Below are 72,089 nucleotides of genomic sequence, written 5' to 3' on the forward strand. Positions count from 1 at the left end.
TTCTTGATAAAATGGATGACGTTTACCGACGCATTGTTGCCGCGCATTGTAGTTAGTGGTGTAAGCCGTAAATTGCATAGCTGTATCTCACATCGTTGTATCCTATTCGACGATCTTGTGGTCGAAAGTATGCATACTTTTTTTTTGTTCACAATTTTAGAACAAATATGCTCTGTGTATTCTTTTTATAAAGAGGAATAGTAGGGCTTTGTAATGAAATTTTTATTTTTTGTGTGTATATTAAAATAAGAAAAATATAGGCATATAATCGGAAAAACATAAAATGGTAAATTTTGAATTTTTCGCTTTTGTAAGTATTTATATAAAACCGTATAGTTATATAAATTAATATTAGACTATGATACCAAACTTGACCACATAGCAAAACTTAATTTTTTACATATTTTGTGGGGCACTTAAAGTCAAAATTTTGCATTAGAAAATTCGATTGTCGAAATTGTGAGTCAAAAGGAGCAACTGTGCATAAGGAAATTCCATCGTCATCATTTGCCGTAAATTGCAATTTTTTGTCGTGTACACCACCGACTGTATACAACCCGTCACTCATTTCATCAAGGAAATTGACAGATACTGCGGCGGCGTTAGGGTTTGCACGACGGATCTGAAATGTATGGGAAAATCAGCGGATTGGATCTAGGTCCGGATAATTTCATACATTCCGGATCCAGACTGCAAACCCTAGCCTAGGTGGTGTAATTATTTCATGTTTTATGTAGTAGGTATATATAATCTATAATTATTTACATTTTAACTCGTTAATAAGTACATACAACCAAGTATGTTTTACTTGAACACACTTTACTTGAATACTTCATTTGATACTGCTAAATAGTATATGGAAATAGTAGAGTTTTTTTTTTTGAGAAAGCTGAGCTGCATTCAGCCCGGTTAATAATGATTATACATGGTGTTACTTGGTTTACAAGGGTAACAAAATTTTGGTGATCATTTACTATTTTTGGTGGTAAAAACGATTTATGTGATGATAAATTTGACTAAATCTGGTGATCAGTTAAATACCAGCTATTATAGATATGGGTTTATCGATATACCGCCGTGGTCGGTATTTTCCCAACGTAGTACTTATGTTTTGTATGACGACGGTACATAAGTTCGATCGAGTTTATTTCCGATAATTACGTACAATACTTGCTCGTTTTGTAGTATTAAAAGTTAGTACAGGCCGTAATTGTGTTAAATTAAAGTATACAGGGCGTCCCAAGACTATGGGACATCAAGGAAAAGTACCTTAAATATCGTAGATAGGATATTTTGCTGAAAAAAGACTTTATTTTATTTTTAAAAGTAAGTAATATTGCATTCAAAGAATTTCTAAAAAAAAATTGAAAATTGCTGATTTTTTCTGGGAATTAAACCGAATCTTGAAATTTTAATCAAAAATGTTACTCTATTCATTTCTTTTGCGATATCATATTTCTGAGATGACTTATTTTTTATGTATTCTTTCGATTGGCATCATAAAAATACAGGATGTTTTTTTTTCACAATTGAGTCGGTTCGATTTCCAGACAAAGTAACTTATTTTTTTTTAAATCTTTAAATGCAGTATTACTCAGTTTTGAAAATGAAATAAAGTCTCCTTTTAGCAAAATATCCTATGTCTTATATTTAAGGTACTTTCCCTTGATGTCCCATAGTCTTGGGACGGTCTGTATATGCAGATCAGCTATATGATATAATTTTACTCTTCGAAAATAAAGTCAATGGTCAAAGAAAACCTCATAAATTTAAAGTATATTGGACAGTTGTTAAACGAACAACGTCACTTTGAAAGTTCAGTGCAGTATCATGATAGTGTTCAAAATATTTTCATGAAAGGGCGGTATTTTAATCACAAAATGCCTTTGTGGTGCTGGCATACTTTGCTCATCTACGGTCCGTTTATCCAAGGGATGTTTGTCAGAGATTAAAAACCTTGATTCAATAATTTTATAAAATAACCGGCCAAGAGCATGTCGGGCCACGCTCAGTGTAGGGTTCCGTAGTTACTCTTCCGTCACAATAAGCTAAACTGGAGCTTAAAGTATAGTAAATTGTTAACCAAGGGATGAAACGGTACTTTTCACCTGAGTTGAACAAATAGGCAAATTTGCATAATCAGTACCTAATTAAAATAAGTCTTTTTACTATGAAGGGAAAACTTTTTGCGATAACTCAAAAACAGCTAAACTGATCATGTCCGCTATAGTTTTCATTTAATGTCTTTCTTAAGCTCTACTTCCACGATTTTTTTTCATATTTTTTGGACCTATGGTTCAAAAGTTAGAGGGGGGGGGACACATTTTTTTTCTTTCGGAGCGATTATCTCGGAATATATTCACTTTATCAAAAAATGTTTCTTGAAAACCCCTATTAGTTTTGAAAGACCTTTCCAACGATACCCCACACTCTAGGGTTGAAGCGAAAAAAAATTTCACCCCCACTTTACGTGTAGGGGAGGTAGGAGGAGGACCCTAAAAAAATTTTTAGATTTTATTGTACGATTTTGTCGGCTTTATTGATTTATATATCCATGCCAAATTTCAGCTTTCTAGCATTAACGACCACGGAGCAAAGCCTCGGACAGACAGACAGACAGACAGACGGACATGGCGAAACTATAAGGGTTCCGTTTTATGCCATTTGGCTACGGAACCCTAAAAATGACATAAAATTTACAGTTTTCTGTAACTTCAATGTAATGCAACCCATTTTGCATCTTACTCCTTTGTATTTATAGGTATGTTAAATGCGCACTGTACCGTATTTAATTCTTTTGGATACAGAAAATTTACATTGAATTGCCACGCTGTTATGATGTAAGCAACGCTCTATTTTCGTATATAACGGGATGCTTACGTAATAAAAATGTATTTTTGATGCGAAGAAAAAACATTGTTTAAAAATATATGGTTTAAAAAGTGTAATTTTCGTCATTAGTCTGCATTTTTCCTACAATTGGTCAGTGATTTTCTAAGGGTCTCTCCCGGAAAGGATTCACTCAGGCGAGGCTATATTGCGGGATTAACTAACAATGTTTATACTATAATGCATTCATTTTTTTATCATTCGTTATTAAAGTGCCGTCAAGTTATTTTGACTGTTTATATCTGTCATTGGATGTTAACGTCAAAAACCAAATTAAATTTAGGTTTATTGAATCAGTATAGATCCTGTCATTCACATTGATGACAGTGTCATTGCGTTTTTTCGGAACTTACGTACGAAATATCTTTTTTTTTTTTTTTAAATATCAAATGCCGCATTGTAAAGGATTAGAGGCATATAGAAATTTGACATTTATGATGAGACTATTATACTCTGGCATTGCAAAATCTGTAGAGACTGTTGGTCCGACTCTAGCTTATTTTACCTTCATAGTGTCTATATGTATATATGTCGTAAGTAAATATAATCTGGCCAATCATACTCCATTAGCATAAAAAAAATGCTTCTCGCATTTTTTACTGGTATGACAATAACGCTAACGAATTAGGGAACAATAAGATAATACACAAATTCAACTTTAAAAGATATTATAAAACACAAATGCAATGCTCTGTGTTTTGTTTCTTTTGTTATTTTTAGGGTTCCGTGCCTCAAAACGACAAAACGGAAACCTTTCAAAGATCACTTTGTTGTCCGTCAGTTTGTCGGTTTGTCTGTCTGTCATGACCCTTTATCTCGGGAACGCGTGGAGATATCGAATAGAAATTAAAACGATATACTCAGGTCTACAGCCCCTTCATGCTGCGAAAACAAACATCAAACATCTAAGTTAACGTAAAAAAAGATAGGTACGTCTGGTGATGCCGCAAAAAACGTATATTTCGATACTGTCAAGGGAATCAAAATTAATAGGTTCCTTCCCGTTGACCTCGAACTATTTAATTTGGCAAGTAATAACATCTTATACTACAAATACAGGGAAAAATTTAAAAACTATAAATTGTAAAAATAAGACATAAAATAAAAATAAAAATATTTATATTTATACGGAACCCTCGGTGGGTGAGGCGGACCAAGGCGGTGCAAGGAGTTATCTGAATCGGACTTAAAAAAAAACTAGAGGTTACCATACTGTTTGCTGAATCACTTTATCAACAATTTACCTTGTACAGTCAGCATCAAAAGTAGCGGATCGAAAAATGCTTCATATTAATATTTGCACGCCTTCTTAAGGCAAAATAGTTGAACCAAATTGTACCTGCTACCTGCCTATTGACCATCTTACTGTACACTATTTTATGCAAATAAATTACTTACTTACTTAAGTATCTACCATTCTGTAACAGCTTAACAAAAAGTGATGTCTTTCATATAGAACAACTAAGACTGTAAAAGATATACTACATTGTCTAATAGCTTAACAAAATGATAAATATATCAATTATGCTGTTGCAGATACTTTTGAGCGCGAACTGTCGCGTATGTCATGTTCCTATTTGGAAAAGTAATCGAGGGTAACAGATACTTCTGGCACCTTGTTTCATACGCTACTTTTATTACTGATTGTACTTACAAGCTTCGTAACAGTTTGCGTAAGTAATAAAGATATCAGATAAAAGTTAGCTATATCCGCTATAGATCGTGTCGTTTACAATGGCGGGCAGATTTGTCAAATCTAACCTTTAGTAACAAGAAAATACGAGTCAAGGCAAGCGTCTTCGTGAATGGAACGATCTATAGCATGACGTAACATTATCTTTGTACTGAATCACTGCGTATAAAACTAAGTAATTCAAAGAATAGCACATGCCATTCTACATACGTACATTGGTAGGTACAGAATATCTACCATTATATTGATTCGTGAGTAACTTCCACGAATGTAATAAAACTATTTAAAGGCAATGATTTGATGGCTGACATCAATTTAGTTATTCGAGGATGGAAGCAATTGATGCAATAAAACTAACTACTTACAATCTAATACGTGTATTTGACATACTATTAGAATACGTATAGTCCCAAGGTTTTTTGTTCATTTTAAGTTTTATTAACTATTTCACAAAATACGCTAAAGTGATAGTTTTTTGTTCTTCTGCCATAAATACATATTTGCATTTTAATTCTGAACCTTATGATAATGATCAAGAAGTCGCTCTTTGCTTACAATTGTCTGATAAAACATGACCTCAGGTTACCGAGGCCACGCCGTATGTAAATAAGGATTTTTTTTCTGTCTATCACGTCTTACTGAGATGAAAGAGTTGTTAAACACGAAAACAGGTTTTAATTATAGGTATGGTACAAGTAAAATATCCATTTACTGATTTAGCTAATGTATGTAAGTAGTATAAAAATCTTGAAGTAAAATACATTTTGCGTTCATGAATAACACTGCTTCAAACAGGAAGTTAATTTCGCTTTAAAAAACGAATACAAATTCTTGATCAAATCAACGCCTTACTGATAAAAATCTATACATATGTAGGTGCTGTAAACATCAAAGATATAAAGTGTATGATATACACATGCAGTAGACGCTGTTAGTTGATAAAAAATTGTGTCGAGACGCGACAGTGAACGTCCCTAGCTTTATAGAATGACACCGCCGTGCGCGCGAATAGTAGTGTTCGTAATCGTAATTCATTTATTGATAACTGTTAACGGTTTTTCTACAAAAGATTTTTTAGATATTTTCGAAAATCCGGTATCTAATTTCATAAATGCGGTTTCACCAAAGAAGATAGCAAAAAATATTGAAAGTAGTAGTGAAGATAAGACAGAGGGAAGTATGATCGATGTGCCGATAAACACTGATCGTTGTAAAGACGGCAAGGTAAAGGATGTGAATGGTGTTTGCAGAGAGCCTTGGTGATTAGATTTCGTTGCACGATAATATACGCAGTTAACGTGGCGCAGTGGTTTAATCATATTGCGTTGAAATGGACGCTAAAACTGTGTTTTTGACAGTGTTAATAGTGAATTTGGTTTACGGTATAAATTTTGATTTTCGTGAGAAACTTCGCAACGCGTCTTTGACGACGTCAACTACGATGAAAACAAAAATAGTACCGGGACAAGTCATTCGTGTCCCGCTCCTAGATTGTCCCGAAGGATCGAAGCGTGATCAATTAGGACGATGTAGATCAGTATTTTAAAGGTACAGTACTTATAAGGTTTATTAATTTATATCTTAGAAACGTTTCGGTACTCAGCATAAAAGTATTATGTCATAGGTATTTATTTACTTTTGCCATTCTTGAGGATTCTATTTGTACAATTCTATCTAGGGATTGACTAGACCGAGATAAAACCGTTAGTAAAACCAAGGATTACTGAGGAACTATTGCAAGTTTAATTGACAAAACGAAACAAAAACAAAAAATCGCCAAGAGCATGTCGGGCCATGCTTAGTGTAGGGTTTCGTAGCTACCAATCAGAACAGGCCGAACGAGGGCTATTAATTAGTAAGTAGCATATACATTACAAGTATAAGAGAGTAACCTTCACAGCGCTTTGTACGTCTTTTTACTAAGAAGGGAAGTGTTTTACAATAACTCAAAAACGGCTAGACCGATCATGTTCACTATAGTTTTCATTTAAAGTATTTACTAAGCTTTTGTTTCACAATTTTTTTCATATTTTTGGACCCATGGTTCAAAAGTTAGAAGAGGAGATCGGCGACACATTTTTGTTTCTTTCGCAGCAATTTTTTCCTAAAATATTAACTTTATCTGAAATGATTTTGAAGACCCTTATTAGTTTTGAAATACCTATCCAACGATACCCCACACTTTTGGGTCAAAGGAAAAAAATCTAAAAATACCATTTTGTGTGGCAAGTACAGTCAGCATCAAAATTAGAGGATCAAAAAACGCTTAATAAGTATCTACCATTCTGTAACAGCTTAACAAAAAGTGATGTCTTTAATATAGAACAACTAAGACTGTAAAAGATATAGTTTTGGACGCGTATTTTAGAAATTTATCTATTTTTGGAAAAGTTATCCAGAATATCAGATACTTTTGGCGCGTTGTTTCATCCGCTACTTTTGATGCTGACTGTACCATAAAAAATTAAAGTTTTTGTTTTACCGTTCTGTTGCCATACATGATTTATGTATCCATGCCAAATTGCAGTTTTATAGCACTAGCATTACGGAGCAAAGCCGAGGACAGACGGACAGACGGACATGGCGAAACTATAAAGGTTTCTAGGTGACTACGAAACCCTAAAAACCTCTAATAATCCTAATCAACAAGTCTTACTTTTACTGTTTTGTTCCTACCACTGTACATTATACAAGACCTTATATATAGTATATACCTATAAATATGTATATTAATATGGTTTTACCTCGGTATATGGTTTTGTACAGGTTACTTCTACGTGCTGCCTGCATAAAAACTTGACCCAACTACACATAATTAATTTACCAGAGCTACAGCGACTGTTTTTTTCCCACATATAAGTTACAGAACGATTATCGTTCTATACAGGCCACAATGCACGACTATCTGTCGTTACGCCATAGTGGGAACACGGCCTTATATGTAAATTTTAGTTAAAAAAAAAAATCTAGACTATTGAAAATTATTGTACATGGCATTTATCTCCCTCTCGCTCCATCTTCCTCTCTATATTTGAAATCTCTATTGTTGCCTTTTTAAGCCATTATATTGTATTGACTTATCCCAAATAATGGTCCAATTTTACAGCTAGCTTTGAATTGGCACTAGCCACAAAAGTCAACTGTAATGAATGACACTTTTCTAGAGTCAGACAGGCTTCTAAAAGCCTACTTTACATGTACTATGAAACTGCGTCTATTGACGAAGAGCCGCGGCGCGTCAAATCGAATTTACCACTCATAGTAAATGTATAGACGGCCAACTATTGCGATTCGATTCGATTCGCCTCAGTCAGTGAGCCTAGTGGAGCCTTAATATTTGATCCAAAAACGTCAGTTTTTCAATTCATGGTAAAGTTAATACTTAGTACTTTAGAAATAATCCAATATATATTTTTATTTATTTATTTACAGACCCTGTTCCTGTTTCAAGTTGTAAGTGCAAGACTAAAACAACATTATAAGTAAAGAATATTGAAGTTGTCTAAATCAATACCAACATGAACATATCATGCGCGAGTACATAACTGATAAGTTACAAGAGGTCAAGTCGTTATCTATTTAAGCGTGTACTCGTTATAGATGTTACAGTTCAGTTTATAATTTACAAGAAGTTACAACGAGTTGCTGTTTATAATGAAGCTTTCTATAATTTTTGTATGTTGTTTAATATCAACAATACTCTATTCAGTGGAAGGTGGATTGGTCAAAGATTTTTTTGGAAAGGTTAAAGAAACAGCAGAAGTAATCCATAAAGATGTACATAATGTCTGGAGACCTGAAAGTGGTAACGCCGAAAAGAACAACACAGAGCAAACCGTGACTACTCCTAGTGCAGCCAAGGATGGTCATGACGAAAACGAGGACAATAAAGAAGGAGAACACAAGATAATTACACCTTCTTCAACCACGGTGACAAAAGAACACGAAGCAAAGGAGGATAAACCCGAAGAAACAACAACGGCAGCATCTGAAACTACAACGAAAAAAGACGAAAGAGCGAATTTCTCAGGAGCATGCCAGGCTAATTACAGACGTACTGCTGACGGCCGATGCAAGCTTGTTGGTGCTTGACAAATTGAAATAATATATAATAAATAAAAATTGTTAAAAGATGATTCATACTGTGCCCGGCCCGAGTGCTAGCCGGCTCTCGGTCCATAGGTTTATTACATTATTATTACATCTGAGGTTTTCTGGTATACTTTGTGTATTCCTTCCTAATCGTGTAAGTGACATAACGTCTACAATTACCTAATCCGCAAAATATTCACGGTAATTTATTATTATTAAGCACAACACATTGGATACCTACCAATTTATGTATTTGCATATAGGAACTTAACGAATAACTTCCCATTGTGAATCATTCGTATATTTACAGTCTACTCAAAACCTCTGTTATAAAAAGTTATTTTAAATATATACTCATTATATGTATGTGTATACATATGTGTTACATTAAGTGATTATAGCATCTGATCTGCATGTAATGTAAAAAATAAATAAATAAAGTATGAACCTATAACATTTTTTGTTTTTAGGTAACGAAGTGTAAGTGACATAACGTCTACAATTACCTAATCCGCAAAATATTCACTATACTGATTAAGGTAATGTGGGGTAAAACTACCATAGTGTTAGACTTTCCCTACTTTCCCAGGGTGGTTAGAGTAGCGCTACCTCGTTTTACGCAAAGTAGGCACAATGGTTGTCGATTTGCGGAAAATGTCCAGAAGAACTAACCAAATAACTAATTGTTAGTCTTGCCCCGGTGATAGTCTTATCCCACCTTACCTTAGTTACTTAAAAAACCTTACACATTTCAACTGACGCGCAATTGAGACAATTTCTGAGAATTTGCCTATGTGTATATGTATATGACAATGTATGCTGGAATCTGTGAGGTTTTTTTCTAGGATCCGCTCCGCAACCTAATCCAAAAACATAGTTTTTACGAAAGTGACTGCTTTCCAACATAGAGGGGAACTAGGCCTTATTGGGAATAGCCCGGTTTCCTCGCAATGTTTTCCTTCGCCGAGAAGCGATTGTTAAATATCTAATGATATTTCGTACACAATAAAGCCTTATTTTATTTAAAGAACAGGATCTCCTCATACAAACTTACTCTAGTATTTTTCACATAACTTAAGTACGGTGACAGACTGATAGCTGTCATATCAATCCATATTTTGCATTTTAAGGTTATAAATTGTATGGATATGATAGCTGTCGCCGTACCCAAGCTATGTGAAAAATACTATACCTAACCAACTAATGACTACCATATAATTGTCTGACTGGTAAAGCAACATTATACGAAATTAAAATGCCAATGTGTATTGGTAAACAGTTTACTTATTTCTGTCAATACGTAATTAATTACAATCTTATCCTCAAGCTAACAGAAAGAGGCAAATATTTTAATTTAATGATTTGTTTACCAAATTAACTTTCTGGCGTCACAGCAGTGACTTGAAAAACGTTTAGGAAAGGAGATGGAGTCTTAGCTATTGAGTGATCAATATTGGCATCTTCTCTATTAAAAGGTTGGCCGGCTTTGAGTCCGTGACCACCTGTAGGTGATGTGTTCCCGCCAGGTGCAGGTGATGTGTTCCCGCCAGGTGACTCGCGTTCGCTGGGTGGTACACGCTCACCAGGAGGTGGTCCATGATCGCTAGGTTGTTTGTATCTACCAGGGGGTCCCTGTTTGTTAGGTGGTCCGCGTCCATATGGAGGCCCTTGCCTATCAGGGGGTCCATGTATGTCAGGCGGTCCCTGTCCACGTGGCGGCCCTTGTCTGTCAGGGGGTCCCCGTAAGCCAGGTGGTCCATGTCCTTGTGGTGGTCCTTGTTTTTCAAGCCCATATGCGCTAGGCGGACCATGTCCTCTGTTACCGAATGGTCCTCGATTGCTTGGTGGATCCGGTGATCTTTTGCGATCTGATCTTCCATCGTTTGGAAAACTTCTTTCGGGTCCTGAAGGTACATCGCCTTGAGGAGATCGCTTAGTTAAACCAGTGAAGTGGTAATCTTGAAGGCTCAGAAGCTCAGTTACTTTTAGTTGTTCTGTAAATAAATTAATATCAAATTCATAATAAAGAAAAGTCGCTTTCCATATAGATTTTCGTACATTGACCCGCCTGTTGACATCTACATTGCACTCTTATACTACGTCGGTGGCAAACAAGCATACGGCCCGCCTCATGGTAAGCAGTCTCCGTAGCCTATGTACTTACGCCTGCAACTCCAGAAACTATATTAACGATACGCAACGCGCGAGAACACATAATTATATTGCTGTCAAGTTCGCACAGTGACATTGATAACCAGCATCATAAAACGGACGGAACGGGCGGAACAGCAATATAATTATGCGAGTGTAATAGAGATAGCAACAGGCGGGTCAATGTACGTTATATGTACATACAACAATGTACCATGTAAGGCGGGTCATATATTCGACTGTATGTTCCGGTACAACTTTTCATCAAATTTAAAATTGAAATTGTCATTGGTACGAGTATTTATAAGAAATATTTATTAAAATGTAACTCAACATAAAAAAAAAAGTTACTTGCTCTTTTAATTACAAGTGAAATTTCATAAAACTTTTTAGAAATGCTCATGTATTGATATATATTACAAATGTTTGATGTTTAAATGAACGTTATAAGGTAAGTTTTGACGTTGCTTAAAAAATGGAAATAAAACAAAAGACAATGTTAAATGGAACATATTTATTTTATCCTTACCTGAGTATGAGTATACAATAATATCAATAATAATAGCTAAAATAATACAAGTATTATCAAAGAATATAACCGAACTAACTTTCTGGTGTCACAGGTATTACTTGGAAAAAATTTAAATGAGGCGAGGGAGTGATAGTTATTGTATCGCTTGTATTTGCATCGATATTACTAAGCGGCTGCCCTCCTTTGCGTTTAGGTTTCTCTGTCCTTGATATTCCGGTAATTTTGATATCCGTTGAGTCATTTTGAGTCTGATCGTTCTGAGTACTATTATAAAAACCTTCCCTGAAGATGAGTTTAAGATTTTGAAGAATTTGTTCATTTACAGTATTCTGGGTGGATGAAATACTAGGTGTAATACCAAGTTGCACCCCATTATTACCATGTGGCTCATGTCCACCGGGTTGTCCGTTTGCACTAGGTGGTCCTTGGCCATTCGGTGGAGGCCCACGATTTTGGGGTACAGGCTCATAAGTGTCATGAGGTGGACTATGACCATCAGGTTGCTGATAGGCTTCGTTGCCATGGTCAGTGTTATAATTGTAATAAGACTGCGAAGGTGGAGGCTTCCGATCATCAGATGGTGGACCATGGTTGGGTGGCGGTGGTGGTCCATGGTGTGGTGGAGGCGGAGGCCCATGGTGAGGTGGAGGCGGTGAACGATGGTGAGGTGGAGGCGGAGGAGGTCTATGGTGAGGTGGACCGAACTCATCAGGATTTCGGGATTGCCACTCATTGTGTGAAGGCGGCGGTGGAGGTGGAGGTCCATGGTGTGGTGGAGGCGGAGGACCATGATGAGGGGGAGGCGGAGGAGGTCTATGGTGTGGAGGACCGAACTCATCAGGGTGTCGGGATTGCCTTTCATCGTTTGGAGGTGGCGGTGGAGATGGAGGACCATGATGAGGTGGAGGCGGAGGAGGTCTGTGTGGTGGACCAAAATCATCTGGATGTCGGGGATGCCTCCCATCGTGTGGCGGCGGCGGTGGAGGAAATCTGTTGTAGGGATAGTAATATTCTTCCCAATGACGTGGTGGTGGGGGTGGCGGAGGGGGTTTGTAGTAATCATTATATTGCGGTGTATAGTAGATGTAAGACACATTTGGCTGATCTTGCTTAACGTATTGTAATTGTTGATTTTGATTTTCTGGATAGTTTATGTAGTCATTTGACGATCCAGCGGTCTCAGTTGTGGAGCCCCAAACCTGCCTTTTTGCTCTCACTGCGGCGCGGTTTTCTAAAGAAAAAAGATATCCGTTATCATTCGAGGAATACCGACTAGAACGGTTTCTTATAGTATTTGAAACAATAAAAATATTAAGTAAGTAAGTACGTATGATGTTTAGTCAGGGAAGTAGATACACCGAATCAAACAAAAGTCCGCCTAATGTAACACGGAAAAACCACCTTTTTGCTCTTGGCTTTTTTATATTATACATTCATCGAGTACTGTTAATACCGAGACTTAAGGAAAAAATCAATCTTTATATAAAGGTATTCAATAAATTCAGCAAAAAAGGTTAAAAGTAAGTTTGGTAATATGTAATAATACTTAGACAAAACAAAGAATAGGCTTTTTGTTAAGTAATTCGTTTTTGATAGAGACTTGTGTTGCTGACGGTACTTTTCTTTCAACATGCAATTAAAACTCATGGAGACACGGCTAACAAATCCAACACAATTAGATTACGTTGTTTTATCATAGACTTCCTATGGCCACAGGAGTATCCATCATCAGATCAGCTCGATGGTACCATATATTGCATTGTCACCCATCTTACAACTTTAAATCTTCTCGGGTCAGAGGTGTAGCGTTAGAGTCGGTGTAGCTTTATTTGACATTCATATGCGCAAATTGTTATATGCCATATATCTCATCTTACATACTCGATACTTCGATCTTCTCATCTTCATCGATCCTCGTATGTACGTGAAGTTTGAGAACAGTATAATAATGGGAAGTGGGTCTAACCCCTTAGTCGGAAATGCAATATTTAAAATTTCCGCGCCGTGCGGCGCTCGTCCAGCCGGATGTCAAAGTCTGCAGATTGGCCACGCGGTCGGCTACAGGACGATAGGCAGATATTCCCGTGTATTTGCGCGTAAAATGCGGATTATAACTATTTATGTCACTTTACGCAAGATTTCACCATACATAATTATGTTACTGTAAATTACTAAGTTTTACTAATGCTGATCAGTAAAAGCCCGGAATATTAAAATAGACATTGTTCATTTCGGGTTTTTATATACCTACATTGACTCCGTAATTCACACACCTTAAAAAGGCGTGTTGGCTCGGTTAGCCGGAACTAACTGAACTGGCAAGTCACACGCTGAAGAGACATAAAATATATAGATGGCTTTACGCCTCGGTTACGAAGCGCATGGTCCGAGCAGAGCGTTAACGCAAATTAAAACAAATCTATGATCTCGGCGTCATATTAGCGGAATGACGATGGATCGCATGGGTCATAGTCGTCGGCCATTTAGCGGATGCGTAGCGTGAAACAAAGGCGAGGGGCCGCGCGGGAGGTTTGGCAGTAGCCAGGGTGGACATCATCTCTCGGAACTCCAGCTCGGCTCGAGTAATGCCCTTTGCATTTTGCCCGATTTCTTGGGGGTCGATGTGGGTGGAGCACCTAATACCTCTTGAACGGACGGGTGCATGATGTCTAGCGCGCGCTCCCCGGCATACGTGGGTCGCTATTAAGAGGCGACGGGGTCACGGCAGGGTAACACGGGGTGGTATTCTTGATGATACTTTGTGTTCTCCCTATCCTACCTCTCTTACTCGAGTGAGTGCCGACGCAACTATTTGTTGTAAAATTGTAATAAATTCTAGAGCAAATCTAGAACATTAACAATGGTCACTATGGTGTTTCTATTAAGCACGAGTGTCAAAAGTATTGTCAGATGTGGTGAGTGGGAGCGGGACAACAATAAACAGACGAGAACTATTAATACTTTATTTGGTCACCTGTACCGCCTGTACCTAAAGCGAATCACATCCCCGTTTAAGGCGTTCGAATGTGCAGTATGTCGCAGGTTGGTGGCCGCAGTCTGCTTGTGAGTAGAGTTTACTCACACTTCAGCAGAACTGGGAGATCTAAACCTAAATAAATGACCAGAGAAATAGCCGAAACCATATGAAGCATCATCTTAAATAGCACTATATTTAACGGTCCTTACACTGGTACAAAATTTTCATCGGATTTCTCAGGAATCTGATGACATGATTCAATATTTACCGGTCGCTGTGGTAAAACCTAGGATTTACCGAACCAATGTCGGTATAAGCCCGAACTGAACAATGATTATGTAACATTTCGGGCTTTAAACGATTGGAATCGGTAAAACATAGATTTCACCAGTGAATCCTAGGTTTTACCGTACTTTGGGCTTTTACAGTAACAAACAAATACAAATTAAATTAAGGGTTAATTTAAACAAGTTAAATTAAAGCATGTAAACATGGCCAACCATATGCCACATACCATGGAGGTGTAAAAAAAGTGAAACAATAAAAAAAAAGTCTAAGAGCATGTGCTCAGTGTAGAGTTCCGTAGTTACCCTTCTGTCATAACAGGCTATTCATCTGTTTATTGAAGACCCCTATTTGTTTTGTAAGTCCTATCGAACGACACCCCACACCACAGGGGAAGAAAAAAAATCACTTTAAGAGAGAATTTAATTTCCGACCCATTTCATACCTTGTCACAGTGACAAGCAATATGAAAGTCGCTAAAGACCTCATACTATACTATTGTCTCTGCGACAAAGTACAAACTGAGTAGGAAATTAAATTCTGTGACTTAACCTTTAAAACGGCATCGGCACCTTAATAAATCCTCATTTTTACGTGTACAAGAGGTTATCTTTTTTAAAATCTAATTTTATCATGAGTTCTTGGCGTAATATATTTATGTATAAATTAATTCTAAGGTAGGTGAGGCATATAAGGCTCTGTGGACAACAAGGCCCGGCATTCAAAAAAGCAGTTGCACTAGTATACTTACTAGTACATATTATTCGTTCAACACATCACGCACACATAGAAGTAGCAGATATAACGAGCTGGCAAAAACGCTTGACTTCGCAGACGCCGCTATTTTGTCAGTAGCATCCATACAATCAGTAAGAGAGGTTGCTGCTGTGTTTGATGATATTTTATACGAAAACGAAATTTCTTTTTAGCGAGATTCTTGATTTATATTTTGATAGCAAGCAGAAGTTATCGAACTCTATGAGGAAAGGCAAATATATAATTTTATTCTTGAACTTGTACTAGGGCTAAGAAGGCCCACTGTCAGTGCGGGTACTGCGGGTAACACGGCCCGGTCCTGGGCCTTATTGAACGTATCAGATGAAATAGTAAATTCAAAAATATCACGTTAAGTAATTTACTCGTAGAGTTTTTTTGATCATAAGGCTGATTTGATAAGTTATAAGTAAATACTTACCGACTTGCAAAAGTATAAGTGTAGTGTGCCTCAATGTTATAGACGTTTTGTTTCTTTAAAAAGCCTTAAGTTCATTAAGAGGGAAGAATAGCTTTGCGATCCTAGCGAAATAACGGTTCTTTTTCTATGAAATTCCATTTCGAGAGAAAACGTTTTCCACTAACTAAATAACTTTGATTTTAATATCGATCGATTTAGCATAATATATTATACGTTTATAGGTTTCACGTTAAACAAAAATGTATCGGAAATTTTGAAAAAAAAAGGAAAACCTATAAACCTAGTTTTTCATTGTGAAAAAATAACATACAAAAAAATCATGGAGAATGGAACATATTTAGAAGTGGAAAAACGTTTTCTCTTTTTGTATAGACGATCACGTGGTATACTTCCGTCTTAAAGCCCATAAACATTTACGTCATGTGAAAACTAAGTAGCGTTTTTTTTCGTTAAAAGTTTACACTAAAAGAGCTGTAACAAATGAAGTTTTAATTTTAGTTTTAGCCTACCATTTTAGAGTAAATACACAATTTTAAGTAGAAAGCGCTGAAATTTTGAAACGTAATACAGTGAAACTTGGTTAAGTGGGACCTGGGTAAGTAAGAAACCTTCATAGCTGGGACTCATGGTGTGGTTCCGGCACTTTAGCACTGAATTACCTCTGTTAGTGAGACGAAACAAACCTCTATAACTGAGATTAGTATTTTGGATTTTATAGTCACATTTACCTGTATAATTGAGACAAAGAGTGTATTTACCTCTTTTAATGAGACTATATTTACAAGAACACTTTAGTTCAATTGTTTTTTTAGAATGTTATAGGAATTGACCTCTGTATGAAATAACGTCAATCTATGACCTCTATAATTAGGACTTTATTCCAGATCAATTCTCGTTTTTTATAAATTTTTACTCTACCCACAAATTCCGCTCGTCAAAAAACGACGTCAAGTTTCATTAAGTGGTTAAAACTATAGAAACGAAATCTTGGTAAAAAACATGAAAAACCAAAAAAATATTTCCGTTTATTATAATGGTGAGACGCAAAGAAGCTTTTATGAAATTTAATGTGAAAGAATGTATTGTTTTTAGAATTATTCACAATAAATTTAAATAAACTTTAAAATTCAGTACATAATGTTTACAAAATAACTTACTAACCACCTCTATAACTGAAATAACCTCTATTCTCACCTCTATTAATGGAACCCTCTGTAAATGAGACCGAAATTTATTTATACCTGGCTAACCTGGCTGGCTGGCCTGGGTAAGTGGAATAACTCTTTAAGTGAGACAAATTTGCAGGTCCCTTGAAGTCTCAATTATCCAGGTTTCACTGCAAATATAAGAGCCTCAGTAGAGAGTACCATTTTATACCATAGTTTAGTATCTACTATACTAAACTATGGTACAAAATGGTACTCTCTACCGAGGCTCTTATATTACCATTACCAGAGAGTACCATTTTGTACCATAGTTTAGTATCTACTATACTAAACTATGGTACAAAATGGTACTCTCTACCCAGGCTTTTATATTTGCAGTGAAACCTGGATAATTGAGACTTCAAGGGACCTGCAAATTTGTCTCACTTAAAGAGTAAGTTTATTATTTTTAATACAGTTTTTATCTATATATCTAACTACCATTTGGCGTTGAAACTTTATAGGGTCCCAGTGCGCACAAGTTTTTTGGAAAAATCGCGTGACGTAATTGGTGACCGAAGAGCTGGCGGCATCCTCGCACAACGTATCAGCATTGCGATACAACTAGGAAATACCTCAAAGGCCTATTTTAGATTTAAGCTTGTTTTTAATTTAGTTTAGTATTTGTACAGTTATTGTAATACCTCTGTATATATCTATTATGTAAATAAAATATTACAAAACTGAAAATCTAATGTATTCAAATCGTTAACTTTCATAATGTCCAAAGGAAATAGGTTTTCCCGAACGTATTTAATTTCCCGATTTATATTCCCGATAGGGTAAAGTTAACTTATTCCTCATATATGTACGTAACCGGATACGGAACGCAGTCATTGCATGTAATATAGAAACTTAATAGTAATATTGGGTATTGTGTTATGGCCTAGGGCTCCAAGCCAAGGACTCGTATACAGCATCTAACGAAGCTAGACTGAACATAGATACAGATAATTTCACTCTATAGGCTATAGGTGCAATCTAATCTAATTATTATAAAACTTAGGAGCGAAAACAGGTTTAATACAAATTTTTAAATATGCCTAACTCTTATAATATTGAAAAAAATAAAAAATAAAATCAAACGGTAAGGCATAGCTATGATTAAAACATATCAAATTGTGTAAAAATATTTTCAGAAATGTTAATATCCAGGGAGGAAAATGGGGACTATGTTTGTATGGACACGCGGCTTCGGGGCGGTCGTCCCCTTTCGTCTTAATTTTTCCCGTATACGGGATTTTCTCGAATACCGTAGTGACAGCAAAATGTGTATTGAAACTTCAAAAATTATTTACAAGGCTAGACAGCTCTCTTTGAATAGACGCCGTGATGGTCTTGAAATCTGCCATACAAAATTTGCTTGTGAACCTAGCCTTAAGCTTATGTTACCTACATAATAATATATAAAAGCTATTATATATTGGCTACATTAATTAGAAATAGGTAGGTAACAATGAAAAACAGAAAATGTTTTACAATATCAGTAATGTAGTTAATAATAATTGATTGTTCGTATATATTAAGTATTAGGACAGAACATAAACTTAATAATACTTTGTCATGTTTCCCTATAAGTCAAATTTTGTTTTGACAGATAATATAACAGACTTTTACACTATACACTAGGTTTTACGTATAGATATAAAAAAAAAATTAGAGTGTATATTGAAAATTAACATTCACATTGATAGATTATATTATAATACTATATTGCACTCTACAAAATAAAAAGTTACTGAGAACTAATTGGATATATATAAAGTCAAACGAGTGGGCATAGCTATGGTTAATAGAAATGCCCCTCCGTTTGATTTTCTATTTTTTTCATTATTATAAGAGTTAGGAGTGATTTTTTTTCCATAGGTATACATTTTTAAAAGTTCCCAATTCATATAATAATTAAAAAATAAATGTAACGAAGGGGCATCGACCTACATAATATATAATATACATGAAACAGCTTAAAATGTTTTCTATAATGTTAATATCTAGAGAGGGTAATGTAGACTACGCTCGTATGGAGAAGCGGTCGTTTCCTTTCTTGTTAGGTAATATATTGTTTCTCGAAATTATTAGTATTTACTATTATCTACAACTTTGCAGCTTCATAGCAACTTGACATTAGCCTTAAAAAACAGGATATCTGGGTCATTCTACTTTTTACTGCAGGTTTTCACGACTTTATATAATCTTGAAATTGTAATATTCGTATTTTTTTAACTTACACTAGCTACTTAAAAATGATAAGCACAGAATAGGCCTCAATACGTGACCCTTGGCTTTTTTATTTTTAGAATTTATAGCATACAGTATGGAAATATACAACTACTTATGTTACTGTCCCATTGCAGCTCTTTTACTCATAATGACAACTTTGTTACTGATAAAAAAATAAGTAAAAATAGGTAAAATTGTTTTTTACTTTGATAATAAAATATATTATTGATGTACAATTTGAAAAATTATATAATTTACAAATATAAATATCAAATACTTTCTTCTGGGGACACCAAAACTTGCAGTAAAAAGTAACATGACCCATGTACTAAATAAACGAGTGCTTTCTTTCTTGTATTTGTGGATTCATATCACATGTTGATTTCACTTTTTTCATTTAACATGATTTAACAATTCCTTCGTAACTGATATAAAGAGCCTGATTTTAACTAGACCCTATTTCGTGGCAGTTCAAATAAAACAAGGTAAACCAAACAAAACACAAACATAAATTAGGTACACAAGTCACATGTTACGACTAAAGGTCAAGTAGGTACATAAATAAGTTGTTATGAAGTACCTTGGAAATATCCATAATGCGATGTGCTGAATGCAAACGCAACGAATACTGCAAACACCAATACTGTACACTGCGACAACATTGCAATCCAAATTATTGACTGATATTCTTTAGATTTATGATCTGCACTGTGAATCTTCGAAGTGCCATCGAATTACTAGGTATTTTATAGATCCAACAAATAATGAAATAGACGTAAACCGGTTTTTGCTTTTAGAAGCCGGACCCAGAAAAAAGCGTCGAAGTGCGAGTGTGGTCAGTAGTGTTAGGTGGTCTTCACATTGGATGCGCATACACATCGGACACTATACTGGATAGCGCTGTCCCGCTCACGTACGACAGTGACGTGGATCCGCAAACAATATGAAGATCGCCTTATTAATGCTTAGTGTTCGTCTACGTTGTACATACGTTGAATGTTTCTATTAATACTATTACGATATAATATTTTAACAGTTTGGACGATTCTAGATGCGGTTGATTGTCATCCCACGTATGATATTTAGGAATTGGGCGGTTTACTGATAAACTTGTGACATTGAGTTTAGTACCTAATTGTAAGCGAGATAACATTATTTACCTACTTGTTAAAATGTTTACTTAATATGACTTTAGTAAACTAATGTTGTTATTTAAAGTATTTAAACCTTATATACTCACTTATTAAATTAGTTAAAATTGTTTTTAGTGATATTTTTGTTTCTTTTAGTAAGTATAGTAGGTACACCTACCTACTCATTATTTTATGCTTCATTTTGATAGGTTATGTAACCTACATATAGCTATGTATCTATAACCTTATATCCACCCATCCAGATCCACCAAATATATTTAAGTTTCTATAATTTCAATAGAAACTTTAATCACACGTATTTGAAAAGATACGAGTACAGTCAGCATCATCAGGCATGGATGAAACAACGTGTCAAAAGTATCTGCTACCTAGGAATACTTTTCTTTTACAGTAAATAATCTAGTATTAAGTATGGATTGTGCATGAGTGGTGGGGGGAACTGACAGAACGGAATATCTTATGTATATTTTAGTAGGAGTAACAGAGAGAGAAAGCGTTATTATTGTTTGTCCTTATCACAGTTTCACATTTTTTTATTCGCCACCGTGAATGTAGTATGGTTAATGGTGGGTAACAAATAACCCGACCAAATTAAGTAGGTTGTTTTTGGTATGTTGTCAGAAATATTAAAACGTGTTTTAATTTGTGGCATTGCGTAGGTATGTCCTAGCCTCACAGGCGCACGCGGTATGGCACATCTTATCTATGTTTATAGTCGAACTGTTCTACATACATAGCCATATCTCTTTTTATTCTAAGCTGTTAGTGGATGGTAGATAATTTTGACGCGTTGTCTGTTAAGCTACTTTTGATACTGACTGTCCATAGGTTCTGTACATGGTTGTTACCTATTTTTAACCTCACAAATTTCTGTCTGCGATATATGTCCTAAGTTTTTCACTGTGTAAGGTAGACGTCCGAGTGCTTGTCACTGTCCCAGTAACTACATATCATATTTAAGTTATTACATCGCAGTATCATGTCGAGTACTAGAACGTTTACCTTAAATTGTAAATTTTATAGTCTAGTCTTCTGTGTTGTATTCAGAGTCGATTAGTCAGTAGTATATTTCATATAAAGGGAGAGACTGGGACTCGAATTACTTAACAAAAAAACTAATTATTATCATAAGGTTAAATTGTGTAGATATTAAAGCCATGCTGTAGATAGGAACCGAGCATGTTGAAATCTCATCATTAAAAACATTCACAAAAAAGGATCAACGAAAAAGCCCAATAGTGAGTTAAAAATAGTACATTTTGATGCTAGTGCGGAAGGACGAGTGAAGAATGACATTTCCCCACGTGTATCGAACGACGTTTTTTATTACACTTGCGAAAAAATAAGAAAAAGAACAAGTACTTTTTATGCATGTTCTATAAGACAGAAACAATTGTAAATACAAAATATTATACTATTATTACCTAAGTATCGTTATTTACGAGTATTTGTGTATCATATATTTAAATTGTATGAAAACAATATCGAATGTTAATCGTATAACAAACTGTTATTGGGTACTTTTCATGTATGGGCTCCCAACTCAACTATAATATTCATTTCGAAACGGTTTAGTCAACTATAATGAAATTGATCAATCACAGCTCGCCGCGGTCAAGAGGACAAAACTCAATTTAATTATTTCTTGTAGGTTGTATATCAAGCAATTGTTTCTACTATACAAGTTGTAATTGCTTCGTAAGTCATAAACGCACATGTGACACCCTTAATATAGTAACCGCAAAACCGCTTAGCGTTGCTTGTTAGTCTCCATAGGCTACGGTGGCCAAAATCAAGAAAAAACTGTCTAAAAATTGAATTTATCAAGGAGCAAGTAGGTACCAGGGCCTCATGAGTTACGAGAAGGTGTCGTTGACCAACCCGCCGGGCCCCAGCGGCTGGGGCGCGTACGAGTATGAAGCTATCGCGGCTACTCGCGTATCTTAAATAGTACCTTTGGTTTGTTTACCTATATGATTCTATTAGTTTAAAGTATTATTTTTGTTGACTCGTAGAAAAAGTATTGTATACAATAGTGATACATATATAATCGAGCTTTTCAATCTCGTACCTTACTTAGGCAACTCAGCAAGCTTCGTTGCCTAAACCTGGTACTCGACTGAAAAGCTCTCTATTATATCACGATTTTATAAAATACTATTTTCCTTTCTGGTATGAAATTGCCTCTAAGTTGGGCGGTGATATTAAATAAGTGTGGTTAACTGACACATAGCTATACAAATAATGGAGTTAGTTTGACTGATATATCCTGTAGGCCTAGCTAGCACATGATTGGCGCGACAGTATCTCGCGGCGAGATAGACTACCCGTTTTTTTTAACTATGTTAATTAGGCTTAGCACGCACTGCGGTTTATTTCTTGCGGTTGCAGTCTGGCCGAAAACGCTGAACCGCGGAGGAACTCGCACTGCGGTTGCGTTTCCGCGGTTTTCACGTTCAGTATGACAATGGATTTCCTCAGAGCAGTATGTGTTGTGGCCTTAGTTTTAAGAAATAAAAAAAATAGAAAACGTCTTCGCCAACATAAGTACTGGGTGCATCCTCTAACAGATCAAAGATATTTGAAGGCATACCGGCAACGCTTCACTTTCGACCGGCAACGAACTTTCGGATTCCGACGACATAATGCAGCGCACAACATACACCTCACTGCTCCGCTCTCTGAGCCGAAATGACGAAAAAACCGCTTTTTACGAACCGCAGTGGGGGCGCTGCCTTACATAAAGTATGGGATACATAAAAACGCGCGGTTGCAAACCGCGAATCAAAATGTAGCAAGTTGCGTTTTTAAAATCAGTCACAGAAATAAATCGCAAGTGCGTGCGCTTATAAAGAATGCCGTATGTTACATTTTTTGCGGTAGCGGAACCGCTTTTTAAAAACCGCAGTGCGTGCTAAGACTTAAAGAGTGACGGGTATCTCGCCACGAGATACTGTCGCGCCAGTCATGTGCTAACCCGGCTAGATGATTTTATTTGAAATTTTGGAACATGTACCTACTGTATTAGGTACTTACTCAGATACCTACAGTTGAAATTTTACTCACAGTTGTGATATTATTAAAAATATTAGTAATCCCAGAATAAAATAACTCAGAACCTATTTAGGTTAAAAGTTTCAGTAGAAGACGTACATTTTTTCAAAAGAGGTGACCGCACAACACTCTTACATTAGGTTAGGTACCTAATGTTATGGCGGAGATATGCGAACGGGTAAGTATCTGTAGCTCAGATGGTAGAGAGAGCTTTACCGGAGTTGCGTGTTCATTTATTTCAAAAATTGTGATTTCGTTCGCAGACGTTTCCGCTTAGTACAAAATTAATTTATAACTGCGGTTACTGGCTTCCTTGGGTATATTGTTTGCGTTTTTGTACAGGAATCGTAATACTTTGACTTTATGAACGTGTTTAAATTATCAAAGTGTGCTCGTTGCCTCGTATGTCAATGTTGTCTAAGTATAATTCGTAACAAAGTCGTCAATAATAGGTATATTCGCGTGATAATCTGAAGGCATTTGTCCTACCGATGTTAGTGAGCATTAGGGAATCCGAATAGGCCATTATAATGTCGGAGCGGGTGACAGCGGGCTTAGAGGGTCTCGGTCTGCGGCACGGGACAGGTGTCGGCCGCAACAAATAGCCATTTACCGGAGTGCACCGGCCTCGGTCTGAGCAAATCTGAGTAGGCTCTGATAGATTTGCTCAGTATTTTGCACATATTTCAAGTTAAAGAAATAAAGATCGCTTACTGTGGATATTTCCAATATTTATATGATTGTTGCACTTTTTTGGTTTATCATATTATACGTGAGAAAGTTATGTTGAAGACGCAAACGATACAGTGGCAACTATCTGCAGCCTACATACGGCAGAACTATAGTCAACCAGCTACTTCAATAAATCTGTGGTGTATTTTGAAGGCTATTCAGACTTTTTCTGTTTATTTTTTGTAAACGGGTGTCCTATTGGGTCGATAGTGCTCTTAGTAGCCAACACGCAGGCGATGGTGTTCTAAAACATGCATTGCATTAACATGCCTTAGCAACTGAACTGATATGTTTGAAGTCGGTCCCAAATTTGCGGAGTCCTTCAATGAATGAATGAATTAATGAATGTTTTCTTAATTCAGGCAATAGACTCATTACATATATAATTTTAAAATACAAGTTCAATAAATTTAAAGGATAATAAATAATTACAGAGTAATGCATTTAGGCATTCCGCTTTGCCAGGGAACTAGGACGGCTATGTCGGACTCGTGGCCAAGGGGCCAAATACCGACTAAACCCTCCACGGTATGTCTATCTCGCAGCAATGGAGGCGGTGACACGGACGCAGTAAGCACTCCACCGCGAACACCGCCAGCTGCCGACAGCCGAGGCCGTCCCCTCTTTGGACCCGAAGGTCCTGGAGCCGAAGCGCCCCTCTCAAAGGTAATATGCAGGGCGACATCACACACTGGTCCCTCATGACAACCTCCACGCCGGGAGATATAAAACCCCGGGTTCACACCCCCTCAGGCCGTCATCATAGGCCCTCTGCCTAGACAGTTACGGGGACCGCAGTTTTATAAAGGTCAGCGGCATTCATGTGCCCTCACACGCCCGAAGGCGCCCGGCCCGACGGCCCCATCCGCGACCGCAGCCGCCCGGCCCAAAGGCTCTCCAGCACACACTCGGGTGAACTCTCCCTCATTGAGAGGACGCCCTGTGCGGAGCTTGCGGAGCCCACGGACATTGGCAGCACCAGTAAGCAATTACTTGGGCAGCAAGAAATGACTTACCGTTGCCCCCAGGGTGCTCCCTTTCCCCCGGATCAACTGATCAAGAGGAATTAGAAGGGACTCGGCACACGTTCGGCAGTTAGGTAATAACCCGGTAAGCTATTTATACTTTTTTTAAGTGTTCTCTACGAAATATCTTTATTTCCTGCGAATTTCAATGGTGGGCCTACTGTAATTCTCTCCATAGGCGAGCGGCCGCGGCCGCGGTGGCGCCGCCCGGAAGATGTTCTCAATTTGTCGTCCGGAATGAGATTGTCGCCGCGTTCTGTAGGTATTAAGTGGCTTTTACATTTCACTTTACACTGCCAGCGATTTAAATTGAGTAAATAAACAAAGTAAGTTAATAACTACGTAATATAGCCCTAAAGGCGAAGTAGGATAATTTCATGGGAAGTCACATACTGAGAAGTCCACTTTTAATTCAATAACTATTATATCGACAATAAGTAAGTCAGAATTGGATTAGTGTTTATTAAATTTACTACAAAAGCTCATTGTATAGGTATGTAATTGTATGGCTTGGGAACTAATAATGTCATTTGAAACGGGCTAACGTACGTCGTCACATCCTGTCACGTAAAACTTTTTAGTTTTATATTAAAATTTAAAAAAAAGTCTTTACTCGTACAAAGTAAAATATTATAAGCTGGCTTCAAATAAAATTATACTTACGTTACGCTTTAATGAATATTTAAACTCTAACTCGAATTTCAGACCGTCGTAGGCACATTAAAATTATGTATGTCATAAAATATTATATTTTCTTACGCTGTAGGTATATAACTATGTATTTCTATTTTTATCGGTTTCAGTTTGTATGGATTTAAAAACCGTAACAACCTATTTACAGGGCTTTTGCGTTAAATTACTGTACTGTATATAATATTACATGTTTATAATTTTTACTAACTAACCGATTACACAAAAATAAAACAAATGAGAAAATTAAATCTGCATACCTACATCTACATAATAACAAACATCGGTATAAACGCATAGTTTTTCAAGTTTAATAGTTTGCATTTCAAAGACGTTTAATTTAGAGCCTGTGCGATCAGAATAGCTAGCTTTTGGCTGTCTGTTAATTTGCAGCATTCCGAAATCAGGCGGAAAACTATCGAAGTTCCGGCTAAATGAACAAGAAGTTCTGACAGCATCTACTACACCGCAGCAGTCGCGATCAAGTCTTCATTTACTAGTTTCCGTTAGTTGGTCTTCCTACTAGTCAAATACAAGATATTGCTACAGTCTATAAGTCTGACCTTTCACTTACAGCTTAAGCTATTCCTGCAAAAGTTACAAGATTACCTATTCCTACTAGAAAAAGATCGATTTAGATTTTAAATTCTGCTACATTTGAATCAGAAAGTCAACTTATTAGGTATTGTCAAGAGTACATTCTAAACACTAATATTATTCATAAATTGGTACTTACATTTAAGTATTTATACTTAAGGTATAATTTTTGTTGCCAGTCTTTGTTTATTTCGTATGTGATTTCATTATTTTTTGTATATATATATATACAAGGTGCCCGTGAGCATTGCGAGACATTTTAACTAAGCATTCCTGGTAATATTTAGACTCTAAAATGTCATATAAAATTTTCTGGATTAGGCCTAGTTTCAGCGATAATTAAATGTTTTTCGAAATAATTCTTTCGCCATAAGTCTGTACAAAACACATTTTTGACTGCAGTATTGCCACTTTGAGGTCTAGTCTGGACATATCTATTGATTGACATCGAAAAATTAAAAAAAAAATGTATTCGAGAGGCTACCCCCAAAAAAAAATCTTTTTAGTTAATTTTAGGCTATATATTCATCAATAAAAATTACGTTTTATGTACAGGAGTGTTCAAAAAAAGGGAAAATAAAAATAAAAAATTAAAATTCTTTTTTGTCGAATTTCACAAAAAGTCATATAATTTTTTTTGCTTCTGTTGCCATCAGGAATGCATCATTAAAATCTCTCGCAATGCCCACGGGCACCTTGTATATAGAAAAGGAAAATGTTAAAATTAGAAGAAAGTAGTTATGATTTTTCGGTATCAGATTTGGCATCGCTATCTTTGATGAATAGGGATGCTCATTTTAGAAATCTGATTTTGATTTAGTGATTTTTTCTTGTGGACATATGGTCCCCGCAGAGATACGGGCGGCCATATGACCATAATTGAATGTTGGTTATTCAATTATCATTAATTAGTTCGTATTGTTATCGGAAACATATAAAAGAAAGAAATTAAAATTAATTTATAAGCGAGAATCTTATGCAAATTATTTAATTATATTATTACGATGAATTTTAACAAGTTATTAAATTGTATGATGATGAAGAAAATTTGTGCAGGTTAGTTATATAATGAATTTACTGTTGTTAGTTAATATTATTAAAAATGACGCAGTGTTTATAATGAGATATTATTCGTATTTTACTCGGTTGTCTATGTTGATTTTAGCTGCAGTTAGTCGAGGGCATTTCTGATCTATTGCGGTATGGTTTATATCGTGCTTGGTGTTAAATTTGGCATTATGGGCTAACGAAATTATTTTTAACTGATTTAACCATTCTTTTCGTATAACGTTGTGTAACATGACTTTTAAATAAAATTTGTATTTTATTTCGTAGGCTTTATTTGTTATAGTTGGGCATCCACAGAAAACCTATTTTGCTGGTATGAAAACTCCAAGATATTCTCCGGGAGAAGATCTTCCGGAAGTTATGTGTTATCCCGGTCGTTCATTAAACTCTCGAATTATGTGGCGCACAGGGGAGTTTAATAGTAAACAAAACTATTGTTAAAATATTCACTTTTAACTTGTAACAACTGTCCAAGTGTAGACTTTTATTTGGAGTTTCAATGCCAAAAAAAACTTTTTTTCTAACATACCTACACAATATTTATTCGACATAATCTTGAAATGTCGCCAACTAACTTGGCGAATAAAACATCGTTCCTTAACCTATTGGGCTCTCAATCAAAAGAGCTAAACTTGACAAAGATCTAAAAAGATTCAAACATTTAATTCAAAAGGGTGCATTCATCTGTCTCGGTTACACGAGCGTTTGATACGCGGACAGTAGTTGGACGTAAAGCGACATTGCATTGTGCAAATGTCAGAGTGCAGCACAAATGGCTCAATTAAACGAAGCCCATGCGATACGACCGGGTACCGAAGTAACAACAAATGGAGGAGTCATCTGTCCCCGCGCCGGACGATACATGTCACGTTCTAAATTGGTTGTATACCATCTATCTAGTGTCGATATAGTTAAAAAATATCCGATACAATTTATCTGTATCCATTTGGAACGGACTGTGATAAATACGAAAGACAAATTGCACGTGCAGCGGAAATCAATATTGGATATAAAACATGATCTTACAGATTTAAACAAAATGTGGTCATTTTGTGTATTTGAAATAAATATATGCCTAAAAAATAACTGCCATGCGGGTAAATTCAATGTTTATTGATATAATTCGACCTTCACTCGACTCACAGTGCATCTAATAATCGTGAGCTAAGCTTTATAGATGAAATTCTATCTATCAGGTTTTTAATAATCTGAATACCGCTCTCGGTTTTAAGCCAGATAAAATTGCTTACCTGCCCGATTGTCGGAAGGCGGTTTTCATTTAATTAATTAAAAGGCAATAAGCTCCCGGAATAAAAGCATGACTCTCGAGAAAGTTCTTGGAAGCAACACTATGGCCGTTGCTTAATTGGCTAGAGTTTTAGAGTTGAATATTTACAACTTTCAAGCAAATGCAGTTGAACTTTGCTGAAGAGTTCCTCGCTATGTACGATACAAAGTTACATGAAGATTAAGTAAATGAAATTCATGCAGTTTGGTTTCATTATCTACTTTTTAATTTGAAATTCATATTGACTTAAATTGAGTATTTATGCACCAATGTCAGATAGGTGTTTAAAAAGCGTTGGTGGCCCCGTGGAGCTTCGATATTCATTCACGTTGAGAGTGTAGGTGCAGGTAGATCAGCGGCGGCCGGGCTTAGTGCACAGTTGCTGAACTGAATCTAATCTTAACAGGTCTTGTTCCCTTTTGGAAAGGCCACATTCCCTTGGCTTTGTGAAGATTAGTGCAAATACCACTTTTCGTCTGTATACTTACTCAGGTGATAAATTCTGTCAAAAAGGTTTTGGCTGATAAAAAAATTACAGGTACAGATCCCTTATACTCATTCTCATATATATTGATATGTATGAGTTGAAAGGTTATTTAATGCTAAATTATTTACAATATTAATTTTTACGTAATGTGCTGCATAATAGTTAGTTTTGCATAATTCTATGTAATATTCGGAAGAATGTTATAAAAAAAACATGCAAAAACACGTGACCTGTTCAAGATGATTTTGATCCCTATTTATTTATTTTTCTTTTTTATATAAAACAACAGCTGGATCTTTTATCTTTCTTAAAATATATAATGTATATTCGTATTGTCGAAATTGCAATTGTGCGTATTTTACCAAACCTACTCGTTGGATGGCAGTCAAAAATTAGCGTGTCACTGAAAAGTAGATAGATAGATAGAATACTCTTTATTGGCACACCTCAGTAAAAATATACAAGAAAAATAAACCATTGATTAAATTTAGAGGCAGACAACAGGCGGTCTTATCGCTAAAAAGCGATCTCTTCCAGACAACCTTTACCCAAGTACCCTAAGTCTGAAGGATATTTAGCTCGGTTTCCAACCTTCACAGTACCTATTTTATCAATGTGACTGATTTTGGCTCCCTTTTGTAAAGTATAATTTTTCACAACCCAGCCGCGTATTTGTGTCTAATGACAATCCCAAAGTAAACATGTAGTAATTAAGGCGCGATCTAAATTTAAACTAATTATATTACGTTTTGATCAGTATAAAACAAGCGTTCATTTCATGGCAAACTTTTTTTTATTAAAAGCTTTGTATTACATTTCATCAGTCAAGACCTTTGTGACAGAACTTTTGACCTAAGTATGTAATACATTTGTATAAACCTACTTGGGGGTTAAATTAAAACTAGGGATTGTTTTTATACCTCTAAAACAAATACGAGTGGATACCTAATAATTTCTTCTACATCCAGCTGACATGGACACATTATGAATGGCATTTATAAAGTGGCAATGCACTTTTGCAGCTCAATGTACGAAATATTCACGGAAGGCGCTGTACGATATGTTGAAGTTTTTGGAGTCATACATTTCAGGCCGTGGTAAAAAAAATCTATAGAGACTCCTCAATATTAACTTCAATCATAAGCTAATTATAACAGAGCATGTGCCTAAATAGCATCGTACCTACTACTGACATTGTATCAAATTAACTAGGGTTTGATGTTGATGTAACAACGGTGATTAATTTGCGAAGAGAAACATACCTGCGGCAAGCACGGTATCAAAGGCGTCAAAATATAAAAAGCAATCCGTCAATATAATGTTACGTTGAAATGACACATGCCGCTGTATACAAGTCGCCATACTCCGTCCGCGAGATATCGAAGCACCTATCTGCGTTTTATATTAACTAATTTAATTCCGACGCGTCTTGTAGCGTGACATGTCTCAACATAATTTAATCAATATTGTTTAGCGAGGATGAAATTACGTGGAAATTCCAATGTACCCTAACAAGTAACATCTTTGGATATTCACGGCAATGTTGGTATTCACAGCAGAAATGTTGTAACAAAGATAGCTAAACGCTACGGATCCTCACAATCACACATAGAATTTTCAGTAGGGGCAATAAAAAAACATTCTACCCTTCGGAGGGCTTCGGAATGGTGGGTTATATGCGAAAAACAATAATGTGTTCGATGTCTCAGTCTATCAGAGCGGAGTCAATGGCGAGCTCTGCAAAAGTGTCACGTAATATGTAAATCGTTCAGGTCACGATGTGTCTCGACTGTCAAAGGCATCCGGTGGCTCGGGCGGATCTCAGGCCGATTTTCTCAATGATCACTTCACTTTCAAACGAAATAAGGGTAACAGTTTTCTAACAGATTCACTTTTATTTTCTTTTGAGTTGTTTTTTAAACGTCTGTTGAATTCGTTTGAGATCAAAATATTTCCAGGTAGTTTTTTAATATGGTTATTTATGAAAAAGTAACCTTATGCTAAATTAAGAACATAATAATATACATACCTAAGCTCAAGAGTCACTATAAACATTCAGCATTAAAAAGGAATTAAGATAAAAAAGAAATATTGAATCTCGAGCCATATAATGATGATGCTCGAAAATGCACCGGATTCAAAGATAAATAAGAGAACGGAGCTTAAAATGTCTACCATCTAGACGCGCTGGGGCCGCAGCACTTTTACCTGGAGTGTTGTTTAATGGTGCCACAATTTTGTGCGAATCTGACGCCTTTGTTTAAATATGCATCATGTCACCGACGTTGACGTTCTCTAAATATTACAACGCCCGTTAGCATAATAAAATGAACATCGCTGCAAGCGTGCATTTAAGCCTCACTAACGAGATGCGATGCGCACTAGAAGGAAATGTATCCTTTCGCATTTAATTTTGTTGTCTACTTTAGATTGAAGATATGTACTAGTATGTACCTACCCTCATACCGACGGACATGACATGAAAATTAATAATTCTATTACTTAGGTCTTGACAAAAATAATACTAACACAATATTTACGTAAGGTTAGTTGGAAGCAAGAAAGTCCTTAAAAGAAATATTATAAAAAGCAAGTAAGCTAAGCACTATTTATAAAGACGTTAGAAATAAGAGAGGTGATAAAAGTGGAATAAAAAAATCTGACGTTTGAGACTGATTAAGAAAATAATAAAAAAATGTACCTATTTATAGGTACTCTTCGTTTTGTTATATGTTAGCAGTTATAGATCGTGTCATTCACGAAGACGCATGTCTTGACTCGTATTGCCATTTTATCAAAGGTTAGATTTCATAAATCTGCGCGTCATCGCGAAAAACACGAACTATATTTATTCACTCTCATTACCGTTAAATGCATTCTTTTATAAATAACTTTATAATTTATAAACAATTATGTGACTTGTAAAACGACTTCGTTCTCCCCTATGTTGGATTGTATACATCTCTGCAAACACTCTAAAGTCTAAGAGCATGTATTGTCGTGCCAGACTATAATGTCCAATACTTTTGTTTGAACAAGTTTTAGCTCTATAGCAGGTGAGCTGGGGATGCTACATTTGTTGTTACTTGAGCATTGAGGAGAACTATTGGAATCGTAAGATTAGATGATATGAAGAACAAAACTTTTCCAGTGACTACTGTAATCCCTGACTGCTGCTGCTTCCCTAAGCGTCTACAATTTTTTTTTAAGTTACAAAAAAATCATCACATGGAGTTACTCGAGAACGTCACATATTGATATTTTCAGTCGCGTAACATGTCTTTGATAACAAACCGGTATGTTTAAACGGAATTGTAGAAAATTAGGAAAATAAAATTACTGGAGCGCATCAGATATTCAAAGAGTATGTTACCCCTACAATGTTGGACCCTACAAATATTCCCATTCAAAAGACTGAGGATTTGGAAGTGACGCCAATTTGTAGTGAATTTTTGAAGATGCAAAAAACGACATCTTGAAATACTCGAGCGTGTCAGATTATTATACAGATCGTTCAGATTGATATCCCAGTTGTGTTAAGCCCAAATCTGACCATAATGTGGAGCAGTATCTTAATTGGCGACGGTATCAATTATTTAAGATAGTTTCCAAAATTCTTGTCGACATATTTTTTTATTTTCAATCCTTGGGACTGAGTCACGTTTTGAAACAATGTAATAAAATTTGTGCTGTTTAGACCAAAGAATATAATACTCACTAGGAGGTTTAGACTGTTTAGTTAATTCTCGAAATCAATTTTGGTAAAAACACAATTATCAGTCGGGTCGTATGCTTATTTCCCACCATCTGGTATAACAAAATCAGACAAATGAAATTCTAGTATTAGGTACTGATATGAAATGCATTTTCAGAAAAGGTGCTATCAAAGTATGTCTATGCTCAGTATTAGGAAACATCACGTCAAGGACTGTTATCGTGACTGATTAAAATGACATTAAGTAGATGAAGTCAGTTCTTTGTTGATAAAAATGATAATTAAATAACATTTAATATCTTTAACATGCCTAGTAGCAGTCTGACCACCAAAATAACCACAAAACATTAAACGCAGTGTAAAACTTACCTAATATCTGCAGGAACAATCGTTCCTGCAGATATTAGGTAAGTTTGTAAATGCATAGTAATCGTTTCGAATAGATATTCTGGTAACGCAACCATGTTTAGTACATTGCTGCTGATAAAATTTTCAAAAATTAATCATGGGGTCACAGTTATGTGTAACTTAATAAAACATCTTAATTAATGATTACACTAATGAGTTCTATGTCTGGTTTAATTTATTGCCCGTATTAGATTTACACACTGTATTGTATTAGTATAACTTCTGTAAGTTTTGACACATAGAGTTAAATTAATTGACTTGAAGATTGTTGTTGCTAAATAAAATACATTATTATGGTTTGTGTACATTTTATTTAATACCTAAAGAAATACACTTTTTGCTGGTAATCCTACGTGGCGACGTGGTAACCAAGCTTCACATCCTTGGTTGAAATCCCGGTAAGTTCGTGTATTTATTTATTTAAATTAATTCTGATTATTGTGTTTTTTTTCATGAGTGAATTTATTATAGAATGTTGTTGTACCATTCCCAAAAAACAAGCTTTAACGAGCTCATTTGGCACTAGATCGATTTGTGTAAAATTATCCCAACTTCCAGCCGAGCTAGCACAGGAGTGGCGCGACAGTATCTCGCCTGCTAGATAGACTACCTGTCCCTCTCTAAAAAAACTCTCTACTTAGGAAAAAGCGGATAGTCTATCTCGCGGGCGAGATAGGGCGGGCGGGCGCGACCCTCGTGTGCTAGGCCTACAGAGGTCGATTTGGGCCCGAGAGAGAGTATTTTTCCGTTTTACCAAATATCAGCACATCGTTTACAATATTTGAAATGTAAAAAAATGGTTTATATGCAAAAATATCAAATATGTATTGAATATTTTTGGCAATGAGAGACAAAGTATTTTTTACATTTCAAATATTGTTAACAATGTGCTGATATTTCATGAAAACGATTATCAGGCTCGAAATCGGGACTGATTTCGGCCCGATATCGGGAAGTGTGGATGTAATTGGCGCTTAAGGATGCCAATCAAACAGTCGGTCAGTTTCAAGGTGTTCGCTAATTGGGAAGTTTCATAGTTTTGCCGAGTGACGTTGATCAGTCCAGTAATTGTGGGTGGTGTAATTAACCCCCACTGTTTTAATACTTTTAATTACCGTATTCTGTAAAGTTTTGTAATATATTATCACCATAAACATGAGACAGACAGACTCTCAGGTGTTACGGTTGTAACTTTGTTACCAATAAGTTCAATTTACTCAGTTAAGCCTAGTTCAGACTACATAAGTAATTAGTCAAGTGGCGAGTATTTTAGTGAGGTAACTAAAATTGGTTAACTGACCAAAAATCGTTCGAACTACATACGAGCGAGTTACAAGGCAGTGTTTTAAAATGGAAGGCTTGTTAGGATTCGGATTGCGTTAATTTAGTCAGGTGGCGAGTATTTTACACAAAAAAATTAGTCGAGTAGATTAGTAAGAGTGGTAGGAGGAGGCTTACTCGCCAGAAAAAATAGAATAAAATGGATCCACTCAACCAAATCACAGATTAATATACTAGACTAAATTGCTGGTGTTTGGACATGCAATACTGCCACTCGACTAACAAGGAAGGGTACCCAACTGTCCGACTCCGATTTGATTCATTTTGATATACGTTATAGAGTAGTCTAAAATAACGGACACGTATTTTTTTTAGCTGCCCAAACTCAACCTATTGGGAGAAATTGTCCTCCAAAGTACTAAAAAGATGAGAAAGTGATGCTCAAGCAACTTGCTAGTTAATGGCTGGTTTGAGTATATGTTTGAAAGCAGCAAAAAATAATGAGCACGTGTTTTGTTATATCGGCTAAAACTCATTTTTTCCTAAAAAAATCGACATTCTAAGTTTTATAATATCTTATCACTATAGTTACACATAAAGACGGGTGTTTTTTTTAGGAAAACTTGAGTTTAAGCAGATATAACAAAACACGTGTACATTATTTTTTCCTGCTCTCAAACATATACTCAAACAAGCCATTAACTAGCAAGTTGCTTGAGCATCACTTTCTATAGGAGTTAGAAGATTTAGTAACTTTTTAGTACTTTGGAGGACAATTTCTCCCAATAGGTTGAGTTTGGGCAGCTAAAAAAAATACGTGTCCGTTATTTTAGACTACTCTATAACATATATCAAAATGAATCAAATCGGAGTCGGACAGTTGGGTACCCTTCCTTGTAAGTTACTAACGTAGTCTGGACTTGGCTTGAAATAATATTGTTATAATTTTCTTTTAGTCCTTTGACCATATGTATGTAATTCATGTTGTCTACCGCTTATAAATCAGCTAGTTTGTTAGTAAATATCCTGACTTTGGTATAGGGCCGACGTGGGGCCAGTATTTTCTCATAGCGGGCAAGATTGAGCAGCGATGATGTTATTCCGATTGCTTTTAAATATTACACTAGCAATATGTGAACTAATATAATTTGCTAATCAAATAATATTAGGTAAATATTATTTGTACCTTCCTGGATTTCAGGAGCCGATAAATCCCGGTCTTTCTTTTAATAGGCTTGATGGGGATATAGATCGAACACGTAGATGCCCCTTCGAGAGCTTTAATGTCATATAGAATGACATGGTCACACTTTGTCATTGAAAATGCCGTCCCTATAGTTAGCTTGGTCAAACTCTTATGTGAACTAATGTATGACTCTTGGGATCAGGCTCTCAAACTCCACTATATTATATACCTAGACATATTTTATACGCCTTAAGTAAACTGGTTTTCCTGAGGCTAGTTCGACAAGCGACCCGAGGGGAATACATGGTGGTAAGGCGATCATAACTCACGGTTACGCGGCGGGTGTAATCTCCGCGTGGACGCCTGCAATAATCCTGCTCGTCCATTCCGCGCCCGAGCTTGCAATTTTTACACGTTTACCTTGACTGCCTATGCTTAATAAATGTTACTTAACGTTTTGCTATTGACTTTTGGTAGGAAATATTAAGCTTATTGCGACCAACACGTACGTCACATATGTCACATCATCGTCCCGCGTGATATTCATGATCCAAGAAAACCAGCTGGTGACGACAACTCCGGTAGACAACGTAAAAACACAACCATGTGACATAGCTTAATGTCTTAGTCCAGTTTACCTAATCAAAATAAAATCACGCCCTCACCAGTACCTATAAAATAATGCGCAAGTGATAACAAATGACACAAAATTGTTATCAATTGGCAATTACAATTCGGCATCTAGAATGAAATAGGAAACTTTTTTGACATATATTTATAACATTTATATATATATATATATATATATATATATATATATTATTACACAATAATTATAATATGCAGGACATTCATATTAACCTTACATTTGTTTCCTGTCAATTGTCATGTATTATTATTTCTGATCAGGTATCAGATTTCATTCTGTTTCCAATAAAATAAAAACAAGGCAAAGGAAAATCTTGCGATTCGTTATTTAAATGGGAATAAACACGAGAGGTCTTTTGTAAACGCTTATTTGTTGTTGTTTTGATTAGAATAGAACAAAGGTGTTATTCAAGTATCCTGCAGGGGAGGCACGGGCATAAAAAGCATTATGTGGGTAAGAAGAAAAATCAATATCTGTAAATATCGCTAAGAGATTGCGTTTTGTTTTACACTGTAATGGTTTGGTTACCCATGCGGCACGCGAAGCAAAACAGTTTTATAAGCAATGCAGGAGCGTTATTCAGATTTTCAAATTTTCATAGTTTTTATATTGATTTAGTACGATCGCTAGCGCTTATTGATGCGTACTATATACAAATTAAAAGTAAAAATGTAGTATTTGATTTTTATATGAACACTTTTCCTTAACAGCCCTGTTTTGCCCGGGCTTGCCCTCTAATTCAGTTAAATGAAAATATAAGAATAAGCCATCTTGATGGATTAAACGGGTTCGTGGAAAATACATCGAGCTAAAAAAAATTATTAGTCTAAACTACTTACTATAGTATCGTATGAGATATTGTTAACTACCAATAATGTAGTTAATTAGTCAAGGTAGCGATAAATTGCCGCGGCATCGACAAACAACTTGTGCCCCGAAGCTGCTCAATCAATGCCTCTGCCAAGAACTTTCTGTGAAAAAGTTGGCTCAGACACAGGGAAAGAAAATTTACATGTTATTGAATTTTTGTGCCCTCGTTAAACATATTTTAAATATAGGAAGGTCCAATGTGTACGCTTTGTGTGATAATTTTTTGCATGATTCTACCATGTCAGAGTTACTACGGATTTGCACGTCTAATTCAAACCAATGAAGCAATTTCTATTCAACTCAGAGAACAACGCAGACGTAAATCAGAACTAAAACCCAAAGAGTTTTTCTTTTGTAACCCTTAAAAAGGTAAGTGGGCACGGCTTGTAATGTGAGGCGTGTGTATGTGTGTGTGTTTGAGTCGAGGTTTAATCCACGCAACTAACTGCACATTCAATTTAGAGTCGTGCATAATGCATGTTGGCAGGCGGGCAACGGGCATGGGTTCTGGGAGCATTTGCAGCATCTAATTACGTATTATGCTTTGCCATGTAGACAGGCACGTCTGCCTACGATGAATATTAGATCATGGTCCAGCTCACAGAGCCCGCCCCGATAATTGCAACTCCTGCTCGATTCCTAATTGATTTGATTCCAATGGACAAATGTTTCAATTCTATAAACATGGAAACATCTTATATATTTTTAACTTGATATCAATATGTATTATTTCTTCGAACGGGCTTCGAATTTGTAATAAGTTTCAAGGATACTAGCAGTATGTTTAGCCAAAACAAAGAAAGGTTAATTTGTGGGACTTATAAGTTGATGCCGTTGGTTACATTTAGTTCGGGCAATGCCGACCCTCGACCATCTGTGAGTTGAACATGTCGTATTTCCTCATAAGGGTGGGGAAAATGCCGTCATAACTCATGGTTAGTCGGTTCCCCAGTGTGTTGTAAAGATGCCCTTAACACTAGTCTTCGTTTTCTTGAAGGAGCACTATGTCTTTACAATTTTAACTCTTGGCGACCCAAAGGAGCGATGTCGACTTATGTGCGCATTTATTTATTTTGTTATTTACTTATAAGCGCAGATATGAGTATTAGGTATGCTCGTACGTTTGTGTAAGTATTGGTAAAATGTTCATTTGGATTTACTACACAATTTTTTCACACGTATTTATTTAGAAACCTAATAATATATATATGTGTCAAATAAAGTGCTAATAAATGTACCAAGTCCTATGTCCTACTTTAGTCAAATACTTAAACTCGAATCATCGCATCGAAAATTACGACCATTAGTACCGGTAGGTACCTATAGATATGGTAGGTAGTTAAAAATAGTAGTAGACAAACTATGGACACGTAAACGTAGGTAAACTCTGAAAAGATTATAGGTATTTGGCCCTGAAGCTACGAAACGCTAAGATAAATGTAAATGGAAATGTTAGAATTTAGTTTATTTTTCTGCAAACCATTGTCATCTTGTCTAGGCCCCTGGTGCTACAAATAGCTTACATAAGGGCTGTAAAGTGCGTACGTCATATTTATGCAAAATATGACTGCACCCCTCATGTCGTCTACCAATTTCAAAACATCGTTAATGCTGTGCAATTATACGTTCTTTTTAATTTTGATGTTAATATTTAACATTATTCAAAATATTTTTTCTTGTATCTTTGGGAATCTTTTTTGGCATTTTGTGTTTTTTTTACAATTGTGAAATCTTTTCGTCTTGTTTACCTCGGTGACAATCAATGACTTTCAACGTCTGTTGTCAAAGAGTTCTGGCTATTAAAATACATTAGTACCCCTAAAATCCACAATATAGCGAAGCGAAGATATGTAAAGTTGACTTATGAATTTAGCATCAACACTAAATTATCACAAACCGTTGCAGGATGATCAATACCTAAATATTATTTACATCTGGGTACCTATTACTTCCTTGGTTAACATTAACACCAAAAGTACACTATGAAGACCTATGCGGGCAAATTCTTGCAAAAACGTGAAGGAAAACACTAAGCAGCGCGCACTATCTGTAAGAGGAAAATTCTTACATCGGCTCAGCGCGGGCTCTAATAGCCCTCACTATTTGCCAGGTGCCAGACTTCCCACGACCCGCTAAAGGTTATAGGATCTCTTTCACGCTTTTTATTGCCTAAACGCAGTTTGAACTCAATTATTTTTATGGTCGAGCAAATTGCTATTTTGTTGCTTTATCACGATTATTAAGGTGAAATTAGTTTTACGATTGATAGTGTTTTTTTATTCATTCTTTCACTGTTTGTTTGGTTGGCAGCAAATCGTCTAGATAATGAGGTTGCTCGTTCACTGTAATGGGATTAAAACTGCTTATAGATGGTGCTTACAAATAACCGTTCGAATGTACGATTAGCTTATTTCATGATTTACTTTCACTGTATGTCAATACAAAACTACTGCACTTCAAATCGCCAACTGGGGCAAAGGAGATTGCCGTTATTTAGGCAATCAATCAATATTATTTAGAGAATATGGTTGTTTCCAATTTATTGAAACGCTTGTATTACGTTCTATATTAACTAAAAGTTGCCCTAAAATTCAACTTTTATACTAAAAACGGCTTTAACAAAATATATTTTGACAGATTCTTTCGCTCCCAAAACGCTATTTGAAAATTGTGTGACGTCACAGTTCACGGTTTGACACATAACTACATACACACGTAGAAGACATGAACTGTCAACTGACATTTGTTGTTTATCGCCTAACTGTCAACAGTGTCAATCCGAGACTCAGAATAATTACTAAAGCATAGAAGCCGGGTAAAAATAAGAGCTCGGTTAAATATATCTTGTTCTCAATACGCTAATACATTTAATCCTATGAGTGAATGAGAAAAAAATTCGCTATAACTTTCATTTTTTCTAGGATTGTCACTAAAATTAACAAAGCAAAATGTCAAATGGATGTAATTGGATGTAATATAATACAACCAAATTAAATATATGTCTGTTATTTCACAGTAGAGTGTGAATATGTGCCAACTTTACATAGTCGTATTATATTAGTTGAAAGAATTCGCGGAATTTTACCGGTCATAATGCAGAATTTTAATTATATTTCTGCTATTCCTGAAAGATTGTTGGAAAACGTGCTGAGTTTTTATTTATAGTGATTCAAAGTATCTTATGTGCCAATGTCTTGTGTGATCGAGGGCTGTAAATCACATGCAGGAAGAAAAGAAAATAGACACAAACCGGTAACCTTTAATCGGTGAGTTTCATTCAATTTTGATGATATTAATTTATAGGACCTAAACTAAACACAAAAAATATATGAGTAGTTTGTATAAATATCACCGTATTCAATTCTGTATAGATATTTGCGCTCTAAACGCTCTCGACTATTTCCTCCCTGGATTTTAACCTAGAGCAATGTTTTTTTTCAAATAAGATCAATATCATCAATATCTGTGTGCGCGCTATGTTTTGCTTTGGATTATTTAATTTTCAAGAATCTTACAGCTTCTCGAAAATCGCAAAAACGGCTCAATTGAATTGGTTGCAAAAAAGGCGCAGTATACAAGTATAAATATAAAAAAATAGCGACATAGATTATTTCTTCCTCTTGCAGTTTCCAAAATTTCATATTGATTGGTTGCGTTTTGGAGGATGAAACAGTCGAGAGCGAAACCTCGATTTTTGAGTTTTTTCTTGGGAATTTTAGTCCGAGCTGCAGTCCATATCGCGCGCACGCACTCCCGCCCACCGCAGCGCAACAGAAACATACCTTCAAAAATTCGAGATTTGTAAAGTTGCTCACCTAGGAATTGCTCTTAACTTGTACATGTTCCTATATAGTTCATGGTGCTAACTCGTCACCTTCATCGACCATAGTGCTAACACAAGTTAGCAGGTCCCATTCCTATATCGCCTTAGCACTCTACTGTAACACCCCGCGGTTTTCATCGATCATTATTTACACTACAGATAGAATTATAAGACATACGGCTATCGATTCTTAATTTTTTTTTTATCTCTATTCTGGTCTGCCGGATTTTGAAAGAAATGAGTACTTATTTTTTTATTATCTTTTTAGACTTTGTCTAAAAAAACACTTTTTTTCGTTACTGGATTGCTATGAAGAATCTTATACGAAAATTACACATTTGGGTTCGTCTTTGACGTATCTAAAAACTGGTCCGAGATTTTAATTTTAAACTAATTAGCATAAAATGTATGGCTATGAAACCTGTTTTTAGGGTTCCGTAGTCAACTAGGAACCCTTATAGTTTCGCCATGTCCGTCTGTCTGTCTGTCCGTCTGTCTGTCTGTCTGTCCGAGGCTTTTCTTCGTGGTCGTTAGTGCTAGAAAGCTGAAATTTGGCATGGATATATAAATCAATAAAGCCGACAAAGTCGTACAATAAAATATAAAATAATTTTTTTTAGGGTACCTCCCCTACACGTAAAGTGGGGGTGAACATTTTTTTTTGCTTCAACCCCACAGTGTGGGATATCGTTGGATAGGTCATTCAAAGCTAATAAGGGTCTTCAACAAACATTTCTTGATAAAGTGAATATATTCGGAGATAATTGCTTCGAAAGAAAAAAAAATGTGTCCCTCCCCTCTTACTTTTGAACCATAGGTCCAAAAAATATGAAAAAAATCTTGGAAGTAGAGCTTAAGAAAGACATTAAATGAAAACTATAGTGGATATGATCAGTTTAGCTGTTTTTGAGTTATCGCAAAAAGTTTCCCCTTCGTAGTAAAAAGACGTACACCCACAGTTCATCCCTTGGTTAACAATCTACCATACTTTAAGCTCCAGTTTAGCTTATTGTGACGGAAGAGTAACTACGGAACTCTACTCTGAGCATGGCCCGACATGCTTTTGGCCGATTTTTTGTCCTAAAATTGTTTAACTTTGGTGCCAAATATCTTGAAAACAATGAACTTTGAAGTAAATATGGGATCCTACATTGTTTAAAGCCGTTGCTGTTAATATAATAAGTTACAAAAAACATTAGAAAACTAAGGGATTCATATCGAAGGTAACTTAACCTTAAAAAGGCAAGGGAATAGGATTTTGGATAAAGTCGTCCTGAGCTTTTTTGAATGAACTTCAAATTTTTCAAGACACCCGATTCATCAGTATCTTGCAGTTTCTTAATGTATGTTCCAAGATTTCTTTTTTTTTTTTTTTTTTTTTTTTTTTTTAATCACAATAAGAAATACACAGAATAATTCTTTTTACATATTTTTTCGCCAAACTGCTTGACAGTTTGTTGGCGAACGGTAGCACTCAACATTCTTCCTTAATCTACTGTGTAAGGTACTAACAGCTCTCTCTCTATGTGGGCAGGACGGATTTGTTTTGAAATTGTATATCAGAATCAATTCAATCACACAGTATTCACAGTTGGTCCTATAGGTTCTATATTCTAATAGAAAGTCACGATCTGATTCTGAGATCCTGAAGAAATCGAGGGCACACATTTAAATACAACACGTACGTATACTTAATCGTTACTTGAAACGTTCACACAATTAGATTAGCAAACGTTGTAACCGTATTTACAGATTTTCACGAACGCCGAAATGGAATTTCTAGAGACAGAAAAAAAACGAAACAGTTTTATTTAAACGACTGATTTGAGAGCAAACACCCCTAGCGTCAGGGAAGGAGCCCGAATCTTTATAGACCTACCTGGAACCATATTCAAAAATCTAAGTTTAATCTTAGTATAATACCGATTTCACTGAAAAGTCTTTTGTCGCCCTCGCCCGCATGCAACTATCATTTGAAATGAGCGAGCGCACGTAAATAACTCATTTTCGATATCATTTTGATATATCAAATGCACGTTCAAGAATCAGACCTACTCGAGGAACGCGGAAAGAATCAAGTTGTCGTAACAATATTGTTTTGCGAAGATTTTTAAAATTCTGTACAGAGAATCGATTTGAGACTTATTTTGTTACTCGAACACTTTGCCGCTCAAACGTTCCGTTATGCTATTGAGAAAAAGAAAAATCAAGAATATAAATCCACTGTGGTCAGTATTAAGTAGGTACTATGTAAAAATACTTTTAGATTACTGTTAGGGTTTTTACAATTTTCCTTTTCTCTTTATAGTCTTTATAAGTTCCGCAATGATAAACTAAAATATTTTCTTATCAAATACTCAAAATTATATTAATGTTCTTTTAAGCGATTAAATTAGTTGGTCGCTGATTGACACAACTTAGGAAGTTTAGTGGTAAAATTCTAGTATTAGACTGAATTCAGTGATTCCTTTTTACGCTCGTACAGACGAATTAAAAATCGGGATTTTTATCCATTCTCGTATGCACAATAGCAACAAATTATTAATATATAATATTAAGTTATTTGAATAGACTTGTACACGGGTGAAGAATTGCAATGTAATAATAAAACATTATTTTCTTACATCAAATACACAAAACTTTGGTTTAATAGCACGCGCGTCAAATTGGCAGCAAGAAATATTTCGGGCACAAACTTAATTAGCGTGTTTTCTTTGATTACAGCCATCAGTGCACCGGGTGTCTCGAAGTGCGGTCGTCAGCCAGGTGACTCGGTGCTCATACTAAATTACAACATTTTCCTCTGCCGATGGAGATTACTGCCATCAGCGAATAGTTAGTTTATGTGAAATTATATGATCATGATTTTTTGAAGTGTGAACTTCTTTAGGCGCGTTGGGCATTTTTTGGGATGGGAAAAAACCATTGAACTTGATCAGGACACCATTACCGTTACTATAACCAACACCCATGTATGTAAGTTTATACATATATTGTGTATGTATGTACATAGATACAGATGCAAGTTGGCATATTTCCCGACGATTCAAAAAATACACACGTAATTGTTCAAGTGTTCACTTCTGTCGGCACTCCCGGAGTGCCAGTGTTTATTTTTTCTGGTTTCAGTGACTAACAAACTTAGATATCTTTTTGTATAAAAAATAACAGTGCTATGTCATCAAAATCTGTGTAACGTGAATTACTTTCTATAAGAATTTTTACATATAACTAAGTAAATATTTTTATTTTAACACTTGTACATAAAAACTAAGTGTAAAATACCTGCCCAAAGCTACCCGCTTCTGGAATGCTCCCTAGGATGCTGACAGCATTGCCTCTTTGCACTGCCAGACTTAATCTTTGGGCAAAGAAGAAGCCCGCCCTGTGGTCGCCCGAGACACCTATTAGTCTGTCCGACACTTCCTTTATGAATTGTTTTGTGTCGGTCGACCATGGGCCCAGTGTTTCTATGGCAAGCGCCGCAAATTCGTATTGGTCCGTTAGGAACGCATATTTGCGGCGCTTTAGTGTCTGGGCCATTTAACGTGGCGGATTAGGTCGTTTAATGTAAAGTCGGCCTGCACTCATTTGGCAGTGTAAGCCATGCCGTCCTAGAGCGTCCACAGGCTGGGCGCATCTACTACAAGCATGGGGCTCGCATACCTTTAGGCCCAGGCGGAGGCAAACAGTAATGCGTAAGGCTGGTGGCTCTAGAGTAGAGCCACCAGCCTTATAGCGCGTGCAGCTAATGCCCGGATTCCTTTTCGGAAACGGCTAATAGCCTCGCCCGTTCGTGGTCGTTATAGCAGTTTCGTAGTAGAAGTTGGTGGTGCGTTTTTATATTTATGGCGTCCCATGCTGCTTGGCTGGATTTCTCCTCTGGTATCTGTTCGACGGGATGGTCTGCTCTCCATGCCGATTGAGCGTCCGACAGGCACGACACCGACACATTAGCGGTTGAAGGGATACGTAATTTACCGCCAATGAGGGTGAGCGTGCTATAGGCAGACGACAGAAAGGCTGGGAGAGCTAAACTGCCCGTCAAACGGATACCAAGACCGCCATATTTGATCGGGAGGGTAGCTTGGGTCCAACTGGAAAGGGTGTGAGCTGAGAATTTTTAATTTTTAATGTTTGTGAGCTCGATGCACAAACATCGCTTCACAGCAATGAATAGATGTAGTTGCGGTCCATAGTTCAGCTACGATTTCCTAAAGTTACATAGAGACTGCATCAGCGTTACTGTTGCACCCTCTTCTTTTGCCTTGCCTTATCCCACATTAGGGGGGCGGCTCTCCTTATCCTTCGGCGCCAAGACGATCTGTCTTGAGTTGTCGGGTTGGATAGATGGGCTTTTTCCCGGGCTGTCCCCCTCGTTTTTTGCCTTCTGGCAGAGCCAATGCTTTTTGCACGACATGGCCGTCGTCTCTCCGCATAACATGGCCGTACCACCTTAGGCGGGTTTCTGTAAGTTTCTCGGAGATGGGGGTGACCTTGAAACTGCCTCTAATAAGTTCGTTTCGTATCTTATCTATTCTTGTAACACCACCTGACCATCTAAGCATTTTCATTTCGGCCACATGTAACTTCTTGACGTGCGTTTCTTTAACGGTCCAGCATTTAGCCCCATACAGCATTGCTGGTCTCACTGCAGTTTTGTATACCTTGCCCTTTGTACGTATCACAAAGAACTCCGGTGAGTGTCCGCCATTTTTGCCATGCGACTTTGATTCTATGGGAAACGTCTACTTCTACATTCGCGTCATTTGTTATAACCGAGCCTAGATATTTAAATTGGCTAGCTTTTGGTACTTGTGTTCCATCCGGGTAGTAGAGATTGCATCTGTTTGCTATAGTTGCATTCAAGATGTTCGGTTTTCGATCTGCTTACACGGAGTCCCGCATTTTCTAAAGTAGTGACCCATTTGGTTAGAGTTGTTTGCAGGTCTTCAGCACATTTGGAAACAAGCGCAATGTCGTCGGAATATAGGAGGTTCCAAGGTAATTGAATGAGTTTGGTAATATAATCCCTGACTATATTAAATAGTTGGGGGCTAAGGGCGGATCCCTGGTGGACTCCCACTTCGACCGCGAAATCTTTGCTCAATCCGGCAGGGCTTTTGACTTTCGTGCGGATGTTGGAATGATTGGTTAGGTCATTTTCTCAAAATCATTATTTCCTTGTAGCGTAATTTCCAGTCGCATTTTTTCCTATTCTTAATTTACACCAGACGTATTTATTCCTAATATGATTTTTCCATTCGCATATTTTCCCATTAGACAATTTAACTATTCTTAATTTACACTAGACGTATTTATTCCTTGCAAAATTGTCGGTGTTGGGAGTGTTGGGATTGGGACGGTGAAAATTTAACGGTAGGTTAGGTTCGTTAGGTATCTTCAAACGGCCGAAGGCCAAACGGCACAGAATAGAAGCCCCGCGCAAGCGGGGCTCCGTCGATATTGCTAACTGTACGCAATTTGGGTGATTGTGGATAAATTGTCTAATGGGAAAATCTACGCATGGAAAAATCATGCAAGGAATAAATACGTCTAGTGTAAATTAAGAATAGTTAAATTGTCTAATGGGAAAACATGCGAATGGAAAAATCATGTTAGGAATAAATACGTCTGGTGTAAATTAAGAATAGGAAAAAATGCGACTGGAAATTATGCTACAAGGAAATAATGATTTTGGGAAAATGACCTAACCAGTCGTTGGAATATGTGTTCTGAACCGAGCGTATGTAGCACCCAATGGTGCAAAAGTACTTACTTAGATGTCGACTGCATTGCTGAAGGAAATGTTAACTCAATGTTGATGCCTCAATGGACATGTCCTGCAGCAATGAAGGATGTCCGCTTGTAATCTTTTGGAACCATGTATGCAGTTCTTCCTACGATCTTAATCATGCTTTCAATTATGCATAACGATGTACAACGTCGAATTATCTACCTACATTGCCTTTCTAACGTATGATATATTATAATATATTTAACATTTCTGGGATAGTCAGCATTTATAAATTACTGCAGTCAATCTAAAATACATTTAATTTCCTAGAAGGCAGGTAGTTACTATCAATAAACTCGATATTTCATTGTTGCTGAGATGTTGACTCTTCTTTGTTAATAAACTCGGCGTTAAATAATGGTTTTCATCTCCTGTTGTCAGCAAAACAAATTACTTTATTTTTGGCTCAGAAGCATTAACAGTGAAATTTATTACCTGCGTATGGGGTGCCTGTTGTTGTCATTTTAAGCACCTTACTTTATGTCTTTTCAGCTTAGAGGAAGTGTTAAAATATTGCAACGTAAAATTATTTATAATCTGTAGGTAAAAATATATAAAATATTTGTATTTTACGGAAGGTTAAGGGGGCTTTGTCCGTCCAACTGTCAAATGGTAAAACGCTGCAAGTCATAAAACGTAGTTTCGAGAAAAACGCATTTAAAGGTTTAAACATTTCCGCCTCTGAAACACCTATTATTTATACACTTTCTGAGTCGAAATTTTTACAGTTCATAAGTAATGATACATTTTATATAGCCGACAAATAAAATAACAGTAAATAAGCATATTTAATTAAATATTAGATGAAAAGTGTTTTGCCAGTCCAGTTCTAAGAAAAGACCACAACAAGTGTTTTGCCACAACACTCTTTCTAGTTGCAATGTTTTGGTATTTTGTTTTCTACATCGTAAAATAATTGCTTGGAAACAATAACATCGTAAGTTTTATAAATAAGTTTTCTATAAATTAATGTGGTAAAAAATATAATTTCAAATCGATTGATCCATAATGTAATGGTTAGCCTAAGACTCATTTGTCCTAAGCATTTGTACCATAACTATCAAGATCCCTACTGTTTTATACCATATTCTTCGAAATCCCTAACAATGTTGGCATAAAATAACATGCTCTAACAGTTTTGACCTAATGGTTATTGCCCTAATGATCAATTGTCATAACAGTTACTTATCCTATTAATGGTTAGCCAAAAACTCATATGTCCTAAGCATTTCTACCATAATTATCAATATGCTGAATGTTTTTTACCATATTCCTCGAAATCTCTAACAATGTTTGGCCTAACCACTAACTGGTTTGACCTAATGGGTATTGCTCTAATGATCAATTGTCATAGAAAATATTTTTCATAATGTTCTTTGCTCTAAAACTCTTTTGTACGAAATATGTTCACACTAAATATTAGTATCACTAATGTTTTTTGCCATACTTGAAATTTGAAACTGACCTCCAGTGAAAAAAGTGGGTTAGGTTAGAACTGCGACCATTGTAAAAACGGACTGCTGTCAAAAATAGGTTAGGTTAGATTAGACCTGCGATCCTCGCCAAGACGAACTGTTGCCACAAAAGTGGGTTACGTTAGGTTTTTTTTTTCTACTTCTACTTCCAACATGATCGGAGCCTGTGTTTGCTAAGCTTACTCTTCCATGCCAGTTCTCGCTTACATGCTTCTCGTACTGTCATTCAACATACTGTGTCTTTTGGTCATTCATCTTGGGTTTCTTTATTTCCCCATTCATTCTCTACTTTTCCAAGGTGGGATTCCTTGTTCCTATTCTAATGTTTCTAGTTTTCTTCGGTTTCTTATTTCAATGAGGGAAACACATGTTTTTATTGGTTTTCAATGTTAAGGTTACAATTTACAGTTACATTTGGTGCACTTACATTTGCAGTTATAAATTTATATCTTACAGTTTAATGTTCTGTTTAACACTCTATAATTGTATGCGTACTTTAAATATAGCCATTATATTTAATAAACATACTTTGATATCTATCACACTTAACGCTGCCCACAAACATGGCCCTGTCACTGCTTTCCTTCTCCTTTTTATATGCTAGGTGTGTCACTCTTTCCTTTCTCTCCGATTCGCAGGCGTAGTCGGCGTTTTTCTCTCTCTCTCTCATCTCAGTACCTTTGTTGTGTATGTTTTTTGGATCTAGCAAAGTCTTGGACAGTTTCCAATGAAACCGATCCCAACTTGCTTTGTGTGTGTTGTGTGGGCTCCTGAGATCGTTGCAGTCGGCTGTTTTAGTGCCTTTAGCAGTATGCCACTGTAGATCTCGCCAGGATGTCCCACTTCTTCCGAGTCGGGCATTCGTAACTGAACGCATTGTGGTCCGTTCGTTCCAGCTTTTCCCTGGCACAGTTTTTACAAGCTGGTGGCACACTTGCCAGGAAGTCCTCGCACTCTCCCCTCAGGTGCGGCCCACTACAGTGGCTGCAAAGATCTACAGATTCTTTGCAAAACTTTTTCCCATGTCCAAAGCCCAGGCATGTGGTGCACTGCACCAGAGGGGTCTTCCACTCTTACGCGTTGGAGGTCTATGTGGACTTTTCCTATATCAAGTGCTCGGCGCCAGATGGATGGTGACATGTCTATCACTATATGGTTGGTGTGCGGGATTCTCGTTCTCCGTCTATATTTTATTTCTACGCGATCTTCCACTGCATCGAGGTCATGAAAAACATCTCCGTTCTGATTCCTTAGAGCTCTCTTAATGTCATCATCCGTGTTGACTAGTAAGACATCTCTAAGGATCAGAAGAGGGTCCTTGTTTTTCACCTCCTCCACACAGAGGTTTGTGCCTTGTTCCCCAAGTCTTTGGATAACTTTGTTTCTTTCCGTTTCAGTTGCAAATCCCATAATCACCTTCTGATCTCTGGCCTTTCTTACTCTTTCCACCTTCACCCAACCTTCTTTTGCGTCGACGTCCTTCGATGTGACTACTATCGAGTGTAGCGTTTTCCGCTCTGGACGGTTATTTTGTGTTGCAGTCACGGTCGCGTAGGAGGGGGCTCCTGTAGGACTCATCGAGATTTGTGTGCTCTGTCAGTTTCGTGGCGAGTGTTGTGTCGTTTATTGCCGGAGCGGGGTCTGATTGAGCGGCGGTCGACTCTTTCTTTTCCGTGCTCGTTATATTTTGCAGCTTGGTTTTAGGGGCCGCCTCGACTCTTCGACCAGTTGACACAGTCTCTCCAATGCTGCTAGTACTGCGTCTTTTATACTGGTCTTCGTATTCCTGGTCTTTTTCAAACTGGCCCTCCCCCACTCCAGCCACGCGCTGGCCTCTGCCAGTTGGTCCTTGTACTTACTATCGGCTTTTTCTTTTTGGTAGGTTCCGTAAGCGTTATCGTTGTGTTTAGTTTTACTGGTGCCGTTCTTGTCTGCGGGGCTTTCTTTGGTGCTGGTGGTGGTAAAGTGCGCATAGAGGAGCCACTTTGCCTTGGTTCCGGCCTTCCTTTCTCCCATTCTCCCACGCTTTTTCTCACTGTCATTTTATTTGCGAGCGATGCTATCGGGGGTGAGGGGCCTGCCCCTTGCGTCCTTGTGGGAGATGGCATGTCTATTTCCTGGCCGTCTGGTGTTCGAAGCAGCATGTTGGAGGTTATCTCCTTCGTTCCTCTGTCCACTCTTGGAAAAATGTTGTCTATAAGCCCCTGTATAGGGGGGGCGTCAAATTCAGGAAACGGATATAGGGAAGGGCATTTTCCCCCTAGAAAAAAAAAGGTTAGAACTATGATCCTCGCAAAAACAAACTGCTGCCACAAAAGTGGATTAGGTAGGACGGTCCAGTGGCGCCCTTGTTAGTGGGATTGTGTTTTTTAATAAACCAATGCGTTTGCATAATCCAGTATATTAATGTTGAAATCCCAACTTTCGGTCTATGTGATATACTTAGTTTTTTTTTACTTCATCACCGAAATGGAAAAAAGTGACCACCATTTGTCATTTAGGTGATGAAGCAAAAAATAAGAATAAAACTATGTCACAATGAGGGCGCCACTGAACGGTGTCGGTGCAGTATTAAAACACTAGCAACTTTCTTAACTAAATTGAGCTAGCGTAAGGAATATGGACTAAATCTTCTTGTAAAATCAGTTTACATTGTTTGGTTTACTTAGGTAATACCAATATATAGGTTTATATGTGTTGTATAGCATACTAATATCATCGGTAACTAATTTATATTTGCACTATACATTGAACATTTTATCACGCCACAATAATATCAGAAGTTATTTATCGGTGTCGATAATGTCCATTCATAGGGACCGTATCGGATATCCAATTGGCCTCTGGCGTCCCCGGCGGGCGCCGGCACCGGCCACGTGACAGATGCTCGCACTTCTCCGAACAGATAATTAACACGTTTCTTTTGCGCCGGTTCCGTAACAAAACTTTATTAATACCGGCGAAGGCTTAGGCTTTGAGAGTAACAAACTTTTCTAATGAAGTCGCCACGCGGAATAACTCGCGGACCACTTTTAATTTGTTTATTTTGCTGAAACGGAATTAATGCCACTGGTACAATTTTACGAAAGGGTACTGAGTAAAGGTTTAAATGAGATTTTGACCGTCTTTTCCTCGTTGGGAACTCATTATTATCTCTTGATTTTCGGACAGTTACTTACCTAACAGGTATAATTACCTTAATTTAAAACCTATAATTAACGTGGAATTATAGGAGTTTCATCTCCCGTTAAGTTTTTATGTAGGTAGAGGAAAACACAGGGTTTACACGAACACGTAGTTAATTTGTTAGATGGGTGAGTGTTTTCTGACAAGCATTTCAAGCGCTAGTAGGGGTGTCAAAATCTAAGCAAATGTGTTTATGTAAATTAGCAAGTCCATTAACATTGCCTTCTCCTGTGAGACTGATGGGTACGACACGACTGCGCGCTGTGTTTATTACATAAATATCTTATGATAGGTTCAGTATTAGAGTAGTGTAGAATATTACACTAATATTACAATATTCTTCGGAACTTTTGCCTAATGTTAGTGCTTTACGGTTCCGTTGCCGGTGCCGTTCTTATCCTATCTACAATCGTTCTCCCTAGGAGCTACACTTTTACTTATCAAAATGTAAGACAATTTCGTATTCTAACTACTTAGAAACTTGAAATAACTTACAGGAACAGTGCCAAGAAAGAGCCGATTTTTTTATGGAACAGAAAGATCTATGCATGTATTTTAAACTGTAGTAAATCGGTGACGACACCCAATATTTGGCATTAGAATGTGTACCTAACACTGGACAAAAAATTACACAGTAAAATTGTAAATTAATGTTATCAATATAATTTTGATATGTACCTGAATTAAAATTTTAACCGTGTTAAGTATATTTTTCATTATTTCAATTTTTTTTCAAATGATTAAAATCGTGTCCAATAAAAAATTTAGAAACTTCCACACTGAGAGAAAAAATATTGTTCGAATTAAAAACCTGATATCTAAAAGACGGGAATAGCAAACTATTAATTTAAAAAAAAATTCTAGGCGAAAGTAATTATTATAATTTCGAGGAAATTTTATTAATTTCATAGTATAGGAAATACACAACGGTTTTACTTAATCGTGAAATTAATATTCTTTACTGGGAATAACAGAGTTGTACATATTCTATAATACTTTCCTTGGGTTTATAAATGGTGATGTACTAGCTCCAGTACGTAAAGATTACTAGATAATACAAATGGGATTTATTAAAGTCGGTGGCTACAAATGAGTATTAATAATTATAAGTCAATTCTAATTTCTATACTTCATAATCTTATAACAACAAATCCCTTTCTTATTCTTATGAGTTTTATTCTTATTTCCGTAAACAGTAAAATAGCTTTATACATATTAGTAAAGTGTACTAATAACAAGGTTTGTAAACGCACCGGCCGCCCCTCCCCCCGCACGCGTACCCAGTATCTATTTTTGACTCGTCCATTTTGCTTGTAACCTCATCGGCGAAACGACGAAAAATTGTGATAGTGCCAAAAAAATTGTGTGTGGTGCTGCGGTGTGTCGTTCGTTAGTTGACATGGACTTATTAACGACGGACTTATTAAAGTCGTGGGGTTTCTCCGAGTATAATATCTGTATTTTTTGCTAAGTGTTTGGGTGTTTGTTCGTGTATCCTTTGCGATAAAAAAAATGCCCATCAGAATAAAAGGCAAAGTGTACAAAACGGTTGTTCGACCAGCCATGACATATGGAGCAGAGTGTTGGACTTTCAAGAAAGTACACGAAAAAAAACTCCACACAAGTGAGATGAAAATGCTCAGATGGGCGGGAGAGATGACTCGACTGGATAAGGTCAAAAATGAATTTATCAGGGGATCGTTTAAGGTAGCACCCATTGTTGAAAAGGTAAAGGAAAGTCGATGGCGCTGGTACGGCGGTATATCCTTATACGTGATGATGACTATTCTGTTAAAAAGGCCCTAAATCTACCCAACCAATCTCGAGGAAGGGGAAGACCACCCGACACCTGGTGGTCAGATATGCAAAAAGAGATCCGTAAAGAGAACCTGAGTACGCAGACAAGCCAGAACAGAACACTCTGGCGCAAACATACAAGGAGACCAGATCCCAGCTAACCTGGGAAGAGGGACAGGCAAAGCAGAAGGAGTTTGGGTGTTTGTTTTTTAGGGTTTTTTATCTTAAATAAATTTAAATATAATCAGCTGATCGGACAGCAATATAGATATAGTTAGCAATATAGAATTATGATTCAGTTTGGAGTGAGGCGAAACGTGCAGTTGCTGCCTGCGTTCGGCAACAGAATGACACCTTTACCTGCAACTTCCCATAAAAATATACTTATAAAAATATATTTGTGCGATCAGGTGATTATATTTAATTTTAATATAAGCATTTAAAAATAAAATGCAAAGTTTCAAAGTAGCTTACGCTGTCTGAAATGCAAGCACAACTTGAAAAAAAAAATGCGCTGAGGGACAGATGCCTATGTTAAATACGTAAAAATAAATAGTACTGTATTCAAACGTTACCGTAGATTTGTCTGAATTTGCCAAGGTTTGCTTCAATTAATTATATATTCTAGATGAAGAACTGTCATTTAACTTGAAATAAAGTAACTTAATTACTAAATATTTGATGTTTTATTTAAACTTTAATGACCTGTTTTATTTTTACAGTTACTAACTAGTTACATATTGCATTCACGTTGTTACATTCGTTTTACACATGTTGAAATTTGAACGTTGTCATGTCACTATGACTAAGTCTAATTTTAACTACGTTGAACATATAACAAAGAAACCCGTAAAATTAGGCCAGCGACATGTAAGTAACCATAATTGCAATTTACAGAAGCACTCGTACCTGATCCTGATCCAAGCAATCCAAGCGCGATTGGAGCGTGCCACGAAAATTTAGATCACGTAAGAAGTGATCGTTCCTTACGGGATCTATATATGTGTGGTGTGTATCGATAGCGTTTGGATGGCTTGGATCAGGCTCAGGTGCGGACGCATCTGTACATTGCAATTATGGTTACTTGAAATTAAATTGCACCTTACTGAATCCCATGAATTATTCTATAGATTTGTAATTTCTAGTAAAAATATTACTGAAAATAAGAGTGCTGCTTTATTGATTCCAAGCAAACTATTGTGAATTTTAGTCATGGGATTAGTAAAACTAAGAAACAAAACACTAGATAAAACTTCTCGGCTAAATAAATTCCATGACTTTTTTATAATTCCTAGTAACAGGTATAATAAAACCCATAAAAAAGTTCCTAAAAATAAGAAAAACTATTCTTGTTTAATGTTAAAAGCAAGTATGTTTCATTATTGAATTCAAATAAAAGTTTGCTTGTTTTTAGTAAACAGGATTGTTATTTCAAGAAGGACAATTTTTTTGGTGTTAGTAAATACTATTAGTAAAACTGGTTTATAACCGTTAGTACAATCTCCTTGTCCTGGGATTCACAAAAATTTTACTAATGATTAATATTTTTTACTTGTTCCTGCTATTTTTTTTTCTCCGTGCATCGTAACACGCCGCCGCGCAAGCTCATGTTATTCGTTGTATACTGGAATGAAAATTGTTTTGAAAATAACATAACAATATAACAAGTCGGGAACCGGAGCATTAAAATCCATAGAATAAACGAATTCTTACAGTTTGCAGGGTGAATGGTCGCCCGTATTGTCAGCGAGGGCCATAAGAGAGGTGAGATCGTGATCAAAAACCTGCCTATCCTCCATAAAAAACACAGTATATCTATATATCGTTTCCGATCTATTTAGTTTTGCTATTTTATATTCTCATCAAACCGGTTATTCATGCTACGCCGTCTTTATTTATACATATATATCAGAATACAGCATTGTCACCTATATATAAGAACTCGTACGATTTCAATCCGTTAAGAAAACATAAAATTCTCTTTAAAACCTGGCTGTTTCATTCTGTTTTCTTCCTACCTACTGAAATCATAGCGTATCTTAAATAAGGCATAAATACCTATCTACATAAAATTAGTTTACTAAGAAATATTGAGGATAAGACACGGGGTCCCGTAACATTTACCGTTTACTGTCATAGTAAATCTCAGAAATGTCAAGCATTGCTCAGGGCAGGTCGGCCGGGCCGCAAGTATGCCTGCTATGTAAATTTGATACCCGAAGTGACGCGTCGCGGTCTACTCCCGTCAATCTCAGCTATGCTGCGCATCTCAAAGGTATTGTGCCATTTGATCATATTATCGTTATAGCTCGTCAGAAGGTACTGATTTTTTAAAAGTAAGCTTTTACTGTATTTACTTTTTAATTACCTACCTTGTCCGTTGCTCCTCTTAACTACATAATATTAGAATTTCTAAATCCAATGTTTCTGAATCCAGTTTTTACAATTTTCTACGAATTTATTATTGCAGTTGCACTCGAGGAGATCCCATGCGGATACGAAAGTAACGATTCCTATATTGCAGTATGTTTTTGCTTGTAAGTTGCACGAGGTCCGTTTGGCGAACAAATGGCTGGAGTTGGGCAGTTCTCCCACATTACGGGGCTTTATGTCCCTGCTTCCACCAAATTGAGTACGTGACTTCAATGTATCAATTACTTTGACCCAATGATTATGGTCCAGGCGAAGGGCTATGATGAATCACGCCTTGTGACGTGAAATAAAGGTAACATCATATACAACATTGTAAAGATTATAAAAGATACCCTAACCGGACACTACGACATAATGGGCCGAAAACACCACTGAAAAGAAACTCCAAACAGTGTCTCTAATTTGGTCTAAAAAGGACGTCAAAATCTAAATAAAAATGCTAATGTGTTGTGGTTTGTACGGGGGCTTGTTAATTATTTAATGAAAATCATTCGTTAAGTCATTTGTTTCCTGTGTATCTTTACTAAATACGATACGATAAAAAACATATAAAATACGAGGTTATTTACGTCTAACAACTTTTTTTGTAATACGTTGCCATAATTAGGCCTACATATTTTCTAACACAGAGCGACTGACTGGCCTGAGCCATGCTCCCATGATTTCCGTACGTAGTATGGCGTATCTGCCATGTGTCAATGGTATCGTCGGCTATAAAGGTTTACATTTTTAATTTATAAATAAAAAACAAATATCCCAATGCTTTTAATATAACATCTTAAGTCATGCTGACACGAGCGTCGGTAAATGTCTAGTTGAGTGAATTCAATTTATAATTCCAAAAACGTCGAGTCCGAGTTTAAAGTTGAAAGTAAATCTGAAGTGTATGTTTTGATCGCAGTGCTCTCGGGAGACGTGAGGTGAGAAGCTTTGACCACGCGCCCGTTACCCAGGTACGTGATACTTTTGCCAAGCCCCCTGCAGACTCCCGTCTTGTGGTACCCACGCTTACTACTCTTTAAATGCCCATCTGAATGTTTTATTTAAAGCAGTATTATGATTACATATAAAATTATTACGATTTACGCTCCGTTTTTTAGAAGTGCTTTTTGATTATTCCGACACTGAACACTTTAGGGAAAATTCTTTATAGCTGGGGAGCCGGCGATGTTAAATGTATAGTTACTAGAAGGCCTATTAGAATCGAAAGATTAGATGATAGGAAGAAAAAAAGGTGTATAAAATTTTCTTTTCCGGCGAGCAGGGAAGTGGCTACAGATTTTTTTTAATTTCTGGGGATTGGTAGAGTCGTAGAATCGTTAAGTATATCTACTTACCGTCGTGGATTTCGTCGTTTTGGTTCAAGTTATGCTATTTTTTTTTCTATAAGTTAATCTGATACTTACTTGTACGCATTTCCTTAATCTGACGATCACAAGTTCGACGTTCGACGAAGTTCGACTTACAATAGATTAATATACTAAATAAATGAATAAACCACACTACCATTACACGCTACGACTATCTAATACCGCAAAGAGAATGTAGTACAAGGTGCATCGGTGGAGTGCAATTCGCAAAGCCGGAACGATTGTAAGGATTTATCAATATGGCCAGGGAGATTTGCTTCTGGTGCAAAATACGGTAACACTACTCTCGCATTTGCTGAAACATTTCTAATTGTCTGCATAGTTTTAATACGAATACATACCTACACTACCTACGTCATATATGTATATTTATTACAAAAGATTGGATCAAACAACTAAAATATTGATACAGGCCGATTTGTAATTCGATTTATTTGATGAAAGTCAGCTACGAGTTTAAGCAGAGTGATTTTCAAGTTAGGTCCCTGGGCTAAAATCAAGCAATATAGTTCCAGCCTGAGTTTATAATACCTTTTAAGGAATACATCTTATTCTAATTTATATTATACATATTACTCTAAGTCACATTATACATACACCTACAGTGGAGAAAACTTAAGCTTTTTATTTACATGCCAAATTTTACCGAAAACGGTTTAGTTGTTTAGCCCTGAAAAGGTAACATAGAAACATACAGAGTTATTTTCACGTTTGTATTATTAGAACAGATAATATATATTGTGATTTTTACATTTAAAGCTGATTATTATTGACCAGTATTGTGGCTTTACACCGAATTCAAATATACTGAATGGTAACGCATATAATAATATTAAAATACGATAATATTTATCATTTTATCTTTTTGGAACTCGGTTTTTCCCCTTTTTTATTTTAAGTTGTAGTTAACAGCTTATGAGTGACTTGTGACGCATAAATGAAGAACATACTTATATTTTTAACACTGGAATCGAAAACTTTCGTAAATATTCAGGATCTAACTCGAGTGCGACTAGGTAGCCTTTCCTGTCAACTCCCCTTTCTCTCAACCGCCAATCTTCGACCCTTCAACTCCTAACCTGACTTGGATGTACCTTCATTTAAAAAAAAAACGGACCACGGGATCGGAATAATCGATGAACATGATTTAAAAAAATGCCACAGCCGAATACAGAATTTCATCTTGGAATTGAAGTCAGTTAATTATCAATGTATGAATGAAGTCGATATTAATGTTACTCTGCTCTGTTTAATATCCGTTGCTTTCAGCGAATCGCAAAGGCACTTACTACATATGTGTATGAGCTTAACGTATTCAAAACCGAACATTCCGGACGTAAAACTCTGCGTATGTTTATACAACTCGAGCAAAGGGCTAACGTATGCGGGGTTTATACCGTAGTGTCTCGAGCTGGGATTTTTGCGAAACGCTGAATTTACAATCGCCTACGAATGTACTATCTAAAGCAATCCCTTTGTTTGTTCTATTCAAATCCAATGCGAATACGTTCAAAGAATCAAAAGGCGGATGTTTTTCTTTGCGCTCTACAAAGAAGACTCTGAGAGGTCTCCATAAACTTTATTTTATAGCCCTCAAAATTAAACATGAATATTCTAATTCTGGTCATTATTGTGTTCAGGATTGAGGTAAAATGGTAGATTGTTAACCGAGAGATGAAAAGCACTCATTTCTGTTGAGGTAGTTTGGCGCTCCCACTGCGTTCGAGCGCCAATATTCCGAGACTGAAATGTTGCCTTTCACCCGAGTTGAATACTCGACTTTTCATTTCGACTACGAGGAAAGTAAAATATATGTGTATTAAAAAAAACATGACTACGTTTAAACTTTTATGGTATTTCTTCAGAGTACTTTCAATTAACAATTTAAGTAAATATCGTGATTTATGGAATTGTGAGATAAATATCAGAATGGAAATTGTACCTGCTTAGTAGCATCAATTTAATTGCTTATCGTAATATAAAATAAACATAAGCCAACTGGGAAAGTCAAATGCACTAGTGCAGAAACGTATCATTTTCTGCACACTTTTTAAAACAACAACTACTCTCTTTCACAGCATGGGAATGGAAAAAGTATTTCGTAACAGAACCTCGTAATAAAACAAAATAATTTAACTAAATGCAAAATATTAAGTAGGTACATGCTAGTAGCAATTTTATCTGTTTTCTTTTTGGTAAAAGTTATTTTGATGTCGTTGTTCGAACACCAGGGCGGCCACCGGGAAAATCGTTATTCGTTAATTGCGGGCATTTTTCTCTGTCACTCTAATTACGTCTTAGTGAGAGTAAAAGAGAAAGATCTCCGCAATTTGCGAATTTCGGTTTTCGCGGTAGGCCCCCAGGCCAGTAGCCCAACGTTACAATCGTTAACGCTCCGTAGCGTAGCGTAGTCATCTCTCTCTATCACTCTTCCTTATATTAGTGCGACTGTGACAGTTGCGTTTCGTTCGCCACGGAGCGTGAACGATAGGCACGTTGGCTACGCGGGCAGAAGGGCCGAGATCGAATACGGACTCTGATTTGCGCTAGACATACCTATGTCTGGCGCAAATCAGATCACAGGCGCAGCCACAATAAAGTACCTACTTTATTGCGGCTGCGCCTGTAATAATACCTTATTTATGTAGAAAATATACCGAATAAGCCAAAAATTAAATTTTACACAATCAAGCGATTTAACAACCAGTAGGAAGGAATAAATAGGAGTTCATTCAAGGAGTTTGGAGACACACCCCATTCCTTCGATTAAGCAATAAGTATTTATAATTGGACCTAACATAAATTTAAGGCTAAAATGCAAGCTATATACCTAATCATATCTGTATTTAATTTATGTAGAATAAAAATGTCAGTTAATATAGGCCAGTATGTTTCCGATCTGGCGTAAGTCGGGTGATATACGAGTATGCCGCGCGGCGACCGCATTAGTGCCCTCTAATGACCGCGGCGCCCAAAAGTTGGCAACTTGCGGAATCTATCGGGCACTTCTTTACGACCGACCATTATCATCGCCTCCCACGGTTCCAATATAACGTGTTCCCCTACTTTTAAACAGCTGTTTGCCAAAAGTTTAAAAGGCGTTAATAAATCCATTAGATTATTCAATTTTGGCGTGTAAATAATTTATTTCATGAGTAAGAGCGATGAATACTAGTGATTAGACATTTATTTTTATTCTTCTTTTTATTTATCTTGGGTCTTAGGTTAGGCATTTTATAATATGAATATAAAAGTATAATATATAAATACATACACTCATACAAAAAATACATATAAACACATTATAAAAAACCTAACCTGAAGTGCCGCCAGCAGTGCGGCAGGGCCCAAGCTGCCAGTGGTCAGGGGTGTGTAATGCTTAATATAATTATAAAAAAACTGGGACTCCCTCTGGCCGCATAACAACCTTTCTCATATTTTATACATAAGTTTGCCAGTTAGGTTGCCAGAGCTCAACGAGGGTACGGAGTGTTAGAGTCGGCAACGCGCATGTAACTCCCCTGCAGGCATCCATAGGTTATGGAGATTGCTTACCATCAGGCGGGCCATATACTTGTTTGCCACCGCCGTAGTAAAAAAAAAATTGCGCATTTTTAGACGCAATCTTCATAATATATTTTTAGCTTTTGTGCATAAATTGTTACAAAATTTTAAAGTGCGTTTTAGACCTATGTTCTTGATCTTTTTTAGTTAGGCAACTGGATAGTTAGTCTAGTATTCAGTAAAGTCGGAAAATTCGTCAAATTATTTTAAAATATACATGTAATTTTGTTGTAAATAAATCTTGCTAAGTAGTCATTTAATTATAAGTAGCTAAGTAACAGCAACTGTGTAAAGTGCTAGAGCGAATATTGCACCATATTAAGTCGTTATAAATAAAATAAAAAACACGTTAACTTCTCACTTAACTTCTCTGAAGCGTTGGTTTCCTGTTAAAACTTCATTGCTTTTTTGCTTGAATTGGAGGAAGAGCTTTTAGTTCCCAAACTTCAACAACAGCCTTCAAAATAGCATTCAACATCAACACCTTAACTACGTAAAGTGTTGTATACCTTCCCGTTTATATAACTAGCATATATTTTTACCCAACTATAGCAAAGCAGAAAGGAACGGTTATGCTTTAAGCAGTTTTTGCATAAATAAATAAAATAAATAACTAAATGCATGTTTTTATTTATTTATTTAATCTTTATTACACAAACATTATAGTATAATTGGCTGACTTAATGCATTAAAACATGTAATGCATATTGGATAAGTCCCGTTTTCTAAATTACGATGCCATTAAAAAAATTAAGTTGTCAATCCATTGGTTGTGATGACTTGATATTTAATAAACGTAGGTACCGACTAAAGTAACGAAATACGATGTAAATTAGGTAGAGCTTTATTTTATTTACCTCTATTTCCCGACGTTTCGTTTACACTGTTGGCTTAACACGAGAGCACGGCAACAGCGTTGCGCGAGATATACTATCAGTCCTTTTCTAATTTATACAGTTAGAAAAAGACGAGTACATATTCTATCTCCTGCGCGAGATAACTGTCACGGCGCAGCGCTCTAGTGCTGCATAAAGGCAAACAAAATAAATTCGTAATAAACCCGTTACAAATTATAATTTAATGTGTGCGTTCAAAACGCGACACTTAGCATAGAGCTATTAAGCATCAAAATTACAATTCAAATAAATTATGTCAATTTTATGAATCGTACAAATAGGAAGGTAAGTATAATACGAGTATCTGGCTCCAACAAGCGCAACGAGGCGTGAACATAGAGCGGCCCGGCTCTAAATGACAGGCAGTTGACATCGGCTCCCGGCTTTATTGTCTTCAATCTTGTTTGTGGCAGTTTACGCCCGTGATAATATTTTCATGAGACCTCTGGCAATTTATTAGCGACGTTTTTACGGATTGCGTTTTCTTTTTTATTTGAATTTGCGCAGAAATGGGACGTGAGTGAGTTAACATGCGTGAACTTCACGCGGTAATTAAAATGTAGGGATTCTTTGTATAGTTTTTTCTGGAACTAAGCTCATCAAAGAAAACTATTCAGTATTGTTTAAAGCGGCAAACAAGCAGTGCCATAAAAAAATCAGGGCACCATGTCATGTTTGTTAATTAACTCGGTTAAAAAAATAGACTATATTAGTAAGCACGTAGGTATATAATATACAACGTGCATCATTATCTTCATTGAAATAAGAGCTGTTTTCATGTGTTCATTCCTCAGGCTTCATCTGGTCAGCTTATACGCACGCTTACATGGCATATACTTTCTCCTTCACTTGATACATGTACTATGTCTTTCTTGTTAGTAATGTTTCCACCAAATTCTACCAAAATATTAATTATCTGCTTAGTTGTACATATACATGAATGAATCGATACTATATGAGTAACACATCGATTCTAATTCAATCTTGATACACTATAAGCATTCTAGAATAGATCCAAAGGTCATAATAAATGTATAAACGTAAAGATCATAGGGTATCTTATCTTTCCCCTATCATTCATGTTTTGAGTTTACAGAAGGAAGCTGATTATGCGCTTATATGGCAGACAATGAGCAAAGCCTATCACTAAATCTGGCGCGTTATTCTCAAACCTGCATTATATGTATCAAACTTGATATTGAAATCACATTGTCTGCGAGTGCTTGTTTGCTCTCAAGTATAACTGTATGTGTGCAAGTGCAATGCATAGATAGGTATTAACTCTAAATTTGTATTAGATTGGTATTGACATTTTGCTTTTGCATATGGCCCCTGTTGGGCACACCTGACGCAGTGACATACGGAGCCTCTTTGTTCGCTGCTGTCTGTCTCCAAACCATTTACCAATCTATATAGGTAATCCATACAAATCTATGTGCAAATCCATTGGTGCCTGGATTGCTTTGCCGTGTTTGTAGGTACGCATAGACATTCGAACGGGCCATTGTGGATGGAAAATTATACATCTGCACATACTTACACAAACGACCGTGATAAGAAAAAATAATATGTAACGTGTATTCGATTTAAAAAACTAAGCAATTATACATATAATAGTAGGTACACATTTCGTAAACGGTAGGGTGGGGTTCGTTAAACAGTTAGGCCAGTTGAGTAAGTAGTTCAAATGTCTAAGAATCTATACACGATAGGCGAAAAGAAATGAATTATAGTAAGAGAGGCCTATGCAAGAGATGAGACGGATATGCAAGAGATGGTGAAAAGAGAAAAGAGGTAACTAGGTTTTGCCTAGATCTGGGAGAACAAATGATACAGGTATTTATTTTGCATTAGTATGTGTGATGTCCTCTCATGAATGTTGGTCGTGTACACATATACTGAGCAATTATTTCGTCATGTCGGTTTTAAATTAGAATATTCATCATTTCAAAAATGTAAGTATGTCGTCATCAGCCCTTCAGTCGATTTCCGGACGTTTGGAAATTACGGAGGTTAGAAGCCCGAACCATACCTATGCTAACACAACTCCTAATTAATTCAATGTGATAAAATAAGACAAGTAGCTATTTGAGCAATCTGTGATCAAGCCTATAGATCAATACATGAATTAATGGAGATTGTTTAGCAGGCCCTAGATATTATTCCAAGCAAAGATAAAGACAAAAAATAATGAGCAACAAATTGTTACCTACTCCAACAATTTTCCGAAATTACGTTGGTTCGAGAGTTGGTTTTTTTTTTTATTACGATAAGGTAAGGAATTGACCACAATCTCACCTGATGGAAAGTGCCGATGCAGTCTAGGATGGAACATGCTTACCTTAAAGATGTCTATTCACTCTCGATTTAAAAAGGTCCAAGTTATAGTGGACTGGGAATAGATTCGCAGGAAGTGAATTCCACTCCTTAGCCGTTCGCATGATAAAGCTGATATGAATGGTTTGATTTTCAAAGGTATTTAACATGCCATGCGTTACCCTACTTACATACATTTATTTATATTTGCCTTTGTAGATTAATTATAACTCGTCTGGCTCCTTAATTTAAATCTACATTAGTGTTTTAATGATCGTTTTGCTACGATAAAGTTAACGATGTTGCAAGCTAAGGATAAAGGATTCGCTGTCACTGACGTGAATAAGTTTACATTTAGTTAATTAAAAGATTACACACGAATGGGTAATTAGGTAAGAATTTGTTCTCTCATCTGTTACGCGTCTCATCGGTGAGTAAATCCGGCTGAAGGCAATCATCGGGCGTTAAGATAAGCTCGACGAAAATCTTATTCTGCATCTTTTGTTTTATTTTTTAATGAAATATTAGTATTGAGATTTAAAAATATTATTATCATGTTATGGTAGCATTAAAATAGTAATCCTATAGTAAATAAATAGCGTACTCGGGTCATTTTGGTCGATGACCTGTTTTAAGTTCTGGGTACCGCTACGCAGGCGAAGTTTTAGTCCTACTTTTCTGTATTCCTTGATTAAAAAAAAAAAGGAATTATTGAATGAAATTCCCCCTAAATCACGCCATTAGCAAAGCATACGGATTATTCGTGTTAGCTTATAGAACGTTCAATAAGTTACAAGGTAATGCAAGTCAAACTTAATTAAAAGGAATAATCACAGTGGAAAAATATACCTAAGTTTTGTTTGTGGGCTCCGAGAACGGAGTTTTTGAAAAGTCATAGCGTTTAACCGACTTCAAGATTTCAAAAAGAGATTCTCAATTCGGTTGTATGTTTGTTACTTCATAACTCCTTCATTTCTGAACAGATTGGTCCCGTTTTTGTCAAAACTCAGTTCTGATGATGGAATCCATAGGGAATCGAGGATTTTTGTATTTTCTTTAACAAATCAAGCATTTACAACTATATTTAAAAAAAAAGTGATATTTGATGAAGTGGAACTGCTGATGATAATCAGAATGGAACTCCTCAACGACGCACAGTTCACTTTTGGCGATTTCTCATCTTCGCTGTGTTTGTTAAGCAAATTAGATTTTCAAGACAATATTTTTAAGTTCATTTTATGTAATCCAAAATCAACAATAATTTTTCTTTCACCGGTCTCTCTTATTGAAGTCGTTTTTTTTTAAATATTTAGATCACAATTGGCTACGTGCGATGTGCATAGTGGGGGTAAGTAAAGCGATCGCAGCGTATGCGGTGGTGAATTGAAACTAACCAAGGCGTCTAAAATTTCGTACAGTAAGTTATATGGCTCGAAATTCGAAATAGAACGATTATTCCTGAAATAGTCATTTAAATTGTATGGTGTGAGGGACCATTGTAGTCTGTTATTGATAATGATTAATACAGTATCAGTTTAAATAGCTTTGCAAATGCCACATATTATGTGATCTTTTTCTAAAAGTTAAGAATTGCTGTAGTAAGTTTTTCTTAAAAGATAGACATTCAATATCGCGGACTTTTGTAGACCCATGAAAGAGAGACAACCCCACCATACATTGTGTTGTTATAACTCAAACGGATTAGGCAGCCTATTCGATTAAAGCTCCTAGCCAGCGAGATTTTTCCGACAGCATCGTCATATTTCAACCAATTCAGAGATACTTAAATCAAAGTTGTATGAAAATCCGTTCAGTAGTTTTTGTGTTGGAGTAGTTTTATAAGATGTAGTGAATTGACGTTTTCCCGTAGATTTACGGATACTGGGTTGCCGGTTGCGTGTCAGTAGTACACATAGCGAATACGGTTGCCAAAAAGTAAATTAAGTACCAATCTTGAGGCCTTTCTCTCGGTACTTCAGTAATTCGAATTCTGAGTTTTTGACTTTCGCTCGATAGGAAAAAATCACGAACATATGTCTAAAATAACATTAAAAATATTAAAATTATTTCTATAAATGAGCAATATTATGCTTGAAGGAAGTCTGTGATTACTTTTTTATTGTTAAAACACACACAAAATTAAAATTCAAAAACATGATATCCACGCTCCCGAGCACGCCCATCCATCTCACTCACGCTTACGCTCAGCGAGAGTGAGAGAAGAGGAGAACCGTCACTGACCGCTGTCTAAAATCCACTTATCTACTTACTGATGTGAAGTGGCGCAAAATAGGAAAGAGTGGCAATTTTTGCATCAGGAGCGTAGATCTATAAGGTGCTAACAAATTAGTTCCCAATATTTTTACAGCTGCTAGTACTGCTGCTGGAGTACGAGTATATTTAATCATGAAACATTATTGATATCATGCTGTTTTTTTTGGAGAAAATTGGAAAACATTGCAACGTTAAAAACACTGTTAAGCTTCTGTACCGTTATTCAAAGCCTATTAATATTTGAGAGAGGCACCATTGTTTGTCGTGACGTGACGGTTGCTGATTGGTCAATACCCACTCCGTTCTCCCCTCCCTCCAGTTCCAGTTTCTGCCACCAGGGGTCGTAGCTGCGGAGGGCGCTGGCAAGCGCGCGACCCGGCATTGGCGTCTTGTCTGTCGAGTGGTACGGTTGTTACAAATTCCTTAGGAATTTGTATGTTTTTGCTGATATATATATATAACGGTTTTACCGTTCGAGGATTTAAAATACGTTTGTATTAATTCTGATTTATTTTTCAGAGATAGTGTGATAAGATGTCGGACACTAGTACATCTGGTACGAGTTCGTCAGAAGATGTTACACCCACTCCAGGACCGCCGTGGGAACCAACCCCAGGGCCATCGTCACAGCCGCCGTTACCTGTGGGACCGCCACCGCCGCCAAATCATGCGGGGTTAAAAAGAAAAGCAAAAAAATCTGGGTCGAGACGCAAGCGGCAGCGTACTGATGATGCGATTCAACAACTAACTAATCAGGTTAGCCACATTCAACAGTGTATCAGTGACATGCTTCAATACCAATCCGGGGTTCCTTTAGCGCGGTCCAATAGCTGTGAGGATGAAATAGAGGGTGACGTAAGCGGGGAGTTGTATGAGAATGAGGCTGAAGTTCAGCTTTCTAATGATAATGCTACAACGTTAAAGTTTGCATTTAACACCGTTTTGAAAGAGCCTTCAATTCCCAAATCCTCGCCCGCTCACGTTGACCTCGTATCCGCAGTTCAGCATTTTAATTCGGAGGATTGGTCAAATGTCCGATATTCAGAAGTTCAAAAACTTTACTGCTCCCAGCCGGCATTTACAGACCTCGAAGCAAACGAGGAACTAAAGCCGTTTGATAAATTTTCAAATTTAAGCGTAATTGAACGGGGCTTCGCAGCTATTACACAAGCACTGATTAAACAAGGCGAAGCTGCCCAAACATGCCTTGATAGTTTAGTTACTTGGGCCCGAACTACTTCAGAGCTGACCCCTCAGGCGTTACAAAGTAAGGTAAAAGAACTCTTTATTGAGGGAAACTTTCAAAAAAATTCTAATGATGTCTTACAGTTAACTTGTGGTCACCGTGCTGACCTTATTCAGCAGAGACGAGATAATATTCTTCGCTCGGTAAAAGATAAGTTCTTTAAAGAGTCGTTAAGAAAGATTCCCCCAAGCCCCCAATATCTTTTTCAAAAGGAGGCTTTATCATCAGCAATTGAAAAACACGGGGGAGCTGCAAAATCTTTTTGGCCGGTCCGTCCGCCACCAAACAAACCTGCTGCGCAAGCAGGGTTAAACCAAGCAAGCTTTGCACAAAGGGCGCCTGCGCAAGGTGCTTATGATCAATCTGCCTATTTTTTGAATGCCCCCCCTAGAGCATACTTACCTTTGCCTGCGCAAGGCAATTATAATTTTCTACCCAAAGGGTGGCCTGGCGCATTTCGCCCAACAAGGCCATTGGCAAGTTCCCAAGTTAAGCCACCTCGCCAAAGAAGCACATTACCAAAAGCCAGGGGCCCATATGCCTATCAGGCCAATACTCGAACCCAAGGGCGCCAAGCAGGCCCACACGTCCCGCGCAGGGACTATGATAAAAAGAAACGATTCTGACTCGCACAGTTTTCAAGCGGGGCAGCTAAAGAAATTTGTCAGAATGTGGGAATCATTAAACGCCCCTCCGACCCTTTTAAAATTAATTCAAGGTCCGAATTCGGATCCCATTTTACATGAAACCCCCACTTTCGATGCCAAACTTAAGCTTGCAAACCCCATACTCTGCCGAAATGCAAGAGGCCATCCAAAAACTATTAAAAATGGGGGTCCTAGAGCCGGCAAACCACGGTCCCAGCTTTGTTTCACCCATGTTTCTGAGCCCCAAAACCGACGGGTCGTTTCGACCAATCTTCAATTTGAAAAGGTTGAACCTGTTCCTACCAATTCTAAAATTCAAATTAGTCAACATTCATCGCATTCCAGCTTTCCTACAGCCCTTGGATTGGCTTGTAAAAATAGATCTGTCAGAGGCCTACTTTCATTTGCCAGTTGCAACAAGCCACAAACGTTTTCTCAGACTAATTTTCAACGGCAAATTAATGCAGATGACCTCCTTGCCAATGGGCCTGGCTTGTGCCCCAAAAATGTTTGCTTCGCTAACCAATTGGGTGGCCCAAGTACTAAGGGAAAGGGGAATCCGAGTCTTGGTATATTTAGACGATTTCCTCCTAGCACATCAGAGCCCACAAATCTTGGCAAGGCAGGCTCTGGAAACTGTACGATTATTAGAGCAGCTAGGCTGGCAAATAAATCGGGTGAAATCAATTCTAACCCCTCAGAAAGTTTTAGAATACCTGGGTATATGTTGGGACCCTCATAAGAACAAGAAATTCCTACCAGCAAAGAAATGCTCCGCCCTCAGGCAAACAATAGTATCTTTGCTAAAGTACAAAGCGGCGAGCTTAAAAGAAATACAGAGCTTAGTAGGTTCGCTAAACTTTGCCAGTTTTTCAGTATTGCGAGGCCGATTGAACCACAGGGCACTATTAAAATATTGTCACAGTCTTCTAAACCAGCCGAAAGAACGCCGGTTCCCAATCCCACAGAATGCGCAGCGCGAATTAACTTGGTGGGTGGACAACCTCAACAAAGAGTCCATGATACATTATCCCCCAATAAGTCATTACCTAGTGACCGACGCTTCTTTACTGGCATGGGGGGCCCAAGTAGACAAGGTGAAATTACAGGGGCGATGGACCTTCACCGAGTGTACTCTCCATTCAAATATAAAAGAAATGCTCGCAGTGTTTTATGCCCTAAAACGTTGTCGCCAATATTTGAAAAATTCATCTCTAATGATACAAAGCGACAACAAATCGGTAGTTGCATTTCTGAGGAACGAAGGGGGAACTCGCTCAGTTGCCCTGATGGACCTTTGTTACAAAATATTCCACCTGGTAGATCAGTGGAACATCCATTTTCAAATTTACTACCTCCCGGGGAGGTTCAATTGCGAGGCAGATTGTCTCTCTCGCCTAACTGCCTCTCCCGAATGGCATCTTCTCCCAATAATAACAGAGAGGATATTCGCAAAGTGGGGCACCCCAGTGATAGATTTGTTCGCGTCAGCGACGGCGCACGTAGTCCCAAATTATGTATCACTCGATGTGACAGATCACCAAGCCCAATTTCACAATGCTTTCAGTCAAACCTGGCGCTACCATCTAGCATGGCTATTCCCACCGCCATTTCTAATACCTCAGGTACTAGCTCACTTGAATACAGCCGAAGGGATATATTTAATCATAGCCCCGCGGTGGCCGAAGGTATTCTGGAGGCCAGACCTCAAGAATCGAGCCCTAGCCCCTCCATTCACGATATTTGCCCTAGACCAGGTGCTGATAGATACGAACACGGGCAGGCCTCCGCCCCAAGTTCAAGAAATGACCCTAGAAGTATGGAAATGTGGGGGTGGGCGGAGACCGTAAGAAATTGGTCAGAGGATCAAAAAGGCTTATTGCTTTCAAGTTGGCGTGAATCTTCCCGCAAAACATACAAACCGGCACGGGAAAGGTGGTGCCAGTGGTCACAAGATAACGAAGTTGATACTGTTAAGCCCTCAGGAGCAGACCTTGCTAGATTTCTAATTGATTTACATCAAAAATCAGGTCATATGCTACTATTCTAGTGTACAAATCGGCGGTTGTTACCCTTACAGATCCTGATAAACAAACTAATCTAGTCTCTCACGCTCTCGTTAAACATGCATTAAAGGCTATTGCTAGTAAAACTCCAAAAGTAAATAAAGCTCCTATATGGGATACCGATGAATTAATAAATTGGTTAAAAAGTAACACGGTACATGAGAATAGCCTATATGAATGTTCAAAGAGAGCCGCAATCTTACTCTTATTATGCTCGGGACGCAGGGTTCATGATCTCACCTTGTTATCAATAAATAATGACCATTATTCCACATCTGAAAATTCTATACTTTTTTGGCCAATTTTCGGTTCAAAAACAGACTCTTTTAGCAATAGGCAGTCAGGCTGGCGCTTATTTAGAAATAAAAACTGTAAAAATATAGACCCAGTATTTTGGATTGAAAAGGTAATTTCTTTGTCGGCCGAGAGACGGAATATATGCAGATCTGAAAATCTGTTATTAACAGCTTGCGGCCCACCTAAGCTCGCATCTAGCACGGTTATCGCAAACTGGATTAAAAAAGCACTGCTAGACGCAGGCATCCGAGCAAGTCCGGGTAGCGTACGCCCAGCAGTGGCATCAAAAAATTGGGTTCAAGATTTCCCGCTAGACGAAATCCTAGCTCGTGGTAACTGGCGGTCACAGAATACATTTGCTAATTATTATTGTAGAGAAATCAAAACACTAGCACCTGCCTCACAAGTAACGAAAAGTTTTATTCCTGTGGATAATTGATTAGTCGCTGATAATATAGTTAGTTTTGATTAATTAAAATTATTTGATTGTAATGTTGCTCCTAAAAATGGTATTAGAAAGGATAAAATCAAATAAAACTGCAGCATTCCATAGAAATCAGTTATTTAATGTTATTTACATATGTTATAATTAAGTAGGTATGTTTAGCGAAGAGTCCTGGACCCAGGCATCCCTTCCCATTCGTCACGGTGGGTTAGGGATCCGCAAAATTTCAAGTGTCTCTACCCCGGCGTTTTTATCCTCCGTCCATAGCTCAGCAACTCTTGTAGGTAAAATCCTAAGGGCCTGTCCTTCAAACTACGAGATTGCTGGCTTAACGGACTCTAAAAACGCCTGGTCCATTGTCTGCCCGGGTAAGGATTTCCCCGAAAATCTAAATTCGCAAAGGACCTGGGATGACATACAATGTAAAATCATTTACGACTCTCTCTTAAGCCGCAGTACAGGTTCAGCACGCGCCAGACTATTAGCTGCAGGTGCTAGGGAATCCGGCGCCTGGCTACACGCCTTCCCGTCGGTACATACCGGTACCTTCCTGGAACCGCACACTCTGCGCGTTGCTGCCTGCCTGCGACTCGGCGTCCGGGTCTTGCCCCACATAGGTGCCCCTGCGGCACTAACGTCGACGTCCTTGGACAACACGGGCTCTCTTGCCAAAGGAGCGCCGGCCGCTTCTCCCGACACGCCGCGCTCAACGATATTCTCCGTCGGTCTCTCGCCAGCGTCAACGTGCCAGCTCTACTTGAGCCCGCCGGCAATTTAAGAGACGATGGTAAGAGACCGGACGGAATGACACTAATTCCGTGGAAGATGGGACGGGTGCTGGTATGGGACGCCACTTGTGTAGACACTCTAGCCCCGTCTCATCTCCACGGCACATCTGCTAAGGTCGGCGCGGCGGCAGAAGCGGCCGAAAATTTAAAAATGACCAAATATAGGGGTCTCGGCGCCGAATACAATTTCATACCTTTTGGCGTCGAGACCCTTGGCCCGTGGGGT

At 37.1% G+C, this 72,089-nt stretch overlaps 2 protein-coding genes across 2 annotated transcripts; one reads left to right on the forward strand and one right to left on the reverse strand.

The window, feature by feature from the left end:
• The first annotated feature begins 8,014 nt into the window (after positions 1–8,014).
• LOC133517233 (growth-blocking peptide, long form-like) lies at positions 8,015–9,128 on the forward strand. Its single transcript, XM_061850451.1, has one exon. It carries the CDS (start codon positions 8,237–8,239, stop codon positions 8,672–8,674), a length of 438 nt encoding a protein of 145 aa, XP_061706435.1. The 5' UTR covers positions 8,015–8,236; the 3' UTR covers positions 8,675–9,128.
• An 810-nt stretch (positions 9,129–9,938) lies between these two features.
• On the reverse strand, positions 9,939–20,660 carry LOC133517492 (trithorax group protein osa-like). Its single transcript, XM_061850826.1, has 4 exons — positions 19,820–20,660; positions 11,430–12,588; positions 11,030–11,064; positions 9,939–10,752 (listed from the first exon to the last, which is right to left on the reverse strand). Exons 1-4 carry the CDS (start codon positions 19,899–19,901, stop codon positions 10,049–10,051), a joined length of 1,980 nt encoding a protein of 659 aa, XP_061706810.1. The 5' UTR covers positions 19,902–20,660; the 3' UTR covers positions 9,939–10,048.
• Positions 20,661–72,089: the final 51,429 nt, after the last annotated feature.

This window comes from Cydia pomonella, chromosome 4 (assembly GCF_033807575.1).
Source record: "Cydia pomonella isolate Wapato2018A chromosome 4, ilCydPomo1, whole genome shotgun sequence".
NCBI lineage: Eukaryota > Metazoa > Arthropoda > Insecta > Lepidoptera > Tortricidae > Cydia > Cydia pomonella.

Coding starts and splice junctions, on each gene's coding strand:
- LOC133517492 (XM_061850826.1), bottom strand. CDS start 19,901: ATGTTGTCGCAGTGTACAGTATTGGTGTTTGCAGTATTCGTTGCGTTT. Junction 12,589..19,819: donor GCATTATGGATATTTCCAAG/GTACTTCATAAC, acceptor TTTTTTCTTTAG/AAAACCGCGCCGCAGTGAGA. Junction 11,065..11,429: donor CCTGTGACACCAGAAAGTTA/GTTCGGTTATAT, acceptor CGGAACATACAG/TCGAATATATGACCCGCCTT.
- LOC133517233 (XM_061850451.1), top strand. CDS start 8,237: ATGAAGCTTTCTATAATTTTTGTATGTTGTTTAATATCAACAATACTC.